The 72089-nt window shown below is 43.7% G+C and overlaps 2 protein-coding genes across 2 annotated transcripts in view; both read right to left on the bottom strand.

Annotated features, from left to right (window-relative positions):
• The window catches only part of LOC144694107 (extracellular calcium-sensing receptor-like), a 17685-nt gene extending 12495 nt beyond the window's left edge, over window positions 1–5190 (bottom strand). Inside the window, exons 1-3 of the mRNA XM_078564464.1 lie at window positions 5099–5190; window positions 3687–3978; window positions 467–1258 (exon numbers count right to left, since the gene is read on the bottom strand). Coding sequence (XP_078420590.1) covers window positions 467–1258; window positions 3687–3978; window positions 5099–5190 — 1176 coding nt within the window. The remainder of the gene's footprint in view (window positions 1–466; window positions 1259–3686; window positions 3979–5098) is intronic.
• A 17536-nt stretch (window positions 5191–22726) lies between these two features.
• On the bottom strand, window positions 22727–42565 carry LOC144694106 (extracellular calcium-sensing receptor-like). The gene is made up of 7 exons (XM_078564463.1): window positions 42529–42565; window positions 38748–38913; window positions 36669–36960; window positions 30563–31369; window positions 28229–28456; window positions 25622–25745; window positions 22727–23640 (listed from the first exon to the last, which is right to left on the bottom strand). Exons 1-7 carry the CDS (start codon window positions 42563–42565, stop codon window positions 22727–22729), a joined length of 2568 nt encoding a protein of 855 aa, XP_078420589.1.
• Between the last annotated feature and the right edge of the window lie 29524 nt (window positions 42566–72089).

Below are 72089 nucleotides of genomic sequence, written 5' to 3'. Positions count from 1 at the left end.
TGAAAGAAACTATTTCAGTTGCATAATAATGGATGGAACCTTCTGCCCAAGGAGTGCATTCCATAGACTGAATACTCACTCATTGAGGTACTCTGCCTGCAGGATATTGGGCGAGCAATTCCATCATGTATGAACACTCTGAAGAAGAGTCATTTGGACTCGAAACCTTAGAGAAACTCTTTCTCTCTCCAGGAATGCTGCCAGACCGCTTGAGTCTTTCCAACACTTTTATTGTTCTTATTTCAGATTTCCAGCATCCGCAGTCATCGTGTATGAACATTTGGTCACTGAAGGAATTTTCTAACCAATTCATTTAACTGGAACCATTTCACCAAGAGAGGAAATGGTCCCTGTGGAGGGATTTACATGTCGGTCCGCTTAGCAGCTCTCTTCAATGCTCCAGGAACAAAACGTGTAACTTTGGAAGACAGGTCTGTTTAACGAGGTAACTTTAAATCTTTCTTACCTGCCACGATTTAAACCCAGACATTCTGGGGCAAGTGTCATTGCCGCACGAAAAGATGCTGTGAAGGGCATGAGCTACGGCATAGACCGCCCTGTACACACGGTAAGCAACCCGCAGCTGGGAGGTGTCGGTATAGGGGTTGTCCACTCCTTGTAACCGCTCGTTCCCGGTGCACCGCCGAAGCCGGGGTCCCGGGCGGCCCCGAGTCACATCCCGCACGGAGCAGCGGAAGGTTTCCTCCCAAAACTCAGCCAGCAGAGGATTCCCGGGCGAGAGCCGGGGATGGAGGCGGAGGAGGAATTCCTTTAACCCCGGGACGCCGGCTTTCGGGATGACGAACCCGGCCGCACCGACCAGGGAGTCGGCCGGGGTCAGGGCCGGGAGCGCGACCCAGGACCCGCTGCCGATCCACTGGACGCCGGTCACATTCTGACGGACCACCTCCCGCAGCAAGACCTCCATGTCGGCCGGGGCAGCGAACGCCACCACCACCTGGGTAGCGGCCCGTTTCACTCTGTCCACCACCCGGAGGAGCCTCTCCCTGGGGTCTGTCCCGGAGAAGGTCTCCCTGAAGGCGAGACACACGCCAGCGCCCTGCAACTCCCGGACCATCGCCTCCGAGTCCATGGCCATCCCCGCCGAGCGGCTGTGGACCAACCCCACCCACTTCCAGCCGAAGTGCCTCACCAGCGAGGTGATGGCCATTATTTGGTGCGAGTCGCTGGGGATGGTTTCCAACAGGGTCGACAAGTCCAGGTCACCAAAACAGCGGCATGTGGCGGAGAAGCTGACCTGAGAGGGGGTGGGGAATAAAATGGGACAGAAACAGGGTGTCAAAAATCCACCGCGGATACAATATCCTCACCCCACCCCCACCCCGAGAGGCTATTTTAAATTAGGATTAGCCATGCTAAGGCTCATCAGCACCTTCTCAAGGATTGGGTAAGGGACCTGTCATTACAGCCACTCTTCATGGATTAAAGGTTATGTGGAGAAATGATACAAGTTTTTTAAAAACAAAAATCTCACATTTCACCACTAAACTGAGAAGTGAATTCGCCCCAACGATAGTAGAACATGTTAGGGAGGGGAGGGGGGTGGAAACTCAGCAGGTCTAAGAGTGGGGGGAAAAAACTCAGCAGGTCCAACAGTGGAGAGTAAAACAGAGTCAACGTTTCGTGTCCCTATGGCTTCTTCTTCAGAGCGAGAAGTGAATTCGCCAACCTGGTTTGCTCTGTGAATAACGTTCCCTTCCTTTGTGTTAAACCTCTTGCCTTTTAGTCTTGTGTGCAGAGAGCACCGGGTCATTCAGCCCCTCGAATCGGTTCCTCGTTCAACGAGTTCACGGTTGATCTTGTATCCTAACTCCACATATCCCTTTATATATAAGCAACCCCCTTATTATCGTTGGCTATTAAAAATCTATCCATTTCAGATTTAACCGAGCTTTTTTGTGGGAAAAGTTTTCTAATTTCTACTTCCCTTTGCACAAAGGAGCGTCTCCTTTACTTCTAATGGACACCTCGCTCTGGACTCCTCTCCACCTTGCCCCATCTTTACATAACTTGAAATATTTCTATCAGAATGCCTTGTAATCTGCATTGCTATGGTCAGGATGGGCATCATTTTCAAGGCTTTTTTTTTGTATCGGTAATACCAGGCAGCAACCTGGTGAAACTGAAACAGAAAATGTTAAGACATTGGTGGAATCGGAGAATGGTTACAAAACGGAAGGAGGCCATTTGGCCAGCTGTGCTTTAACAAGCCTGGCCGCAGCTGTGAAGAGACAAACAGGAGTTAACGTCTCAGATCAACAACCTTTTGTCAGAACTGGCAAATGTTACAGATTTTAAGCAAGTACAGAAGCAGGAAAAAGATAGAGGTGGAGTGCGGGAGAAGAATGAAGAAGTGGAAAAGTCTGCACAGGATGGAAGGCAGATGTTAATGTGTGTTGTACCCCCTCAAAAGCCTTCAAATAGTAGAGCCCAGTAAAGCACAAAGTATTCAAAATTAGGTCTCAATATAGTTTCAGGAAGGCTGAATGTTATCTTGTGGCTTTTATATCTATCTGAAGTGATAAAACCTAGAATTCCATTAGCTTTTTTTTAAACAAAACAAACTATATTAACTTGAGGTGCTGCCTTTAATAAAAACAGTAAATGTTGGAAACGCTCAGAGGCATCTGTAGAGAAACAGTTAAAACATTTCAGATTGATGATTCCACAAACTATAAATAGTTTCCTTTTTAATGGAATGTATGTATTTTATTTTTTTAATCTCTTGAAAAATTCACAATTCCACCAAGTGAAGAAAATTGACTGAGTCAGAGGAAAACTCACTGTTCTTATTTCAATAATACCATGGGATCTTTTCAATCCATCTGAGACAGCAGGAGAAGCCTCGGTCAAACATCTCATCCAGAAATTGACACCTCTAACAGTGCAGTACTCCCTCAATACTAGACTGAAGAGTCAGGCTAATGTGTGTCAGGTCAACAAAATGGGATTTAAACCTATAACCTTCATTATTTTGAGGGAAAAATATGATCGAAAAAACAAACTAACATACCAAATTATTTTGACTCACTGGTGTTTTAATGTGAGTGGTGAATGGATTACTTTTGTGCAACATTGTAAACGCAATATTGAGAGATTTCAAGAAAAAATTGCATTTTATTTAGCATCTTTTCTAATCTCAGGACATCCCAAAGCATTCTACAGCCAATGGAGCACTTGTGAAGTGGTCACTGGTGTAATGTAAGAAATGTGGCAGCCAATTTTCACACAGCAAGATCCCAATCAGCAAAGTGGTAATGACCAGCTAATCTGTTTTTGACATTGGTTGAGAGATAACTATTGATCAGGATACCAAAGGAACTCCACTGCCCTTCTTCGAAATAGTGAAGTAGGATTTTTGCATGTCCACTAGAGAGGGTGGACAGGAACTTTGGTATAATGTCTCATCCAAAAGACAGCATCTCCCATTGCAGCCTTCTCTGAGTGCTGCCCTGAAGCATCAACCCAGATCTTGGGCTAAGCCTGATGGAGTGGGACTTGAACCCATAACTTCCCCATTCAGAGGAGAGAGTGCTGCTTAGCCACAGCCAACACAGCTATATGTTACCTTTACACTTTAAAGTACGTCAACTACTAGTAATTTAACACAATATAATTTCAGACATTAGCCAAAAACAAAACAAATGAAAATGCCGATATCCTACCGTTGGGATGTCAAAAGGACGAGTTAGAATTGTTTCTGCCAGTGATCTGATAAATCCAGCATCGGCAAATATAACAGGGACTTCCGAAGTGACTGTACAGTTGGAATCAGATGTGGTTTTATCCTGGGTGCTGATGAGTTCCATGACTGCTTTCACTGACAGGGTGTCACTACTGCACCCGTCATAAATCTTATACCCCAGTTCGACATTGGGAAGCAACTTTGCACTTCTATTTATCTCTTCAATAGCAAAGATCATGGTCTGTGCGAGGTGAAATTCTCTTAAATTGAAACTGTGGAATGTACAGAATGAGATTGTTATGACAGGAGGTCTCAATCACATTTGATACACTGTTGGCTTTTCACTGTGCTAATTTGCTTCCATCAAAATAATTTGATGAATGGAAGTATTTTCTGGCTGGAATATTTTTAATATATTACATATCTTTACATGTTTAACTTATTACAACTGTGAATAATTTGCATGGAAACTACTCTATGTTTTCCAAACTTCCTTAAACATGCTAATGTGGAGCTGCAACTTGATTTAAGTTTAGTGGAATGAGTTCAGCTCGCCCAATGTGTTGTTTGCACAAGTTGAATGAAGCACTGTTTTTAGCCTGTGTGTATTCTGCAGTATTAAATGTTAGCCAGGGTGACTGGCTGCTGAAGGAGTTTGGAGGCAGGAGCCCCTCACACTCTCCTAGGGAAGGGTGACTGGCTGGAAGTGGGAGCCTGTTACTGCCAGTCGGTGAGGGTCACTGGTAACCAAAGACTGAGCTGCATTCCAAAGGCATTAGTTCGGACCTATGAGCCAATTACACCTTTAAGTCTGATTACGATATCTGCTGCTATGAGCCTAATGATTCAATCTCCATTTTGAACTAGAGAAAAAGAAAAGCACCTTTTAAAAATTCCAAAACAAAAACAAAAATACCTGGAAAAACTCAGCAGGTCTAGCAGCATCTGTGGAGAGGAGCACAGTTAACGTTTCGAGTCCGAATGACCCTTCAACAGAACATTCTGGTAACTGCATGAAACATCAACAAAAAAACTCAACCTAAACAAGGAAGCTTGATAGCTTATGATAAAAAGACTCCACCTTCACCTAAAACCTGGGGAGTACAAATACACATACATGCACACAATGATACACACACACAAATTATGTACATACAAAGAAACGCAGACACACATATACATAAGCACAAATACGCACGTCTGTGTTGAAACAAAGGCTATCATCGAATTTGCTGCACTATCTCTGGCTACAACTGGATTCATTAAGCAGAAATGAGATGCCCTCCTCCCATGCCAAAAATTTGGCCTCGGTACTTTTCAGCACAGGACTCTTTCATCACCCCTCAGAGGTTCTCTCAGAGCTCTTAGCCCATTTTGTGAAGATGAACTCACTTTTCACACTCTGGTGATTGTGGTTCAACGGTAAAGGAAGGAGGCTGCAGCTGTTGCACGAGGTGATGGTGGAAGTGGAAGATTCCACCCATGATTATGTGCCCATCCTTATACAACCTGGGTAAATTAAACTTCTCTCGAAGTTTGCAGACTGACTGGCTTGTTCCCCACCTAGGAACAAGGGAGAAATAGCCCCACAATAGAAGGTAATACATCATCACAGAGTCATTGGCAAGAATGACTCTCCTGGAACAGGCACCGGCCCATTTATATCCTTTAACACGTCCCAACCAGTTGGGTGATGCTGTGACGAGTAAGTCAGCAGTGGGAGATAAATGCTGGAATAATTCCAAAAATAAAGAAACACTTGTTCGAAATTATGGGTGGCCTCAGGAGAACCGACTAACACGCAACATGAACCAAATCCACCCAATTGCCTCCGTGAATAGCAGCTGCACATGTTAATTATAAACTTGGCCACAGATACAGAATCCCAGTATCTCCCAGACTGTAGCTAACAGTTTCAGAGTGGGACCATGCAATTCATCAGGGCCTTCTGCATAGAATCATAGAATTTCAGGGCACTGGAAGAGGCTACTAGGACCATCATGTCTTTGGTCCAGCTCTCTGAACTTAGTACCCTGCCCTTTCACGATATATTTTGCCCTTCTTTGCAGTAACATAGGTGCATTTTGGTAGGGATAATAAGGATGCTGCATACTGCTTGGATAAAAAGAGTCTAAATGGTGTAAAGAAGCAAAGAGATGTAGGGGTACAGATGCACAATTCAGTAAAAGTAACAACACAGATTAATAATGCCATAACAGGCAAACCAAGCACTGGGGTTCATTTCTAGAGGAATCGAAATGAAAAGCAGGGAAGTTAAATATAGAAGTGTGGTAGACTACACTTGGAGTATTGCGAATAATTCTATTTTCCATATTAGAAAAAAGGATATCGAGGCATTGGAGAAGGTCCAAAAATATTCACAAAGGTGAGACTAATACTTTATCATTAAAGGCTGTACAGGCTGGGCACTTTTCTGTAGAAAAGAGAAGACAGAGGGGCGACCTAATAGAGGTCTTTAAGAGTATGAGAGTGGGTATATAGGGTAGATGTTGCGAGGGAGTCCAAAGCTAAAGGTCATATAAGATAGTCACTAATAAATCTGATGGGAAATTCAGGAGTAACTTCTTCACACAAAGAATGGGGAGAATGTGCAAACTTTACCACAGGGAGTATTTGAGGCAAATTGCATAGATACATTTAAGGGGAATTACGGTAAATGCATAAGGGAGAAAGGAATAAAAGGATATGTTGATAGTTTTAGATGGAAAGATTGCATCTACACACAGAGCCTGGAGTATGAGCAGAATGGATAAGGGGGAACCAGTAGATATAGGGTATTTTGATTTTCAAAAGGCATTTGATAGGGTGCCACATAGAAAGTTACTGTACAAGACAGAGCCCATGGTATTGGAGGTAATATATTAGCATGGATAGAGGATTGGCTAACTGTCAGGAAACAACTCACAACCCTCTGAGAGAAAAAAATTCTCCTCATCTCCAACTTAAATGGGAGACCCCTTGTTTTTAAACTGCGTCCCCTACTTCTGGACTCTCCTACAAGGGGAAACATCCTTTCAGCATCCACTCTGTCAAGCCCCCACAGGACCTTATATGTTTTAATAAGATCACCTCTCAATCTTCTAAACTCCAATGGATACAGGCCCAACCTGTCCAACCTTTCCTCCTTTGCCCCTTCAAGCCTGCCGCGCCATTCAATAAGATCATGGCTGATCTGGTTGTGGTCTCAACTCCACTTTCTTGTCTGCGTTCCATAACCCTTGACTCCCTTGTCTATCGAAAGTCTGTCTAACTCAGCCTTGAATAAATTCAATGACCCAGTTTTTAAATGTTGTTTCATGCATTACTATAATGAAATCATTCACAGATCTATAGGAATCTTTAGCAAATGCATAGGCAAAATAAAAGAGCCTAGCAAAATTTAGCAAGCAATTTCCCCCCCAAAATTTAGCAAACAAACTGCAGAGGAGAAAAAAAAAACTTTGTGCAAAGCACTTTGTCATGTGCTCCAGCTGGATATTTAGGGGGCTGACACTGGCTGCCTTGTGCGCCAACTGGCATCACCTGTTAGCAGTGATTTAGCCTGGCCCACGATGGTTAACAACTCTGGCTACCAGCGGCCAATGGCAGCATGCCTTCCGATTGTCATAAATACACAACCAGTTCATTTATGTTCTTGAGGGAAGGAAGCCTGCTGTCCTTACCATAAATGTGGCCTATATGTGACTTCAGTTGCACACAAAGGTGGTTGAATCTCAGATGCCCTAGCAAGCCATTGAGTTCTACCACAAGCTTCTCAAGGCAGATGGAAATGGATAGTAAATGCCAACTCCTTCCACTGATGCCCACATCCCAGGAATGAGAAAAAAAAATCTCTCTTGAAGTAATATCAAATCAATATTGAAATTAGTAATCACTGTCTGAACACATACCTTTATGTGATGAACAATTATACATTGCCATGAAAGGTGACTTATTGTAGCCATGCCCAGACTTCAGTTGTAGATTCAGACCACACTGGCAAACTCTGATTGCAGAAAATGCTGACAAAATTTTAGAAATCCCAACACATTGGTAGACCAAATCCAAAGCAGTGTTTATAGAATCATGGAGTCATACAGCACAGAGGAGGTCATTTCGATCATTGTTGCTGTGCTGGCTCTTTGAAAGAGTTATTCAATCACTTCCATTCCCCTGCCCTTTCCTCATAGCCCTGTAGATTTTTCCTTTTTGGGAGTTTATCCTGTTAAATGTTATTATTGAATCTGCTACCATTGCCCTTTCAAGAAGTTTCATCTTTCAGCTTGATCAATAAGGTAATAAAATAACTGATTGCAGAGACATTGAAATGTAAATGGAGCAAATGCTAAGGGATAGATTTTTAATTTACTGTCCAACATTAACCCAGTGTTGCTGAACAAGTGCCAGTTAGAAAACAATATGTCATTTAAATGGAGAGAGACTGCAGAACACCACAGTACAGAGGGATCAGGGTGACCTGGTACATGAATCACAAAAATGCTGAATGCAGGTACAGCAAGTGAATAGGAAGGTAAATGGAATGTTGGTGTTTATTGTGAGGGAAATTGAGTATAAAAGTAGTGTACAAAAAAGTGTTGCCACAGGGCCTTAGAGATACTGCATCTGGGGTACTGTGTACAGTTTTGGTCTCCTTACTTTAAAAAGGATAAAATTGCTATGGAGGCAGTTCAAAGAAAGTTCACTTGGCTGCTTCCTGGGATGAAGAGGTTATCTTATGAGGAAGGTTGAACAGGTTGGGCCTATGCCCATTGGAATTTAGAAGGATAAGAGATGCTTCCATTGAAATATATAAGATCCGGAGGGGGCTTGACAGGGTGGATGCTAAGAGAATATTTCCCCCTGTGGGAGAAACTAGAACTATGGGAACACAGTTTAAGAATACGCCGTCTCCCATTTAGGACTGAGATAAGGAGAATTTTTTTCTCTCAGGGGGCCATTAGTGTGTGGAATTCTCTTGCCCAGAGAGCTGTGGAGGCTGAGTCATTGAATATGTTCAAGGCTGAGTTAGATAGATTTTTGATCAACAAGGGTCTCGGGGGTTATGGGGGACAAGAGAGGACAGTGGAATTAAGGCCACGATCAGATTAGTCATGATCATATCAAATGGTGGAGCAGGCTCGACGGTCAAAAGGCCTAATCCAGCTTCTAATTCTTGTGTTCCTGTGTTGTGTGCAGACTGTCTGATTTTAATTTCTATTTAATTGATATTAACAAAGCACAGATCAGGTTATACAAAGGGTGGGACTCTGTCAGGCTAGTTCCCAAGTTCTTTTTTTTGTTCTTTCATGAGATGTGGGCATCGCTGGCTAGGTCCGCATTTATTGCCCATCTCTAATTGTCCTTGAGAAGGTGATGGTGAGCTGCCTTCTTGAACCGCTGCAGTCCATGTGGCGTAGGTACACTCCCCAGTTAGGGAGGAAGTGCCAGGATTTTGACCCAGCGACAGTGAAGGAACGGCGATATATTTCCAAGTCAGGATGTTGAGCGGCTTGGAGGGGAAATTGCAGGGGGTGGTGTTTCCCTGCATCTGCTACCCTGGGTCTTCTAGGTGGTAGAGGTCATGGGTTTGGAAGGTGCTGTCGAAGGAGCCTTGGTGAGTTGCTGCAGTGCATCTTGTAGATGGTACACACTGCTGCTACTGTGCGTCGGTGGTGGAAGGAGTGGATGTTGAAGGTGGTGGATGGGCTGCTTTGTCCTGGATGGTGTTGAGCTTCTTGAATGTTATTGGAGCTGCACTCATCCAAGCAAATGGACAGTATCCCAGGTGTTGAAGTTTGAAATTACTCCCCAATATGCTTTGCAGAACTTTTAATATTAGTGTCATTTTTCTCCTGTTAGGAGTAAATGATGCAATGCTAATGATGCATTGCTGACCCATAGTGCAGGACACCACAGAGATCAGAAAAGTAGAAAACATCAGGAAATGTAAATTTACTGAGACCAACTTGAGTTTTATAAACTTTAGGATGGTTGGGAGAGTGTGGGAGATAAGGAGGTTTTTGTAGTTTTTTTTGGCGGGGTGGGTGAGGTGGTGAAATTGGTTTGCATCAGCTCCACAAACATGATTATCGTGAATCAGCAACTGATTTCTCACCAGTCCCCAGAAACTCTTTCCACTGAAGATCACAGAAATAGTTCAAACTTTTTTAAGAGACTCAATTCCTCACCTCAATGTTACTTTAACTTGGATTGCAATTAAAAATCTTGGCAATATTTTCCAAGTCAATGGATGATTAAAAACTGGTGATGCAAAATTGGCTGCGGATTCATTATAAGGAGGACTCCAGCCGCTGGGGCAAGTAAGTTCACCCTCTTGAAATTTTGGGAAGCAATGAATTTGAGTACAAAACACGTGGATGCAACTGCTTTTTCGAGGTGCCTCAGACAGCTCAGTTGCTAATTACATTACGATGTAGAACTAGGAAGGTCCAGATATGATCTCCAGTTTGTGTTGATTTGGATGATCTCAGTTACAGCATTTGTGGGAGCAATACAACTAATTTCAGCAGCTCGACACTAGATGGTGGTGAGCTGCCTTCTTGAGACACTGCATTCCATGGGTGAAGGTACTCCCAGCTGTGCTGTTAAGGAGGGAGTTCCAGTGTTAAATTTATGCAGCCTTTCATCACTACCAGATGTCCCCAAACACTTTCCAGACAGTGAAGTATTTTTTGGAGTGTAGTCAAAATATGCCCATAAAAGAATGGTGTGTGACTTGGCGGGGAACTTGGAGGCAATGGTGTCCCCATGCATCTGCTGCCTCCCAGCCGGTGGAAGTCATGATATGGGACATATTGTCAAAAAAGACTTGGCAAGTTGTTGCAGTGCATCTTGTAGATAGTACAGAGTACAACCGCAGGGTGCTGGTGGTGGAGTGAATGATGTTTGATGTGGTAGATGGGCTGCTGATGAAATGGGCTGCTTTGTCTTGTATGGTGTGGAGCTGTGTGAATGTTGTCACAATTGCGCCCATTCAGGCGAGTGGAAAGTAACCCATCACACTCCTGACTTGTGCCACATCAGTGGTGGTGAGGCCCTGCGGAGTCAAAGGGCTGTATAATACGTAGAGTCACAGTGGGCGGGACCTGCACCCAGAAGTGGGTGGATTTCTGTCCCCAACTCCTACCCGCAGCCCCCCCACAACCCCGACTGTCACTGCACAGCATAAAAAACAGCAATGGATCAATTTTGGATTTGAGGGTGGGTTTCAAGCCTGTGATGTCGAATGCCCATTGGTCATATGCCCAATCTGAGCTGGAGGGTGGGATGTCCGGCATCCACAGTCATTGAGCATGACCCAGGCGGAGGTCACTGCACCCTGGCGTGGGGCACTACCAGGTGACCCTGTGAATGTGTGAACCTGAAAGGCAAAAGCAATCTTTTTTCAGAGAGAGTGTCAGGCATTGTTTGAGATGAGTGTGATTCTTCTGTAAAGTGTCTTTAATTCTGCAGAGGCTTTGAGTTGTTTCTTGCCATTGAACACAAGTGGCATAAAATCTGATCATGAACATGATGTCAAGATCTTAACAGCTAGAAGCTGTTTAGTTGTAGCATGTTTCCCTCCTTGGATGGCTGAGACAAGGGAGCGAGGGAAGAGGCAGAGAAAAAGGGCTCGAACAGCCCCATGTTTCAATGATGAATCCCTCCATGCTCTGATCCAGGCTGTGCCTACCAGGCCGCATGCTGGCAGACAGGAAGAGGAGACCTCCCTCAGCTTGGGAGGAGGTGGCCCCAGAGGTCAGCAGCGTGGGCGTCACAGCTTGAACCTGGAGTCAATGCAGGAAGAGGCTAAATTACCTCTTGAAATGGACAAGGGTGAGTAAGTCCTCACCAGGGGAGGGAGACTGAGGCCTGACATGCTTACATGAATAGTACATGTGTGGTTTATGTGTTCAAAGGCAGGGAAGCTTCCTGGTAGAAGCATTGTGAGCTTGCCATGAATGTTTGCAAGGTGTTTTATCTCAGAATACACATGCTATTCATGCTGTTGAACATTGTGACCTTGCACACCCATTGAAAGCTCTCAACTGCCAAGTAACATCCCTCTTTCTGTGTGTCCCACATGGGTGAACATTCTTCTGCAGGACCTGCCAGACCTGTAAGACCAACAATTGCTTCCGAGGAGGCAGGAGAACCCTTGGAGGGTGCAGCATCACATCCTGTCCCTGCACCAAGCACCAAAGCAGATACTAGCACCTCGGCAGGGATTAATGTGTCAGGACAAGGGCAGGCACAATCTGGTATTCGCATGTGCAGTTGCTGGAGTGTGTGGTGGAGCAGGCCTCAGGCAGTCAGGAGAGTGTTTGAGGTGATCCAGAGACTGAGTCCGAGTCAGATGATGAGCCTAGAGTCGTCCATAAGGTGGCAAAGGCTGGATGTCCAGCGCAAGGTGTGTGGAGATTTGGCGGGTATACCAGAGGGGTTGCGTGCTCTGGCCTGGAATGTGGAGGTGTCCATCCAGGCCATGTGCACTGCGATCACCCACTCTCCAAAGCACCAAGCTTCCTCCGTGGACAGACTGGTCACTGTCCTGAAGAGGCAAACCGAATGTATTGCGGGTGCAATTGTGGCTATGCACTCTGAGCTGCACACCCACCACCCTGGCTCTGAGCTCAGGGGCCCAGAGCAGGGTAACAGGGAGACTGGGAGCCTGGACACTGAGGCAGCCCCTGGGACCTCACGGGAAGGCAGGGGGGACATCATGGTGGAGGAGGAGCAAATGCTGCTGCCATCTGGAAGCAACTCTCAGGGCACTTCTGATGTGGGCAGCATCTCCTCCACTCAATGGGCACAGTCCTTGTTGACTGATGCGGCTGTAGTAGAAGGATCTGGTACCTAAAGGGTTAACATGGGACTGAGTACAGTACCGTCCACACAGTGATGTAAGAAGGCACATGACCTAGAGCTAAATCAGCCTAGAGCTAGGTAGCAACATGTAAGGACCTCATGCAGAGGTTCATTCAATGTGTAAGTGCTCTTGAATTTTTATTGGTAAAATATAGTTAACTTGTCAGTATCGGACACGGGGCAGGATGCCTCAACGCCTGAGGACTTGAAATGTTGAGTGTGCTGACAGAGTGTTCTCAGTGATCTCACATTCCACATGGAATGAAGTTGAGACACATGCAGTGCGTGCATCTCTGAGGCTGAGAAATCCTGTTCTATTGGAACCTCTGCCTTATCAAGACATCCCTTGTGTCATGGCCATCCATGCGGTCATGTCAAGGGCCTTGCGTCTCTATGTCGGGGTGTTCTGTCACCTTGTCTTCAACCTCATCATCAGATGAATGGCTGTTATCAGGCACCCCTTCTTCCTCAAGGGCATCCCCTCTCTGAATGGCGAGGTTATGGAGAGTGCAGCACACAACGACCATGAGTGACACTCGTGATGGAGTGCACTGCAATGCTCCTCCTCATCTGTCAAGGCATCTAAACCTCATCTTCAGTAGCCCAGTCATCTGCTCTATGATGGCCCTGGTGCTTCTGTGGCTGTTGTTGTAGCTCCTCTCTGCATCTGTTTTAGGGACTCTCACCGGAGTCATGAGCCATCTCTTTAAAGGGTAATCCTTGTCACCAAGAAGCCAACCATCCAGGACATCAGGTCCGTTGAACATATCTGGTGCCTGGGAGTTCCATAGAATGTACGAATTGGGGCTTCTGCCTTGGTGCCTCGTGCACACCTGCATAATCCATCGATTGTGGTCACAGACCAAGTGGACATTCAAGGAGTGATAGCCCTTCCTGTTAATAAGTGTGCAGGGCTGGCCAGCTGGAGCCTTTATGGAAATGTGAGTCCCTGCACCCTGGGGAAACCTGTGATCGCCGCAAAGCTTCTGGTCTTTCAAGTTCACCCTTGCAGTCTATTGAGAATGCGATGTACTGACCTGCCCTCCTGAACATTGCATCTGTGAAGAGTTTAACACAATGGTGTGCAGCATGCGGTGTAATGCCACTGAGGTCTCCACAGGCAGCTTGAAAGGATCCAGCGGCATAGAAATTCAGCACAACAATCACCTTTACAGCCGCTCGCTTTGGGTGACCACCAACGCGGTTGGAAGAGATCTCCCCTGCCAGCATGTCACAAAGAGAGCTCACTGTGGCTTTGGAAAACCTGAGACTCCTCTGTCATTGTGCTGACATCTGAAGGTAGTTCATTCTCTGCCTTTAAACTCGATTGGCAACATAAGTCCTTCTGTGCCTCTGTTGAAGCATCTTTATTCTTGCATCAGTTTCTTGCTCTGGCACAGGTCTGTCACCCTCACACACCACCAGCACGTCTTGAACTTCAAGATCCCTCCTCCTCCTCCTCCCTCCTCCTCCTTCCTCCTCCTCCTCTCTCCTCCCTTCCCCTCCCTGGAGGATGTTTCTTTTTCATTCATGGGATGTGGGCATCACTGGTTACACCAGCATTTATTGCCCATCCCTAATTGCCTTTGAGAAGGTGGTGGTGAGCTGCCTTCTTGAACTGCTGCAGTCCATGTGGTGTAGGTGCACCCACAGTTCTGTTAGAGAGGAAGTTCCAGGATTTTGACCCAGCGACAGTGAAGGAACGGCCGAAATATTTCCAAGTCAGGATGGTGAGTGTCTTGGAGGGGAACTTCCAGGTGGTGGTGTTCCCATGTGCCTGCTGCCCTCGTCCTTCTAGGTGGTGGAGGTCATGGGTTTGGAAGTGTTATGACACAGCAGTTAGTAAAGGCTGAGTTATTTTAAAATCCCAGAGGGAAACTTTAAACAACTGTCATAACCTATATTTTCATTTGGTGTGTTTTGAGTTGCAGATCTAAATTCAGGAATAAGACCACCAGTTCCTGAGAGGTTTTATATCAAACTAAATTAAACATTTATTAAGTTACAACAAAGTTGCTACAAATTACTACTATCATAACTTTAATAAATTCCCAAATGAATCTCCACTAAGGCAACAATAATAAATATATTTAACCAGACACCAGGCAAAGCATTTTGCACCTTATAAATTTAAAATGAGTTTCCTTTCAATTTGGGCCTTTGCAGACAGTTGTAGGCTTACAGGCTTAGATCTTACATGTCTCTGACCTGCACACACAAAAACTCCTTTCTGTTATACCCAGCCTTCTCTTTTGAATGTAAATTTTCATTGTGTCACCAGGCCCTTTGATCCCCTTTCATAGTACCAATTTTATTAGTAATATAAACATTGCTTGGTGTCTACTAGCTAGGTGCAAGATTTCATTCCCACTCTTGAATGCTCTATTTAACAAAATGCAAAAGTACCCTCTAACTACTGTTTACACCTCAACTACTACACATCAAAGCACCCAGACTAACTGGCTTTAATCCAATTAATATACACACAGACTAAACCGCTATTTAAAAACAATAATTTCCAATAACATTATATACATTAACATCTCTTCCTGACAGGAAGGTGCTGTCTAAGGAACCTTGGTGAGTTTCTGCAGTGCATCTTGTAGATGGTACACACTGCTGCCTCTGTTCGTTTGTGGTGGAGGGAGTGGATATTTGTGGATGGGGTGCCAATCAAGTGGCCTACTTTGCCCTGGATGGTGTCAAGCTTCTCGAGTGTTGTTGGAGCTGTACTCATCCATGCAAGCTGACAGTATTCCATCACACTCTTGACTTGTGCCTTCTGGACAGACTTTGGGGAGTCAGGAGGTGAGTTACTCGCTGCAGGATTTCTAGCCTCTGACATGCTCTTGTATCCACAGTATTTATATGGCTAGACCAGTTCAGTTTCTGGTCAACGGTAACCCCCAGAATGTTGATAGTGGGGAATTTAGTGATGCTTATGCCATTGAACATCAAGGGCGATGGTTAAATTCTCTCTTGTTAGAAATGGCCATTGCCTGGCACTTGCATGGTGCGAATGTTACTTTCCACTTGTCAGCCCAAACCTGGATATTGTCCAGCTCTTGCTGCATTTGGACATGGGCTGCTTCAGTATCTGAGGAGTCGCGAATGGTGCTGAACATTGTGCAATCATCAGCGAACATCCCCACTTCTGACCTTATGATGGAAGGAAGGCCATCGATGAAGCAGCTGAAGATGTTTGGGCCTAGGACACTACCCTGAGGAACTCCTGCAGTGATGTCCTGGAACTGAGATGATTGACCTCCAACAACCACAACCACCTTCCTTTGTGCTAGGTATGACTCTAATCAGTGGAGAGCTATCCATCTGATTCCCATTGACTCCAGTTTAGCTAGGGCTCCTTGATGCCACACTTGGTCAAAGGCTGCCTTGATGTCAAGGGCAGTCACTCTCACCTCACCTCTGGAGTTCAGCTGTTTTGTCCATGTTTGAACCAAGGCTATAATGAGGTCAGGAGCTGAGTGACCCTGACAGAACCCAAACTGGGTGTCAGTGAGCATGTTATTGCTAAGTAAGTGCCGCTTGATAGCACTGTTGATGTCCCCTTCAATCACTTTATTAATGATTGAGAGTAGACTGATGGGGCGGTAATTGGCTGGATGGATTTATCTTGCTTTTTGTGTACAGGACATATCTGGGCAATTTTCCACACAATCAGGTAGATGCTAGTGTTGTAGCTATACTGGAACAGCTTAGCTAGGGGCATGGCATGTTCTGGAGCACAAGTCTTCAGTACTATTGCTGGAATATTGTCAGGGCCCATAGCCTTTGCAGTACCCAGTGCCTTCAGCTGTTTCTTGATATCACATGGAGTGAATCAAATTGGCCGAATTGGCATGTGATGCTGGGGACCTCCGGAGGAGGCCGAGATGGATCATCCACTCAGTACCTCTGGCTGAAGATTGTTGCAAATACTTCAGCCTTACCTTTTGCACTGATGTGCTGTACTCCCCATCATTGAGAATGGGAATATTTGTGGAGCCTCCTCCTCCAGTGAGTTGTTTAATTGTCCATCACCATTCACGACTGGAAGTGGCAGAACTCCAGGGCTTAGATCTGATCCATTGGTTGTGGAAACACTTAGCTCTGTCTATCACTTGCTGCTTATGCTGTTTTGGCATGCAAGCAATCCTGAGTTGTAGATTCACCAGGTTGAAACCTCATTTTTAGGTATGCTTGGTGCTGCTCCTGCACTTTTCATTGAACCAGGATTGATCCCCTGGCTTGATGGTAATGGTAGAGTGGGGGATATGCTGGGCCATGAGGTTACAGATTGTGTTTGAGTACAATTCTGCTGCCTTTGATGGCCCAAATAGCTTCATGATTGCCCAATTTTTAATTTGCTAGACCTGTTCGAAATCTATCCCATTGAGCACGATGATAGTGCCACACAACACGGTGGAGGTATCTTCAATGTGAAGGCGGGACTTCGTCTCCACCAGGACTGTGCGGTAGTCACTCCTACCGTTACTGCCATGGACAGATGCATCTGTGGCAGGTAGGTCAAGTATGTTTTACCCTCTTTTTGGTTCCTCACCACCTGCTGCAGACCCAGTCTAGAAGCTATGTCCTTTAGGATTCAGCCAGTTCAGCCAACTCCCTCCTGACTGTATGCCACTGTGCCACCATCTCTGCTGGGCTTGTCCTGGGACAAGACATAACCAAGGATGATGATGGTGGTGTCTGGGACATTGTCTGTAAAGCTTAATTCCATGAGTATGACTATCTCAGGCTGTTGCTTGACTAGTCAGTGGGACAGCTCTCTCAATTTTGGCATGAGCCCCCAGATGTTAATAAGGAGGACTTTGCAGGGTCAACAGGGCCAAGTTTGCTGTTGTCATTTTTGGTGCCTAGGTTGATGCTGGGTGGTCCATCTGGTTTCGTTCCTTATTGACTTTTTATCAGTTTGATACAACTGAGTGGCTTGCTAGGCCATTTCAGAAGGCAGTTGTGAGTCAACCACATTGCTGTAGACCTGGGGTCACATGTAGACCAGGTGAGGATGGCTGATTTCCTTCCATTAGTGAACCAGGTGGGTTTTTACAACAATTGACAATGGTTTCATGGTCACCATTAGACTTTTAATTCCAGATTTTTGTTGATTGAATTCAAATTCCAACATCTGCTGGGCAGAGGTGTTCAAACTCAGATCCCCAGAGCATTACCCTGGGTCTATGGATTATTAGTCCAGTGACAATATCACTACCTCTCCCAGAATAAGCATAGACATCAAGCAATAGACAAAAATAATCAATTGCACAACCAACAGATCAGATCTAAGCTCTGTAGTCCTACCACATCCAGTTGTGAATGGTGCTGGACAATTAACAACTCACTGGAGGAGGAAGCTCCACAAATATCCCCATCCTCAATGATGGGGGAGCCCAGTACATCAGTGCAAAAGATAAGGCTGAGGCATTTGCCACAACCTTCAGCCAGAAGTGCCGAGTGGATGGTCCATCTCGGCCTCCTCCGGAGGTCCCCAGCATCACAGATGCCAGTCTTCAGCCAATTTGATTCACTCCATGTGATATCAAGAAATGGCTGAAGGCACTGGATACTGCAAAGGCTATGGGCCCTGACAATATTCCAGCAATAGTACTGAAGACTTGTGCTCCAGAACTTGCCATGCCACTTGCCAAGCTGTTTCAGTACAGCTACAACATTGGCATCTACCTGGCAATGTGTCTCCCACGGAGACCACTATTCCTATGTTTTCCCTAATGAGTAAGATAAGGTGCAGTTGAGGGTCTAAATTCACCTCCCAGCAGGAAAAATGATGCCTCCTAACAGCCAACGTATCCCCTGGAAACACAGCTTTATATATCAAACACTGCCAGCAATCACAGCATCCTCAACTGCTGACTTCAGACTAAGGACACAGCTAGTGACTTTAATCCCACCCTTACAACCTTTCAGTTCAAAAATTGAGATCCCCACCTGGCGTGAATCACACTCACCAAGTGTTTTATTGCTGCCACTATGTATTACTTCAGTCAATTGGGACATTAACAAGATGTAAAATGCAATTTATTTGAATTTGAATAAATTGCGAGGGCTCCTGATTTCTAGGCCCACAGGCCTGCTGTATCGTTCCGTTTGGGCATGATGATGTTAGGAATGCGACCTGACATCATCACGCACAATAATGCGTTGGCACGGGTGCGGGGCACACCCCTTTTTGTTTTGTATTATTCTACCGAAGAGTTGAGCCACTCACCCAATGCAGAATACCCAGCCTCTGACCTGCACTGTGAGTTACACCATTAACCCTCTGCATCCATTAACCTCCGCATCCACTCTTCTCCTTTATGAGCCTCCTTAAAACCCATCTTTCTGAACAAATGTTTGGCCATCTTTCTTAATATCTAGCATAAACACGCTACAAGATGTTGTAGTGATATACTAAATAATTTTGTCGGGGCTTATCTCAGTTCTTTAAAACACCCTAAATGAGTACTTAAAGATTTTGTTAATGGTGCTGAATAGAGGAAACTACAGGGAGGCAGCTCCCATATTGTCACGTTTGGTTAAAAAGAATGGAACTCCCTATTTAACAAGATGGTAGGAGGACCTTCACCACCTGCCTGCAGCGGTTCAAGAAGAAAGCATACTACCAACTTCTTGAGAGCAGTTAGCGATAGGCAATAAATACTGGTCTTGTCAGCAATGTCCACTTCCCAAGAATGAATTCAAAATAAATAAAAGGAGTTCTTATTCCACTTTTGATGATGACTAAAAGAAGCTTTGTGTGACAGCCTGCATGTCTCACATGGCATGATATAAATATAAGTGCATTGGCAGTCACCCTCTGTGAATGGAGTATATGTTGCTGAAAAATGTTGCATATCAGCACTGTCACCTCCTCCCAATGCACAGTGGCAAATACAACAACATTTTAGTTGCTAATGTTTCATTGTATAGGTGATTTTGAACTAACCAAAATAAGATCAGTTGAAAGCTGCTGATTTAGAAATGCTCGTAATGGTGGTAATGTGTTCTGAAACATTTCTGCATGTAAGTTTGAAATTAATTTTGGTGATATCAAGATGATCATTTAATGTATTTTTGAAATATTCCTTTTACTCAAAGGGCAGTAGAAATCTGGAATCTCTGTAGATGCTCATGGTCAATTGGAGCTTTCAAAACTGAGGTCAATAGAGTAATGTTAGAGAAGGATATCAAGGGGGAGGCAGTGGCATAGTGGTATTGTCACTGGACTGGTAATCCAGGATAATGCTCTAGGAGATTCAGGTTTGAATGCCACAGCAGTTGGTGGAATTTGAATTCAATAAATAAGTCTAATGGTGAAACCATTGTTGATTGTTGTAAAAACCCATCTGGTTCACTAATGCCCTTTGGAGAAGGAAATCTGCTGTCCTTACCTGGTCTGGCCTACATGCCAGACCCACAGCAATGTGGTTGACTCTTAAAATGCCCTCTGACAAGGGCAATTAGGGATGGGCAATAAATGCTGGCCTAGCCAGTGACGCCCACATTCCATGAATAAAAAAAAGCGAAGCTGGATAAATAGACACAGATCAGCATGCTCTGATGAAATAGTGGAGCAGAATTGAGTTGCTGAATGGCTTACTTCTGTTCCTAATACTTTTCATCTTCACATGGCATTCCTCAGTTCTAGATTTACATTTTCACACTTAAACAAGGTAATATAGAATGCTATATGAAGATGAAAAGATGAATTGGATATTCAGGGTTTGAAATTATGATGAGAAAATTAGTCTAAACTACTAAGCACACTCAGATGCAATTACTTTACCTGTTATTTTAACAGAGGTGTTTGAATTGATGGACATTTTCATTAAAACAGCGATTAAAGAATTGCACACAAATCTGTTAAGTGTACCCTGATACTTTGAAGGCAGGGTGACATAGATTTCTACAACGCTTTCCATTAACTAAGCACTTTACAACCAACAAGTACTTTTGAAGTGTAGTCACAAATTTAATGTTGTAATTTGCCCAATATTTTTTTTCCAACTTCTGCCTCCATTAGGCATTGTTAAAACATTTTTATTTGGCATGTAAAGGTTTCATACTGTATCCCTTCCATTACTTAGTCAAGCTGTGTTAAGTCAAACATTTCTGGTTCAGATATATAACCGTATTGGTGTAGTTACTAATATCAATATGTTCAGACTGGTACTGCACTTTGTACATAAGTTATTGGAAATTTTTGCTGTATGTAACTTATTTTTGGCAATGGTCGATTTAAAGTTTTTCTTTTCAGATGTGAATATCAATTCCATACTGTGCAGGCCAGTGAGACCTTGTAAATGTTCAATATACCAATCAGTTTGAATATCATTTGTGTTTGATTTTTTCAATGTGTTTTAAAATATCATAAAGGAAGATTTCACTTTAAGGGGCAATGATAGAATGATTTGTTAGGGTACATGCAGAGAAACCATTTCCTCTGCTGGAAGAATCTTAAAATTAGAGCTGGGCCAATCAGGAAGGAGATCAGGCAGCACTTTTTCATACGAAGGGCAGTGGAAATCTGGAATTTTTGGCCTCAAAAGGTTGTGAATGCCGGGACAACTGGAGCTTTCAAGATTGAGATCAATTGATTTTTATTAGGGATATGAAGCAAATGTGACTAAATGGAGTTGAGGTTCAGATTCGCCATGTTCTAACTGAATAGGTTTGAGGGGCAGCTGTTACTCTGTTCCTGTTTCCTTCACTTCCATGTGTTAGTGACATGTTAAAGAGCAGGTGAATTTCCTTTGGTCATAATGAATTGGTTAACTGCTAATGACATTGTAAATATATTGTGATGACTGTCACTATAAGATCTGTTCAACTGAATAGGGGTTACGTGATATGTTCAACCATTGTCTGGCTAGCGTGTGTGGGGGAATAAATTCTAGGGAGGGGCTCCCTAGGAAAAAATGGCAGTATGAGGGGCTGGCTGGATGCAAGCAGCCACAGAAGCTCTCAGGTAAATAAAGTTCATTTTGTTTGACTAATCAGCCTCCCAGAGCGCGTTTCTACACACATTAAAACTGTTTCCTCTGGTCTTTATTAGCTGGATCTAAGCCGAACTGCGAGATTTCCTTTGATTATTATTGATAGCAATATCTGAGGGCTGCTCTTTTCAAATCATTTTCTGAAACTGTTGTAAGACAAGCAGAGATCTGCTCACTTTATTTACAATGCTACCGAATGCATAAACCCCAATCTACGATATTTTGGAATAAATGCAAAGCACACAAAATCTCTGTGCATTTCACAAATTTATTGCTAATGCTGTAAGTGCCAGGTGGAGAATATGAGTTTTAGTTAATCATGGAAACAAGAACACACTGTACATTTCATAATCGATGCAAACGCTGCATGAGTCGTTACAAGGAAACATTTTAAATCTGTACATGAAATCTCATGTTTCCTTACTAATATACATTTTCTTTCAAGTTCAAGCTCAAAGGTTAGACAGGCTAGGCTTGTATCGATTGGAGTTTAGAAGAGTAAGAGGTGACGTGATTGAAACATATAAAATCCTGAGGGCTCTTGACAGGGTGGATGTGGAGAGGATGTTTCCTCTTGTGGGAGAATCTAGAACTAGGGATCACTGTTTAAAAATAAGGGGTCACTCATTAAGGACAGGGATGAGGGGCAAAATTTCACGTCCCCTCCCGCTGGCAGGATTTTCCAGCCCCCCCCACCCGATGTCAATGGACTTTTCAACGACTCGCCGCATTTTATGGCACCGCCCCCACCAGGAGGGGACTGTCAAACTCCACCCCAGGAGAAATATTTTGGGTCTTTGGAACTCTCTTCCTCAAAAGGCGGTGGAAGAGGGCCAATGAATATCTTTAAGGCAGAGGTAGATTCTTGATAAACAAGAGGTGAAAAGTGATTGGGGGGGGTTGGTGGGAATGTGGAGTTGAGGTTACGGTCAGATCAGTCGTGATCTTACTGAATGGCGGAGCAGACTCGAGGGGCCGATTGACCTACTCCTGCCCCTAATTTGTATGCTCGCATGTAATTTAAATTGACACTTCTCTGAGTGTCGCAGCAAAATAGCCCAAAAGCTGCAACTATTTGATTAGGATAAAGCATTGGACAGTTATTATAAAATTACATAGCCTCACTTCTGGAGAACGTTCAGAGGGTTCTTGTGTTCGATCTACGCATTAAACATTTCTTTGTGTTTTTTTCTGGTTGAAGCAGGATGATGTAACATTTGGGGGCAAAAATGCAAAACAGGAGACTGTAGCTCGATGCCAGAATAGCAAACACTTCGACGGCCACCGTGTACTTACCGGGGGAGCTGACATAAGCTGGGATAAATGTGATCCACACAGCACAAAATATAAGCATGCTGAAGGTTATGAAAGTCGCCTCGTTGAAATTGTCTGGCAGTTTTCGGGCTAAAAACGCGAGCGCACAGCACAGACACGCAAGAGCACCGATATAACTGAACACACAACAGAAATACACCAAGGACCCGATGTTACATTCCAGTATAATTATAGTCTTGTAGTACTTTGTGCTGTTAACGGGGAAAGGAGGTGAAGAGGTGAGCCAGATAATACAAATTATAGTTTGGACAGACGTGAGGGCACAAACGTTCAGTCTTTGATGCATAGGACTAAACCATTTGATCCTTTTATTGTTGGGGAGTCTGGTTTTGAAAGCCATCAACACAACAAGTGTTTTCCCCAAAATACAAGAGAGACAAAGAACAAAAGTGATACTGAACACCACGTGACGCAACATGCAGGACCAGACAGAGGGCTGGTCAATAAAGGTCAAAGAGCAGAGGAAGCAAAGAGTCAATGCAAAAAGAAGAAGGAAGCTTAACTCAGAGTTATTGGCTTTGACAAGAGGGGTCTGTCTGTGCTTATAAAAAATAAGACCTGTAGCCACTGTCAAGCAGGCTCCAATCACTGCGAGTGTCAATAGTGAACTTCCCATCTCATCATCAAATGAAAGGAATTCAATCTTCTTTGGCACACATTGGGTCCTTAAATGATTGGACCAGTATTCTGGTGGGCATTTTAAGCAAGATACTGAATCTACGAGAAAGCAATAAGAGACACTGTTGGTATTTCAAAGTCATACGTGTAGAGTGAAAGGCTGTGGAGCATCCAAACTGCCTGTCTCCATGTTTCATTCTGGACAAAAGGGAAGATTGAAACTCAGTGGCCACTATCAACTTCTCATTGTATCGCAATGGCCTCCCCCATCCAAACTAGACAGGGTGGGCCTCAGAAGTTTTAACACAGTGGTCATTTGATCGAAACTAGTTTCAAGGACTGCACTTTTATTATCGCATGACCCAGCAGATCCATCAGAACCACCAGTCGTCAGCCAATCTGAGAACGAGACTCTGAACTTATCTGCAAGTCATCAAACAGCCAAAGTACTTAACCTGTTCCACTTTCAAAGTTCACCTGAGAAGCAACCTTCTAGATATTCAACTACAAGAAACCTCATGACCTTCCTGAACCCTTCACTTTCCAAGGCCTTCATTTCAACTTTATATCATCAAATCTATTCAAGAAACCATAGGCCTGCCACATGGAAGGCCGGAAATCATAAATCCGAAATGGAATTAATTGTAATCTGTAAAGGTGCACCGTGTACAATCTGTGTGTGTATGTGTGTGTGTGTGTGTGTATGCATGATACCAGTGTGAGAAATTCTGTTAATTCGGAATACGTGTGTAAGAACAAATAACCTTCTTTATTTTTACAGCATGAAAGCTCGCAGCTGAATTATTTAATTAGAATAAGAAAAGACTACTCTTTCCATATAAAACATACTGATTACGGGCAGGAAGAGAGCTGATACGTTCTGTGACATTAGCAAAGTATAAAGGGAGTTATGCTGAACCTGTATAAAATTCTGGTTAGGTCACAACTAGAGTATTGCTTCAGTTCTGGTCACCACACCTTAAGATGGATGTTAGGGTGCTTGAGAAGGTGCACAAGAGGTTTACCAGAATAGTTCCAGGGATGTGGGGATTTTAGCTACAAATTTAGGTTGGAGAAGCTGGGGCTGTTCTCCCTGAAACAAAGGAGATTGAGGGGAGATTTGATAGAAGTGTACAGTTTAGACAGGTTTAGATAAAGTAGACAAAGAAAAGCTGTTGTTAGCTGATGGTACAAGCACTAGGGGACAGAGATTGAAGGTTTTGGGCATGAGTTGCATGGGGCATGCGATGAAAAACTTTTTTAGGCAGCGAGTGGTGACGACCTGGAACTCACTGCCGACCAGGGTGGTGGAAGCAGAGATGATTAATGATTTCAAAAGGAAATTGGATGGGCACTTGACGGAAATAAGCTTGTAGGGCAGTGTGGATTGAGCGGGGGAAGTGGGGCTGATTAGATTGTTCTACGCAGGAGGTGACACGGACATGCTGAACTGAGTGGTTTCCCTCTGTTCCGTAATGACTCCATGACTCTATGACACCTGTCAGATTGCTGAACTCACCATCGTCAGCTCATACATTTACCAGAATACCACAAGCATGGGGGAATTCAGACATGTGGAGAAATTAGAGTTTGTTCACCTTAAAGTGAAGAAGGTTAAGGAAAATCGAGGTGAAAAAAATTCTGAGGGGTTCTACTAGATTCCCCCTCAACTAGGGTAACTAGGGATGGGTAATAAATGCTAGCCTGGCCAGTAACACCCACATCCTATGAACGAATAAAGAAAAGATAGGGGGAAACTGTTTCCACTGACAGAAGGATTGGTAACTTGATGATGCAGATTTAATATAATTGGTGAAAGAATTGGGGGTGGGATGGGATGGGGAGATGAGGAGAATTTTGTTTACTCTTCAAGTTGCACTGCATGAAGGAGTGGTGGAAGCAGACTCAATAGTATTTTTCAAAAAGGAATTGAATATTTACTTGAAAGGAGAACATTTGGAGGGCTATGGGCATAAATTTGAGGCAGTGCGACTAATTAGATAGTTCTTTCAAAGAGCTGGCAAGGGCACAGTGGCTTTTTTTGTGATGTATAGTCACATGATTGAATATTCATACATACTTGTCATATTGCTGAATTCACCATCAGAGCAAGGTATGCAGGTAAAACAACACAGAGGCATTTCTTTTTTGACTGTTTTCCATGTGCCAGGAAGACAACTGTCCGAACAAACTCCACGGGGAACCTAGGATAAATAAATGGTATATTGCGGAATCCAGTGACCTCTAAAAGAAGAAATTGCTTAACATCATAGCATTTTTTAATCTTGTACCTGGTTATATTGCAACGGGTTCTTATTATCAGGTAACCGAAGTAAGAGTACTCTGTGCAGTTTTGGTCTCCTTACTTAAGAAAGGATATAAATGCATTAGAAGCAGTTCAGAGAAGGTTCATCTGGCTGATACCTGGGTTGGGGGTGGGGGTTATCTTACAAGGAAAGGGTGGACAGGCTGGGCCTGTATCCACTGGAATTTAGAAGATTGAGAGGCGATCTTATTGAAACATATAAGATCCTGGTGGGATTTGATACTGGAAGGATGTTTCACTAGAACTAGGGGGCCTCCCATTTAAGATGGAGGCGAGAAGAAATTTTTTTCTCTTGGGGGGTTGTAAGCCTTTGGAACTATCTTCCCCGGAGAGCAGTAGACACAGGGTCCTTAAATATTTTAAAGGCAGAGGCAAATAGATTCTTGACTAATGAGGGAATCAAAGGTTATCGGAGTTAGGTGGAATGTGAAGTTGAGATCACAGTCAGATCAGCCTTGATCTTATCAAATAGTGGAGCAGGCTTGAGGGGCCAAATAGCCTACTCCTGCTCCTAACCTGTATGTTTGTAACTGAGACATATCTGGATAGAGTGGATGTGGGGAAGATGTTTCCATTAGTAGGAGAGACTAGGACCCGAGGGCACAGTCTCAGAGTAAAGGGAAGACCTTTTAGAACAGAGATGAGGAGAAACTTCTTTAGCCAGAGAGTGGTGAATCTATGGAATTCATTGCCACAGAAGGCTGTGGAGGCCAGGTCATTGAGTGTATTTAAGACCGAGATAGATAGGTTCTTGATTGGTAAGGGGATCAAAGGTTACGGGGAGAAGGCGGGAGAATGGGGTTGAGAAACTTATCAGCCATGATTGAATGGCGGAGCAGACTCGATGGACCGAATGGCCTAATTTCTGCTCCTATGTCTTATGGTCTTATGGTCTTTATTATCTTCAGGTTTCATTTAATACAATTACCAATTAAGAAAATCCTAGTTGCAATTAAATGGGTTAAAATTGAAACAACAGTTTCTAAACAAGACGCAACTCCAAAACCTGCTGAATATAGTTTAATATTGAATCAAATTAGCTAGATTAGAGAGGTAATTAAAAAGGTGGATATGTACGGACTACAGACAGGTTGGTACTGTTAAGAAAGACAACTCTGAGAAAAATCATTCAGAAAGAAAAACTGTGTAAAGTGTACAGCTTGTGTCAGAGATCTCCTGCTCCTCTTTGTGTCTGGCTGGGCTTAGCCCAGGGGTTGGACAGCATTAGATGGGGCATCCAGCAGGGTCCTCACAATCCCCTCCCCCTGTAACTTCAGACAGCTACGCTGTTTTGCTGGGACTTCCATTGGTTCCCCCCCTCCAAAGTTACAGTGGGAGGCTTGGGAGATACTCGTAAGGAATTCTGCCCATATTTGCTTTTACAGATTGTTGAGCCACAGGTAATTCCTTTCAATTATTTAAACCTTGTTTCTATTGACAGCACTGTGGTTACAGGAATGGACACTGCATACCTAGGAATATGGAATGATCATTAGTGTTTCATGGAGACAAAGACTTGCATGTGTTCACTCAGGGTTGGAATTTTAGCATTTAGACTCTTACTGATTAGAATATCTGTGAACAAAATAAAAGGTCAGGAAGATTTAGAAATAGAGCTAAAGGCCATTCAGTGCATTGTATCTGTGACAGCTCTTTACATGAACAATTCAAAACTACTCTAATCGCCCTTCTCTTTCCAGAGCTCTATGGGTTCCTCAGCTTCAAATATTATCTAATGATTCCCTAGAAGATGAAATGATCTCTGCCACAACCATTCCCTGTACGAAAGCATTTGATGCTCTATCAGCTCTTGGCAGAGAAAGAGACTTCGTCAAAACTCTCTGCTCATTCATTCAGTTGGTTTTAAATTCATGATCCCTTCTCATTGACTCCTCAACCAGAGGAAATAGTATTTTCTATTCAGCTTTTATGATTAAATATATAATAGGTTATAAAGGGGTGTTAAAAACAAATGATTGGAATGTGGGTGTTGCCACTAAGGCTGGCATTTATTGCCCATCCCTTGAGAACATGATGGTGGGCCCTTCTACATCATCTGACACAGCCACTGCAGTGAAGATACTCATATAGCGCAGTTAAGCAGGGAGTTCCAGGATTTTGATACAGTAACAATGAATAATGGTGTGCGACTTTGAGAGGAACTTGGAGGTGATGGTATTGCCATGCACCCTCTGCCCCGTCTTTCTGGGTGATCGAGATGCTGTATTTATATATCCATTAAATTAGTTGAGGAAGAGATTTCAAATGAACCCATTAAGTGATGATACCTTAGGACCCTACAATGGAATTCCAGACCATAATGTACAATCTGAAGTTAGCATGTTTTTAAGATGAACTTACCTCCTTTTTCCCATTTATCCAAATAATATTTTCTTTGTTTATATATAGCCTTTTATTAAAATCTATAAGTCCATCATAATGTCCAATTGTCACAACGTGAGCGACCCCTTCAGAGTTCATCTGCCAATTGACCAATTCATACAATGGGACTGTATCTAAGTTTTCATCAAAGTATATACTTTCTCCATTCTTGGCTGTAAAATTCACAGCATACATATGATGAAGTAGCTTGGATAAAAAGAGAAAAAAGAGAACATTACATGCAAGTCACTGGTGAGATTACATTTCATAACACAATTGATTGTTTAGCCTTAAATAAAAACTAGAACTCATTTTAAAATCTTCTCCCCATCAAAATGTACAGAATTTATTTTCAGAAAATTGGAAATCTGAACATAAATGATCACTGGTTCCATTTGGAAAACATTATTTCAGGGTCTTTCTGCTGAATGGAGGAGTTGTTCTGGTCAACATATATCTGTGACATATTACACATGATGGACAATTTTGATGAATAAACTCTTCTATAAACAGTGGCAAGAAGTAATCTGAATCTTGTGCCCACAAAATCATCGACACACAGCAACAAGAGAAAATCCTCCCTCCTGTCCAGAGATCACATCAAAAGAATCAGAGGGGTCGTGAGGAGAGACTTGTTTTACATAGTGAGTTGTTAGAGCAGAGAATGTTAAGAAAGATTTAATAGATGTGTTTAAAATTATAAAGGGCTTTGGAAGAGCTACTCAGAAGGAACTGTTTTTGTTGGCAGAAGGGTCAGTAACCAGTGGACACAGATTTAAGATAATTGACCAAAGAACCCAGAGGGGAGATGAGCAGATTACTTTTGCACAGCAATTTGGAACGCCCGGTCTAAAAAGGTGTACCAGTAACTTGCAAAAGGGAGTTTGATAAACACTTGAAAATGCAGGGGTAGGGGGGGTAAGAATGGGAGGGGCGGGGGGTAGGGGGGTAATAATGGGAGGGGTGGGGGTAATAATGTGAGGGGCGGGGAGAAGGGGGTAATAATGGGAGGGGCGGGGGTAATAATGTGAGGGCGTGGGGGGTGGGTAGGGGGCTAAGTATAGGAGTTGCCAGGGGGGTAGGGGTAAGAATGGGTGGGGCCGGGGAGGCAGAGGTTATAGGATAATTGGATAATTCTTTCAAAGGAACCAGCATAGTTACAATGACCAGATGATTTCTTTCTACCCTGTAAGAATCTCTAACTCTATCAAGTTTTGGAAGTCAGAAATCCAAAGAGAAAATGTTATTAACTGTAAGAGGAGAGGGAAATTAACGTTTCAGTTATATGCCTTGCATCGCAACACATGACCACTTTTACCTCAACTGTTTTGAGCCGATAACGTTCTGCACCCTTTGCTAGACTTGTTACAGTTTTGGGGTTAAATGTTGCATTGTAGAGTGAGTGGGGTGAGGAATGCGAGAATTGTTCTGATGGACATTCCTACCAGGATGTAACATGGCCTTGCAAAGATTCTCTTTGTGTGTTGGCTCCATTGATGATAATCTAAGGATGCATTTACACTTTAGCGACTAGTCCGATTTTGGCAACTGTACTTCTGGCCCCAGGCTCATGACTGGGTGGAAGAGGAGCGGTGATGCCCCTCGGGACCTCTCTGCCGATCTCTGGAGCAGCATTCAGCCAGGACAAGGCCGGCTGGCCCATCAAGTTTGCCCCACACAAGACAGCAACTACCCAAGTGTCCACCGCAACTTCGGCGGAATCTCAGAGAAACAGCGTAAACGGCAATTTGCACAATTTCTTTGACATTCTGCTGACAGGTGGGGAAAACGCCATAGAAACTGGCGTTTGATATGGTTCGAATAAGCATCGCTTATTCTCCGTCGATTTAAATTGAAGTTGAATTCGTTCAGGGTCGGGTGCTTCCCTGAATGTTCTTGTAAACTAGATTTGGCCCGGCATTGGAGATACACTGGAGGTATACGTGAGACTGGCCCATTATAGAGATTCCGCTTAGAGACAGGCTTTGCCAGTTAAGCAGAACAATGGGTCCAAATGTCTTGACATTGAAGCTAAATTGGGAGCCTTATTATACTCTCCAAAGGTTCTAAAGTTGCAATGTGAATCCAGAGTCAGGTCTGACCTACACTCAAACGTTACACGGAATCCAATAGTTTAGCATCCTCACTATAATTTAGGGTATGAATATAGTGTGTAAAAAAAAAGGCATTTCTGGGATTGATAAAATCTTCAGAAACGCGCGGGACCAGGATTGTGTTTTATTTTTTAAACCAGGGAATGTGAGATTTTTTTTGAAGTATTAGCAGATTCCCGAGAAAGTTACAAGGTCCTACCTCCCAAAGGTCAAGTTGCGAAAAGGTAAAGTTAGTTTTGGATAGCATTTTATTGAGTGAATGTGCGATGGCGTACACGGCTTTGTAGACATTGTAAGCGATTCTCAGCTGAGATGTGTCGGTGTATTGGTTGTCTATTTCACCCAGCTTCTCATCTCCCGTACAAAGCTTGACCTGCGCCGCTCCACCGCCCGCCTGGCTGAGGTTTTCCGGCGTTTGCCAGAAGCATTCGAAGGTGGTCTCCCAGAACTCGGTCACATAGACATTCCCGGGGAATTTCGTTGGATGCACTTCCAGGAGAAATTCCTTGAGCCCCGGGAGCACTGCCCTGGGGACAGCGAAGCCCACCGTCCCAGCCAGGAACCTGGCGTCTTCCTTGGGAGAGATGTTGGGCATCGTGATCCAGGACTCACTCCCGACCCACTGGATCCCCGTCACGTTCTGGCGGACAATTTCTTGCAGTAGGACGGCCATATCCGCCTGGGCGACGAAGGCAACAATAATCCTTGTGGTGGCTTCTTTGATGATGTCGATGAGACTCAGTAGCTTCTCTTTGGAGTCCGTCTTGTGAACGGCTTCAGAGAAAGCGATGCAAATGCCGAAGCTTTCCATACTTTTGATAATCTCGTCCATGGCCAGGGCACCGTAGGTGGAGTTGCTCCTTATTGTCCCGATCCAGTTCCATCCAAAGTATTTGACGAGCTGGGCCAGACCGTCCACTTGGTGATAGTCATTCGGAATAGTTCGGAAAAAGGTCGGGAATTCGTACATATTGTTGAGATAGTCGTAAGCAGCGGAATAGCTGAACTGGGAGAGGTGTAAAGGACAAGTGATCATTAGAAATTCGAATTGCTAATTGGATTCTCAGGTCAATAAATGCGGCTTTATCAACCCCCCCTCCCCCCCCACCACCAAAACAAGTGGGCCAGTTTAGAAATATTTAATTAAAAGCAAAATACTGCGGATGCTGGAAATCTGAAACAAAAATAAAAAATGCTGGAAAAACTCAGCAGGGCTGACAGCATCTGTGGAGAGAGAAGCAGAGTTGACTTATCGAGCCCCTATGATAAGATGATATGAGAGTCCTTTCTAGTATAAAATATAAAATAAAAACAGAAAATGTTGGAGAAACTCAACAGGACTGACAGCATCTGTGACAGAGCTCTGAAGAAGAGTCATAGGGACTGGAAAAGTTAACTCTGTTTCTCTCTCCGCAGATGCTGTCAGACCTGCTGAGTTTTTCCAGCATTTTCTGTTTTTTATTTTATATTAGAAATGATCAACCTTTGCGAATCAACAAGTGATATTCTACTTCATTCCGACATGTAATAGTTATTCTTGAATATTTCCACTATCAGAATGCCCATGCATCTTACTGGCATGAATAACCTGCTGGTAATCGGTGAGAAATAGCAGACTTATTTTAGGAGTCTTTCACTAGTGCAGAGGGATGATATTTTTTGAAGTTGGTGAAGATATGGTCTGCTTCCTATCTAGATACATGTCATGTAAATGAAATGTAGGGTTCCCCATTTTACAAGAAGTAACAAAGCACTTTGGATATCAAAGGAATTCTTCCCTACATTCTTCCCTAACTGTGGTGACAACGTCACTTGAAACATAAGCTCTAGGCGTTCAAAATGCCAGTTTTGAGTTGTCTTTATTAAATATTCTTTTAAAGTCTCCTTTTCAGCAGAAGATACGAAGGTGCAGATGCAGTTTACATCTTTATCAAGGCATAGGTCAGAGGCACAAACCAGATTTTCATTGGCAGCCTTCATTTTTGGGTACAGTTAAGGAAGGATATAGTTGCTTTAGAGGGGATGCAACAAAGATTCATTAGCTTGATTCCTGGGATGACAGGGGATGTCTTATTATGTTAAAAGCACTACATAAATGCTGTTATAATCTCTGGAGTTTATAATCTGAAACATACAAAATTATTAAAGGGTTTGACAAGGTAGATGCTGAGAGATTATTGGCCATTGGACGAATAACACAGAGGTCTAGTCACAAACTCGGGAGACAGGCTTCAAATCCTACCATGCCAATTGGTGGAATTTAGATTTAATTAATAAATCTGGAATATCAAGATAGTGTCAGTGATGGTGACCATGACAACTATCATCGATTGTCGTAAAAACCCATCTAATTCACTAATGTCCTTTAGAGAAGGAAACCTGCCATTCTTACCAGGTCTGGCCTACATGTGACTCCTGACCCACAGTAATGTGATTGACAACTGTCCTCTGAGGGAGGTGATGGTTTAGTGATGTTGTTGCTGGACTAGTAATCCAGAGACCCAGGGTAATGCTCTGGGGATCTGGGTTCAAATCCCACAATGGCAGATAGTGGAATATGAATTGAATAAAAATCTGGAATTAAAAATCTAACGTTGACCTTAAAACCATTGTCAATTGCTGTAAAAGCCCATCTGGCTCACTAGTGTCCTTTAGGGAAGGAAATCTGCCATCCTTACCTGGTCTGGCCTACATGTGACTCCAGACCCACAGCAATGTGGTTGACTCTTAAATGCCCTCTGAACCAAGGCAACTAGGGATGGGTAATAAATGCTGACCTAGCCAGTGACACCCATATCCCATGAATAAATAAATGAAATGGCCTAACAAGCCACTCGTTCAAGGGCAATCAGGGATGGTCAGCAAATGCTGCCCTTGCCAGCAGTGCCCACATCTCATGAAAGAGTGAAGATTATTTTCCCTGGTTGGGGACTTGAGAACTGAGGGCCATCATTTTAGAATAAGAGGTGGGGATGCGCCATTTCAGACTGACATGAGGAGAAACTTCTTCACTTAGAGGGTTGTGAACCTCTGAAATTCTCTGCCCCTGATGTTTGTGGATACTCCATGATTGAATATATTTAAGGCTGAGATAGATTTTTGGTCTCTCAAGGAATTAAGGGATATGGGAAGTGGTCAGGAGAGTGGAGTTGAAGCCCAAGATCAGCTATGATTATATTGAATGGTGGAGGGGGCTTGACAGCTTGTATGGTCTACTCCTGCTCCTAGCTCTTGTATTCTTACATTTTTGAGATTGATAGATTTTTGGATATTAACGGGATCAATGGGTATAGGGAGATCCTATTTCTTATATTCTAGACAATGGAAATATGGAGTTGAAGTAGAAAGGTGAAAGGCAAAGCTGGCTCAAAGAGCTGTATGGTCCATTCCTGCTCCTATTTCTTATTATCTCCAGAGGGTTTGACTGTTTTCAAACTGTATGAGCTTTAGATGGTAGCATTTCATTCACTTTGCATGTTATTAACTTCTTTTGAACAACTTTTAAAGAGAACCTATGATGATCTAAAGATAAATCATAGAAACAGAAATAGTGATTGGACCTGTTCAGACATTCAATTAGATTATGACTGATCAGCATCTTAACTCAATCTACCCTTTTAGTTCCATAATTCTTAATAGTCTAGCCCATCAAATATCAATCTAAGTTTTCAGAATTTTCAATTGACCACTAGCCTGAACAGCTTTTTGATGGAGTGAGTTCCAGATTTTCACCACCCTTTGTGTGAAAATGAATATTAAAAACATTTTCACCTTTAAGTTAAGCATAGCAAAAAAGTAACTGTGTACAGTTCTGGTCACCATATTATATAAAAAAAACATATAGAGACATGGGAGATGATACCAGAATATGAGTCAATACTTATCAGGAAAGGATGACCAGGCTGGATCACTTTTCTCTTCAAAAAGAGGATGAGAGGTGGCCTAATGTATGTTTTTTTGTAATTTTTAAATGTTTGATAGAACAGTCACAGGGAGGTGGTGGCATAGTGTTATTGTCACTGGACTAGAGACCCAGGGTAATGCTCTGAGGACCTGGGTTCGAATCCCAGCACGGCGGATGGTGAAATTTGAATTCAATATAAAAAAAAATCTGGAATTAAAAGTCTGATGACAACCATGAAACCATTGTCGTAAAAGCCCATCTGGCTCACTAATGAGAAGGAAATTGTCAGGCCTACATGTGACTACAGACCCACAGCAATGTGGTTGACTCTCAAATGCCCTGTGAACAAGGGCAATTAGGGATGGGCAATAAATGCTGGCCTAGCCAGTGATACTCACATCCCGTGAACAAATAATAATTTTCAAAAATTCCACTTGGGAATATAAAACTTGAGGCCATCAATACAGACATCAAGAAATCAAATAAGGAATTCAGAAGAAGCTTCCTTGTGCAGAGTGTGGTGAGAGTGTGAGCCTTGCTGTCACAGGATGATGATTCTATCCATGCATTTAAGACAAAGATAGATAAACATATGAGGGAGAAGGAAATTGAGGTAATGCTGATAGAGTTAGATAAGGAAGGTTTGGAGGAGGCTTCAGTAGAACATAAATGTCAGCCTTTGACATCAAGACAACATTTGACTGAGTGTGGCATCAAGGAACCCTAGCGAAACTGGAATCAGGGGGAAAACTCTCGTCTGGTTGGAGTCATACCTAGCACAAAGGAAGATGGTTGTGGTTGTTGGAAGTCAATCATCTCAGCTCCAGAACATCAGTGTCCTAGGCCCAACCATCTTCAGCTGCTTCATCAATTACTTTATTCCATCATAAGGTCAGAAGTGGGGATGTTCGCTGATGATTGCACAATGTTCAGCACCATTTGCAACTCCTCAGATACTGAAGCAGTCCATGTCCAAATGCAGCAAGACCAGGACAATATCCAAGCTTGGGCTGACAAGTGGCAAGTAACATTCACACCACACAGGTGCCAGACAATGACCATCTCTAACAAGTAAGAAACTAACCATCACCCCTTGACATTCAATGGCATTACCATCACTGAATCCTCCGCTATCAACATCCTGGGGGTTACCATTGACCAGAAACTGAACTGGACTAGCCATATAAACACTGTGGCTACAAGAGCAGGTCAGAGGCTAGGAATCCTGCGGCAAGTAACTCACCTCCTGACTCCCCAAAGCCTGTCCACCATCTACAAGGCACAAGTCAGGAGTGTGATGGAATACTCCCCACTTGATTGGATGAGTGCAGCTCCAAAAAACACTCAAGAAGCTTGTCACCTGATTTGGAAATATATCACCATTCCTTCACTGTCGCTGGGTCAAAATCCTGGCACTCCCTCCCTTACAGCACTGTTAGTGTACCTACACCACATGGACTGCAGCGGTTCAAGAAGGCAGCTCATCACAACCTTCTCAAGGACAATTAGAGATGGGCAATAAATGCTGGCCTAGCCAGTGATGTCCACATCCCATGAATGAATTAAAAAAAAACACCCAGGACAAAGCAGCCCGTTTGATTGGCACCACATCCACAAACATTCACTCCCTCCACCACCGACTCACAGTAGCAGCAGTGTGTACCATCTACAAGATGCATTGCAGGAAATCACCAAGGCTACTTATTATACAGCACGTTCCAAACCTGTGATCATTACCATCTAGAAGGTCAAGGGCAGCAGATCGATGGGAACACCACCACCTGGAAGTTCCCCTCCAAGCCACTCAGCATCCTGATGTGGAAATATATCGCTGTTCCTTCACTGTCGCTGGGTCAAAATCCTGGAACTCCCTCCCTAACAGCACTGTGGGTGTACCTACACCACATGGACTGTAGCGGTTCAAGAAGGCATCACCTTCTCAAGGGCAATTAGGGATGGGCAATAAATGCTGGCCCAGTCAGTGACACCCACATCCCATGAATGAACTTTTAAAAATTCGATGTAAGTCTATGCAAAGCGCACCCCTGTGTATGAGGAGCAGGTTTAGAAAAGCAAAATATCCTGAATGCTGAATATCTGAAATAAAAACAGAAAATGCTGGGAATAGTGCGAGGAAAGGTCACGGGACCTGAAACATTAACTCTGTTTCTCTCTCCACGGATGCTACGTGACCTGCTGAGCATTTCCAACATTTTCAGATTTGTTGTGGGTCTATGTACATACATCCCTGTGATGAATCGGTTTGACCAGTATTTGAAATTGTACTTGGAAGTAAACCATCTTTGAAATCAAGCAACCGCCTGATTAAAGGAACATCTTTTTCTGACATGAACGCAGCCAGAGTGCAGCGGAAAGGCATTGATGCTATGGTGTGTCCTACCATTGTGACATTGAAGGGGGTAATGACTCTCGCAACTGCCACTGATTGCATGGATTCCGCATCTGTAACGATAGCCGGGATGTTAGAGGTGGTTTTGCATTTCGGGTCTGCCAGGGTTTCCTCCTGTCCGCTAATGAGCAGGGTCGTTACTTTGGTCGACATGGCTGGGTCCCCACAGCCATCGTGAATCTGGTAACCCAGTGTAATATTCGGGATCAGGACCTGGTTCCTGTTTATTTCCTCGATGGTGTAGATCATAGTCTGGGCAAACTGAAACTGCGTCAAATCAAAACTGTGAGACAAACAGACAGACGAATTGTTAGGACTTGATCTTGTCAGTGTTTAAACGGAAGCCGTGTTGAGTTGGAAGAAAACGAGGTGTGAAACTGGAACTCAGCCTAACTCTGGTGGAGTAACACCGCTTGCTCCTTCGTCAATACTGGCACTGAAATGGAATGGTGTTCCCAATGAGGGTGGGACACGCAGAATTACTCTATCCCCCCAAGTACAGTGACTTGGTAAACTGGCCAAGAACCTTTTCTTTTGCGAGACTTCGCTGGAATTAGTGATCAATGGGAATCTTTAACTTAACACTTTGTTACAATACTATCTCTGTCAAACTATGTCCTGCTTGCTTTGTGCTCTATTTGGCGGCAATAGCCGGCAGCCTCCTTTGATTTTCAAGGCAATGACAAAACACAGACTTCAGTCGTTAGGATGAAAACAAAATACTGCGGATGCTGGAAATCTGAAACAAAAACAAAAATAGCTGGAAAAACTCAGCAGGTCTGACAGCATCTGTGGAGAGGGATACAGTTAACGTTTCGAGTCCGAATGACTCTCTTTCAGATCTGAAGAAGAGTCATACGGACTCCAAACATTAACCCTTGTCTTCCTCTCTACAGATGCTGTCAGACCTGCTGAGTTTTTCCAGCTATTTTTGTTATTGTTTGAGTCACTATGTCCTTTTGATGACTTATTTGGTTTAATAGGCGAAACAACAGCCAAATCCGGATCGTCCTGTAGTTACAACTAGACAAGAATTAACCGGTCCTATTTGGAAACATGGGGTGAAGGAATATGTGTGTGACTTGGCTAGAAATAAGGATCTAAATATTTTTAATGCACATCACGACTGAAGTAATTTGCTTTCCTCCTCTCCTGCTCGGCTACCTACAGATTCACTTCTCAGTAACGAATTTATTCGGTATTGTGCATTTGGGATTTTTCAGATTTTATTCGAAGGACCGCATTTCATTGACAAGAGGCCGCAGCTGAAACCTTCCAGCAGTAGCTGAAAGTGTTCTTTAACTTGCCAGCACTTCTGGCCACGAATCAACAGAACCGCTACCGAAAAAAAAAAATGGGTCAAACAGACTTCACCGCATTCAGCCGGGGCTGGACCCGGACATGGACAGGCAGCAAATCAGGTGAATCACATTCGCGCCCATTCCAGGACACGCCCGATATTCCATTGAAGTCAATGGAACTGAATGTGGGGCAGAGCCTATAACAGACTGGCTGCTTTGCATTTCTGCCCAGGTCCAACTTCACTCCGACACTGTAGTGAATCTGACACCTACCGGAACAGGGGGGTGAAAATCCTGGAACTCCCTCCCTAAGAGCATCGTGGGTGTGATTACACCACAGTCTACACCGAGTACAAGTTCAAGGAGGCAGTTCACCGCCACCTTCTCAAGGACAATTAGGAATGGGCAACAAAGTATATTTTAGAAATTGCTGTTATCACCTGAAGTGATTAACCTTGAGTAAGCACACGGTTCTTTATGCGAAGGGGATGCACAGGGACCCTGGAAGGTGCAATATGTAGCTGTTACCTTCAATACTATGGACCAAACTTCAGCTCAGCTGCAGTTCCACAACCTCACAACCTATTAGTTTCTACACTCTAGTCCACCCCAATCTCCCAACATTTATTATATCATAGTCAAAAAAAGAGAGATGGAAACGCTAAACTTGGCGCAGGGGTCAATTCTCCAATCCCAATCGCCCTCATATTTAACATCTAAGCAAAAGGGAACGATTTAATTCGGCTCCTAGTTAGAAGGACCGACTGACCTTTTGCACTCCGGGGGTCTTGGCGGGGATCTGAAGTCGAGAAATTGCTCCTCTCTGTAATAGTGAATGTTAAATGATCCACCAATGACGATGTCCCCGTCCTTTGATATCCGGGGTAAGTCAAACCTTCCCCGCAGTCTACAGAGTGAATCATTCTGCCCCAAAACTGGGACAGCCAAGAGATACAGCAGACACACGAACCGGCACATGACAATAGACTGGTTACAAAGCACTGGTCCTGAATGAGTTTATATACCCTTGCAGACACCACACACACACACAGAATTGGCCAGCATTACCACAGATTGATTAAAAATACCAAAGAATTGGAACAATTCCAAAGAAATCAGTTTAAGATTCTGCTCATGTCTCCGGAGGAGATAAATCCATGTTGGGTTACAGTGTATTCCTTTGTGACCGAGATCATTCGGAAAGAACCGTGTGAAGGTCAGAGTCCACCTGTTTCCCAGATATTGCAGGTCCAGCATGTCTCATAGCAACCAGTGAAACTCCTCAGGAGCAGAGCATTCGGCCCAAAAGGTTCACCCGAGTGTTTGTGCTCAACATTAGCCACCCCCGCCCTTCTTTATTTCACCCCATCAACAATTTTTCTATCCCTTTGTCTCTTATGCATTTACCTAACTTCCTCTTAAACACATCTGTTCCATTCGGCTCAACCACTTCCTGTGGCAGTGAGTTCCACATTCTCACCACTCTCTGGGTAAAGAAGTTTCTTCTGCATTCGGTATTGGAGTTATTAGTGACCATACTTTATCTTTGCCCCCTGGTTATGGTCTCCATGCAGTGAGAACATCTTCTCCACCTTATCAAAGTCTCATTATTTTAAAGACCTCTGCCAGGTCACTCCTCAGTAATCTTTTAAGTGAAAGGAGCCCCAGTCTGTTCGATCTTGGGGTGATGGGGATGTAGTGGTTATGTCACTGGACTAGTAACCGAGCAGGCCCAGGCTAATGCTGGGGTATGGGTTCAAATGGCAGCTGGTGGAATTTAAATTCAATTAATAAGTTTGGAATTGAAAGCTAGTCTCAGTAATGGTGACCATGAAACTAGCATTGATTTTTTTTGGTAAAAATCCATCTGGTTCACTAATGTCCTTTAGGGAAGGACTTACCTGGTCTGGCCTGCATGTGACTCCAGGCCCACAGCCATGTGCTTGACTCTTAACTGCCCTGTGAAATGGTCGAGCTGGTCATTCAGTTCAAGGGCACTTAGGGACGGGTAACAAATGCTGGCCTTGCCAGTGACACCCCATGAAAGAGTTAGCAAAAATACCCTCTCCTGATAGGCACAAGCTCCAAGTGCTGGGATCCTTGTAAATCATTTTTGCACCATTATCTCTGTATCATTTATGAAGACCAGAACCATACACAGTACTCCAAATGTGGTCTAACCAAGATCCTATAGAAATTTAACATAACTTTGTTGCTTTTCAAATCTACCCCTCTAGGAATGAACCCAGTTTGTTTTTTATTAACCTTATTTACCTGCATTTCTTTTTTTAAAAAAAATGAGTTTTGTATCCATATCCCCAAATCCCTCTGCTCCCCTACCCAATTGAGACACTTCTTTTAAGAATTCTTGTCCTCCTTATTCGACCCACTAAAATGTACCTCCTCAACATTAGCTATATTGAAATTCATTTGCCAATGACATGTCCCTTCTGCATGTTTATTAATGTCTTTGTGATGATTGAAGAATAATGTGGAACATGACAGCATGAGCTTTGATTTTTGTTTTTGTAGAGAAGTACGTGACCCTCGTGTACAATTCTCACCCTGACTTAAATTCACCATTTGTTATAATCTTTAATATACTCTTGTTTTGACCTCTTTCATTTCCTCTTGTAACTAACTTTTGCATTATGGGGCTATAGTAGTGAGGGGGTTGGAGTCAACCTTATTTTACACTTCCTACCAATAATTCTTCCTTGGTATCCCACTACAAACCAGTCGCTCTTTCCGTCCTAGTGGCACAAAATCAATTCTTGTAATTGGCAGATGGAATTTTTAGCGTATCTGCTGCAGTGCGAAATCTTACCGCTAGATGGCAGGTTTACTATTCTTTGCAGCAAAGTGTTTCCCCCCACAGAGTGAACTTTGTGTGTTTCCCCAATGTACAGAGAATGGCCACTTCTAGTTTTTATCCATTTGTTTCTCTTCTTTTGTTGTTTGTTTGGACTTCTGCCCGTATGTCAGTTATGCCTTGCCTGTGAATGAGAAGGTTTTGAGTTTAATTCCTCAGGCTAGAGAGTGGGGCACATAATTCAGGTTGACACTCTGGTTCAATACTGCACTTTAGAATGGTGCTTTCTTTCACATGAGATGTTAAACTGAGTCCCTACCTACCCTCTCAGGTAGATGTAAAACATTCCATTTTGGGAGGTTTCAGGAAAGGGAAGCAGCTAGTGAGATGGAGCAGGACAGGGGTGGTGAGCAGGAGAGAAAGTGAGAGACGGTGAGTGGGAGGGAGGTGGTGAGTGGGAGAGAGAGGGGGCGAGTGGGGAGTTGGTGTGTGGGAGGGATGGCAAGTCAGAGAGAGGCAGTAAGCAGGAGACAGGCGGTGAGCAGGAGAGAGGTGGCGAGTGGGAGGGTCGATGAGCAGGAGGGGCAGGGAGCAGGAAGAGGGCGGTGAATGGGAGACGCAGTAAGCAGCGAGGCCGGGGAATGGGAGGGTTGGGGAGCGGGAGGAATGATGAATGGGAGGTAAATCAAAAGAGTTAGTAAATTATTGAATTAGGTTATTAAGAGTAAGTAAGTTATTAAACACATTAATAACTGTACACTTGGTGTACTGTATGCAGTTACTAATGTGTTTAACTCTTGAATCATCTTTTGTGTTCTATATACTGAGATACTTTTTTGAAGAAATAAATCTACAGGGTATAAGTATTTTTAAATTCAACTTGCAGCCTGATTAAAATTTTCCAATATCACAATTGTCCCTCCACGATTTTTCTTGTGAACACCACTGGCCTCGAAGGACAAGGGCAGCAGATGCATGGAAACATCACCACCTGCAACTTCCCCTCCAAGCTACTCACCAACTCAACTTGGAAATATATCGCTGTTCCTTCACTGTCGCTGGGTAAAAATCCTGGAGCTCCCTCCCTAACAGCACTGTGGGGGTGGGTACACCAGATGGATTGCAGTGGGTTAAGAAGGCAGCTCACCACCACCTTCTCGGGGAAATTAGGGATGGGAAACAAATGCTGGCCTCATCAGCAACGCCCACACCTCATCAATAATTTTTTAAAAAATCCAACAATGTTTTCAGCTTAAACTCGGTGAGTTTCCAACAAAGTCTCATTGAACAGAAGCAAATCATCAAAATGGTAGCAGTAACCTTTAGTGGTTGAACATCAATCATAAAAGTGCAAAACTAAAAACTTTAAACAAGTTTAATTTTAAAATTCAAATCAACCTAATCTACATCTAACATTTTTGACCATTGAAGCATTCAGCACAGAAGAGGCCAAATGATCTATTTTGGCTGTTCGAGACCTTTTCCAGAGAATTCAGAGGTAATCCACCTCTCTTGACCCCTCCACTGTCTCTAAGTTGTCAGACTGTTTGTCCGACATCCAGTACTGGATGAGCAGAAATTTCCTCCAATTAAATATTGGGAAGGCTGAAGCCATCATCTTTGATCCCCATGACAATCTCCATTGCCTAGCTACTAACTGCATTCCTCTCCCTAGCAACTGTCTGAGCTCGAACCAGTTCGTCATATTTGACCCTGAGATGAGCTCTCAACCACATACCTGTGACATCATTAAGACGATTTGCTTCCATCTCCATGATATTGCCCGATTCTGTCCCAGCCTCAGCTCATCTGCTTTTGAAGCCCTCATTGATGCTTTGTTACCCCTAGACCTGATGATTCCCACACTGCTGGCCAGCCTCTCATGTAGTACCTTCTATAAACTTGGGGTCATCCAGAACTCTGCTGCCTGTGCCCTTACTGGTATCAAGTCATGTCTATCCATCACCCCTGTGCTCGCTGATCCACACTTGCTCCCAGTTAAACAATGCCTTAATTTTAAAATTCTCATCCTTGTTTTCAAATCCTTCAGTAGCGTCATCCCTCCCAACTCTGTAATCTCCTCCAGTGCCACAATCCTCCGAGATATCTACAGTCATCTAATTATGGTCTTTTGAGCATCTCTGATTTTAATCGCTGCGCCATTGGCAGTTGTACCTTCAGCTGCGCAGACCCTAAGTTATAGAATTCCCTCCATAATCTTCTCTGTTTCTCTCCCTCTCATTCCTCGTTTAAGACATTCCTTAAAATTTACCTCTTTGACCAAGCTTTTGGGCCACTGTCGCTAATGTTTCCTTATGTAGCTCAGTGTCAAATTTTGCTTTATAATGTTTCTATGAAGAATCTTGGGACATTTTATTTCATTAAAGATATTATATAAATGCAAGCTGCTGCTGTTGTTGTTGTTATCCCACAGCTTTGCTTGTCCCCCTAGCCTGTAGCTATGCAGCTCCCACAACAGTCAAGAAGCTTGACGCCAGCCAAGATAGAGCAACCCAGCTTGATTGGTACCCCTTCCACAAACATTCACTCCCTCCAACACCGATGCACAGTTGCAGCGCTGTGTACCATCTACAAGATGCACTGCAGGAATTCACCAAGGCTTCTTTGTCAGTGCTTTCCAAACCCACATCTGCTACCATCTAGAAGGATAAGGGCAGCTGGGTCGCTGGGTCAAAATCCTAGAACTCCCTTCCTAACAGCACTGTGGGTGTACCCACACCACATGGACTGCAGCGGTTCAAGAAGGCAGCTCACCCCCACCTTCTCAAGGGCAATTAGGGAGGGGCATTAAGTGCTGGCCCAGCCAGTGAAGCCCACATCCCATGAATGAATAAAAAAACTTTCCCAGTTACTTTCCTCATTCTTTATTCTATTTCATTTCCTGTGCTTGCAGTTAGACTTCAATTTTATATTTTTGTTTTTGTTTAACTATCAAGTTATGTCTTCTATACTTTACTTTTTAAAATAAATACCCCACACTAACTGTTTCTGAAGTTTCTTTGTTCCTCCCCCAGGGTCTCATCTCTCATTTTGAAGATAGGGACAGATTGAATAGAAAAAAATAGTGTTTGTGGTACTGGTCTTGTCAGTACCACAAAATGATCATCAATATGGTTCACACTTCCCCCAATTTTCTTTACCATTGAGGCTAATGAAAAGTACCTTTTGTTAGGTAATAGATAGTTTAAGTAAGTTATATGTGCATTTGGGCGTGTTAAGAATAAGGTATATCTTTAAGTTAAGTTTACTCTGTATTTCTGTATTTGTGTGTTAAGAAAAGGAGAAGTTGAGTTTTGGTTTCACCTTAAAAAGGTGCCTGCATTCTAATGAGATTTTTACAACTCTTGATGGGGAGTTAAAGCAAACAAGAGTAGGGAAAAATTGTGCTGTGGCCTAGCAACAGGGATCCAGAGAGGGAACCCCCTCCCAACACACACACACACACACACACAGAAAACTAAAAAAGCAGTTTGAGTTTGGTTGGGAGCAGTTGCCAGCAGAAGCAGCCTGGAAGGGACAGATAGCCAGTCCCAAGCCAAAACTCAGTTGAAGGCATGACTCCAGAGAAGCTGGACAGCAGAAAGACAGATAGCAAGTCCCAAACTAAAGTTTAAGGTAGCTGCCAAGAGAGGCTGGACAGGAGAGGAAACTGCAGAAGCAGCTTCCAGAAACTAAAGAAGAAAGTCCCAAAATCCAATAGAGTGGGACAGAGAAGATCCAAGAGGACAGGACAGGAATCTGGAAAATGTCCTGTACTGTGGAAGTGAAAGTAAGGAGCAGAGAGAAGGGCTCCAAGTTTCAAGTTTAAAGAGACAAAAGCTACAGGATGCAGATTTAAAGCAATGTAAGCTTGGGAGAAGCCAGAATGTCTAAGGAGACAGCTGAAAGTCTGTAACTCTTTACTATGGGCATGTGACGCAGTGGTGTTCTGTTGGCATGACTGAATCAGTGAGATAGAGTGCATGGAAGAAAACTTGAATGTACATGGTGATCCAGGGGGGAAGAACATTGGGAGGAGTGCTCAAAACCCTGAAGGTGAAGCCTTGTGGAAGGCATCTGAGAGAAGGCGTCGGTTTAGAAGGAGAGAGTTTGGATTGGAAACCCTCGTGTGAAAGACAGAGTTCGGTGAGACCGGTTGGCTCATGGTGTGACAAGCGTCTGGGGGTAGTTGAGGAAAGACCCATAGCATCTGTTTAGGGTGGCATCTGTCACTTGGTTTCAGAGTGTGGTGCCTGGCCACAGGTCGCCTATTGATTTACATGGACTGCATATTTACTGTGGCCATGAGAGTATAAGATAGCTTTTGTGACTTGTATTATCCTTACAAATCTGTATATATCTGTAAAGGTATAGTTGTGGGTGAAGGAGTGTTATAATGTAGTTAATCTTTTCTGGTTTAATAAATGTTTTATTCTTTCATTAAAAGTTCATCAGCTGACTCCTGTGACTCTATTCAGTGGCCACTATCCATGATTCTAAACAAAAAAAATAAAAGTTAGGCTCTATCAAGCCTGGTTCCACCCCCAGACCTGACTTACCAGTAGCAACATCAGCTGGGATCATAACACTTTCACGACCAGAAAATACCCCAATGCATTTTACAGCCAATGAATTACTTTTGAAAGGCTTTCAGTCTTGTAGCTCAGGAAACCTGTCAGCCAATTTGGCACAGCAAGCTCCCACAGCCAGCAATGAGATAATGGCCAGATATCCTGTTTCCAGTTGCTGGTTGAGGGTTAAATATTGGTCCAGGAACCCAGGAAAACTCCCCCTGTCTTCTTCAGAATTGTGCCATGGGATCTTTTGTATTCCCCTGAGAGAGTGGATGGGCCATCGGCTGAATGCCTCATATAAAAGGTGGCGCCTCTGACATTGCCGCACTCCCTCAGCACTGCACTGTGTTTGTCTGCCTAGACCTTTGTTCGTAGGGTGAAATTTGGCAACAATCTGAAAGATTCCGTGGTCATTTTTCTTGTGCTAGGCTCTAAATTGCAGCATCGATCGGATTCAATTCCACAAGTGCCATGGTGATAGGTAAGTTCATGATTTCTTGGTTGCTAGTCCAGTACCATAAAAGCTAGACTACTATATGCTTCGAAGAATTGACTGAAAAAGCCATGCTCTCTCAGTTCCGCGTAACCTATATCTATCTATATATTATATATAAACCAACACTCTTAAGGCATGAAATTGCACTCCCTTGCTCTGCTGGCCCAGGCACAGACTGAGCAGAACATAAGGAATGTTGTCCTTATGCTGGTTTTGCACCAGTACTAGGTTCAACGAAGTGACAAAATTCCTCATGAGCCTACCCAGATTTTCTGGTGTGCTGCTAACCAAAGCTTTATTTCCTCGCTGCTTCTTTTTGGTAAGAGTCGATATTTGAGATAGCCTTTCCTCCACAGGACAGAGGTGAGATTTCTGCTTGCCTATATTTCCAAGGGGAGTTCCTGGGATGAGTGCACTTCCTTCAACAGGGTCGTCAGCCATGTTAATTCCTGATGGGAGCGTCTACCTCTGTGGGGGAGGGGTTGTGCCGTGGGGGAGAGGTCCTCCAGTCTCTACCTTCGGCCGCATGCTTCCTCCAAGCTTGAAAGCAAAGAACGGTCTCAAGAAACTGAGTGTGACCAGAGCTAGGCAATTGGACAATGTGGCACCTAAGTCAGAACAGAGAGGGTGCATACAGAGCAGAGAGAGTCTTTAACTGATATACCCACTCTCAATGAAAGGATCACAGGTATATAAGATCAGAAAGTTTTCTATGCAAGTTTGCTTCTAATTACAACAACTCACATCTATATAGCATCTTTAATGCAGTAAAACATCCCAACGCCCAATGCAGGAGTGATTATGAAACAAAATTTGACACCAAGCCACGAAAGGAGATATTAGGACAGGTGACCAAAAGCTTGGTCAGAGTTGTAAGTAATGTTTTAAGGGAGGAGAGAGAGGTAGCAAAGGGGAGGGTCTTAGGGAGGGAATATCAGACCTAAGGGCCTACATGGCTGAGGATACAGCTGCCAAGGCTCTGGTGATGAAAATTGGGGATCGAAAGAGGCCAGAATTGAAGGAGTGCAGAGATGTTCAGAAGGTTGCAGGGCTGCCAGTAGTTGCAGAGATGGGGAAAGTGAGATGGCGGAGAGATTTGAAAACAAGGATGAGGATTTTAAATTCTAAGTGTTCTTGAATTGGGAGCCAATTAAGGTGAAAGTGTATGTGTATTGCATGTATGGCACTGCAGATCATTTTAAACAATACTTACTGAACTCCTGAAGGCATTGACAAGGTGGACGTGGAAAGGATGTTTCCTCTTGTGGGTGAGTCCAGAACTAGGGGGCACTGTTTTAAAATTAGGGGTCGCCCTTTTAGGACAGAGATGAGGAGAATTTTTTTCTCTCAGAGGGTTGTGTGATTTTGGAACTCTCCGATGGCAGTGGAGGTGGGGGTCATTGAATATTTTTAAGGTGGAGGTAGATAGATCCTTGTTAGGCAAGGGAATCAAAGACTATTGGAGGTAAATGGGAATGCAGAATTCGAAACACAAACAGATCAGCCATGATCTTATTGAATAGCAGAGCAAGCTCGGGGGGCCGAATGGCCTACACCTGCTCCTATTTTGTAAGTTCGTATGTTCACACACAGTGGTATACATGGTGAGAGTGTCTTTTAAGGGTGTCATAGCGCAGCGGTTACAGTGATGGGCTATCAGTCCTGTGGTCAGTGCAAGGTTGTGAACTAGGATTTAATTATCTGGTAACTTGTGGGCAGGAACTAGGAATAACCATGAAAGTTGCCAAATGGTCACACAATCTAAGTGGTTGACTAACCTTCAGGGAAGAGTAGCTGTCACACTGGCCTAGACTGATCTACATGTTATTCAAGTCCCACACTTCCTTCTTGCTTCCTAACATCCTGCAGCAACTCAGGACAGATGATAAATGTGGTGTCACTTGATGGTGTCACTCATGCCCAAGAACAAAACTTGAAGAACGAATATCAAAGGATCTTAATTTTAGAGATTGCTTTGATTTGTCCCACAGCTCTTCCTCTGTATCCCTTGTTGTATTCTGTTGAGGAGGATGAGCCTCATACCCAAAGATGAAGCTCTACCTCGTTTTGCAGCTTCTTCAACCTGACTGTTAAGGCTCTCTCAGTTGCAGTTCCGTCTGCCTTGGGGAATTGACAAACTTTGTATTCATTTTACAAACCTGGTCTCCTAGCCAATCTCCACCTTACCCACAGGAAGTGGAAGTCCAGCTTTGAGGTTCGCATTTCAAATTTTTTAAGGTTCGGGTTTATAAATTTCACCCACGAGCACCACACTCACTGTGCATGACACAAAGAGTGCCAGGGCTCAGTACGGTCCGTTAATGAGGGGTTGGTAGAGCATCTGGGGAGAAAGAAAAGAAGACTTGCACCTATATTGCACTTTTCAGGACCATTTCCCCAAAATGCTTTACAGCCAATGAAATACATTTGAAGTCTAGTCACTATAGTAATGTAGGAAATGCAGCAGCCAATTTGAGCACAGCAAGCTCCCACAAACAGGAATCTGATAATAAGCAGATAAAAATGATTTTTGTGATGTTTGAGGGATAAATATCAATCAGGACACCATGGATAAGCTCCCATGCTCTTCTTTGAATAGCACTGTGGTTTTCTTTTTATGGCCACCTGAGAAAGCAGGTAGGGCATTGGTTTAATGTCTCATCTGAATGATAGCTCCTCTGGTAGTGCAGCACTCCATCAGTACTGCACTGGAGTGTGAGCCTAGATTTTTGTGCTCAAGCCTCTAGTGTGCGGCATGAATCCACAACCTTCCGACCGATCCTCAGGACAGAGTGCTACCAGTTGTGCCGTGGCTGAAAGTTCCTCTCTGCTATCTAATGGAACAAACTGTGCTGGTTAAAGGATGCTTATAGGTCCTTAGTTCTACTACAAGCTTTTTATGACCTTAGGACATTCCAAAATGCCTTACAGCCAATGAAGTTCTTTTGAGATGGAGTCACTGTTGTAAGGTAGCGAAACACATAGATATATATTCTTTAAATTGAGATGGGGGTTAGAGAGAAAACTTTCCACTGGTTGGAGCCATACCCAGCACAAAGGAAAATGATTGTTGGAGGCCAGTCTTCTCAGTTCCAGGACATCACTGCACGAGTTCCTCAGAGCAGTGTCCTAGGCCCAACCATCTTCAGCTGCTTCATCAGTGATCTTCCCTCCATCATAACGTCAGGAGTGGGGATGTTCACTGATGATTCCACAATGTTCTGCACCAGTCGCAACTCCTTAGATACTGAAGCAGTCCACGTCCAAATGCAGCAAGGCCTGGACAATATCCAGGCTTGGGCTGACAAGTGGCAAATAACATTGGCGCCACACAAGTGCCAGGCAATGACCATCTCCAACAAGAGAGAATCTAACTATCTCCTCTTCACATTCATTGGCATTGCCACCACTGAATCCCCCACTATCAACATCCTGGGAATTACCATTGACCAGAAACTGAATTGCAGGAGCCATATAAAAACTGTGGCTACAAAAGCAGGTCAGAGCCTGGGGATTCTGTGGCGAGTAACTCACCTCCTGACTCCCCTAAGCCTGTCCACCATCCACAAGACACAAGTCAGGAGTGTGAAGGAATACTCTCGCAAGCATGAATGAGTACAGCACCAACAACAATCAAGCAGCTTGACATCATCTAGGATAAAGCAGTCCACTTGATCAACACCCATTAACCAACTTAAACTTTGATTCATTCCACCACTGGCGCACGGTGGCAACAGTGTGTACCATCTACAAGATGTACTGCAACAACTCACCAAGGCTCCTTCGACAGCACCTTCCAAACATGTGGCCTCTACCACCTGGAAGGACAAGGGCAGCAGATCCATGGGAACACCACCACCTGCAAGTTCCCCATCAAGTCACAGATCATCCTGACTTGGGGAATATATCACCGTTTCTTCATTGTCGCTGGGTCAAAATCCTGGAACTCCCTTCTTAACAGCAGTGTAGGCAGCCTGTACTAAACAGACTGCAGCAGTTCATGGAGGTGACTTACCCCCATTTCCTAAGGGCATTTAGGAACGGGGAACAAATGTTAGCCTTGTCAGTGATGCCCACCTCCCATGAAAGAATAAAGAAGAAAAATAGTACCCAAACGAAGGTACCACCTCAGAGAGTTGCCTGAGAGAAAGATGGCGTCAGTGGCTAAGGAATGGAGTTTGTAGCCACTGTGATGTCTGAGATGCGTCTCAGAAATTGGATTCTGTCCTTTGAGAACTCAGCTCCTTTTTCGTGATAAAAGAGGCATTTAGTGTTTTGTAAAGTATTTACATTAACACATCATTCAAATTGAGAGGAACTGTCAGGATGGTCTGTGACTTGGAGGGGAACTTGCAGGTGGTGGTGTTCCCATGGATCTGCTGCCCTTGTCCTTCCAGGTGGTAGAGGTCACATGTTTGGAAGGTGCTGTCGAAGGAGCCTTGGTGAGTTGTTGCAGTACATCTTGTAGATGATACACACTGCTGCTACTGTGTGCCAGTGGTGGAGCGAGTCAAAGTTTAAGTTGGTTAATGGGTGTTGATCACTGAGGCAATGCACAACACTGCCAAGATTGAAAAGCGTGGGAAAGAAAACCAGATGAGAAAATTTGTGAAAATTGAAGTTCAACTGTGATATCCATAATCCACAATATAAAGAGCCTTGTGAGCTCCTGCAGTGCATCTGCACTCATATATGAAGGTGTCAGTTCAATGTGATATCAACATGCCAACTCCGAGCATCTATCGATATATTGACTGAAGAACATACCAGGGATAGTGTTTGTGAAGTGTGAAGAATGGGCTTCACTTGTTCATGTCGTGGAAGAATTGCAGTGACTACGGAAATATCCAGTTGAATCACTTGAACACAGTTTCAAGGAAAAAGGAACTTGCATTTACTGCCTTTTCCTCCCAATTCGAATGATGTGTTAATGTAAATACTTTTCAAAACACTAAATGCCTCTTTTATCACGAAAAAGGGGCTGAGTTCTCAAAGGACAGAATCTAATTTCTGAGCCGCATCTCAGACATCACAGTGGCTACAAACTCCATTCCATAGCCACTGACGCCATCTTTCTCTCAGGCAACTCTCTGAGGTGGTACCTTCAGCTATGTAAGCTCTAAGGTCTGGAATTACTTCCCTAACCTTCCCAGCCTCTCTCTTCTCCTACAAGAAACTCCTTAAAACCTATCCTTTTGACCCAGGTCACTGCTTATTTGGCTCAGTGTCAAATTTTGTTCGATAATAGCGTCTGTGAACCATCTTGGGACATAAAGGTGTTTTGGAAATGCAAGCTGTTGTTTTTTTTAATTCATTCATGGGATGTGGGTGCCGCTGGCTGGGCCAACATTTATTGCCCATCCCTAATTGCCCTTGAGAAGGTGGTGGTGAGCTGCCTCCTTGAACTGCTGCAGTCCATGTGGTGTAGGTGCACCCACTGTTAGGAAGGGTGTGTCAGGATTTTGACCCAGTGACAGTGAAGGAATGCCGATATATTTCCAAGTCAGGATGCTGTGTGGCTTGGAGGGGAACTTCCAGGTGGAGGTGTTCCCATGTATCTGCTGCCCTTGTCCTTCTAGATGATAGCGGTCTTGGGTTTGGAAGGCGCTGTGTAAGGAACCTTGGTGAGTTCCTGCAGTGCATCTTGTAGATGGTACACACTGCTGCTACTGTGTGTCGGTGGTGGAGGGAGTGAATGTTTGTGGTGGCAATCAAATGGGCTGCTTTGTCCTGGATGGTGTCAAGCCTGAGTGTTGGTGGAGCTGCACTTACCCAGGCACGTGGGGAGTACTCCATCACACTCCTTACTTGTGCCTTCTAGATGGTGGACAGACTTTGGGGAGTCAAGAGGTGGGTTATTCGCCACAGGATCCTCGCCTCTGACCTGCTCTTGTAGCCACGGTATTTATATGGCTAGTCCAGTTCAGTTTCTGGTCAATGACAATCCCCAGGATGTTGATCATGGGGGGTTCAGCGATGGTAATGCCATTGAATGTTAAACGGCAATGTTTAGATTCTGTTCTATTGGTGATGGTCATTGCCTGACACTTGTGTGGCATGATTGCTACTTGCCACTTGTCATTTGGACATGGACTGCTTCACTATCTGAGGAGTTGCAAATGGCGCTGAACATTGTGCAGTCATCAGTGAACATCCCCACTTCTGACCTTATGATAGAAGGAAGGTCATTGATGAAGCAGCTGAAGATGGTTGGGCCTAGGACACTATCCTGAGGAACTTGTTAAAGAAGATGGCATGAAGACCCTGGCTATCTTTATGAAGCTTTGTTTCCTGAGATTGATAACTAGCTGAGCATGTTTCTCCTCACTTGGTAGAGTAAACTTTTGAAGACTCTCCTGAGCAAGAACTTGGGTATAGATAATTAGATAGTGAGCCATAGTCCACAAAGGACCATAGACATCTCTCTCCATTAGACAGAGACTATATATAACTTGAGGGGCACCACTCTGCAAGTTTGGGGCAAGGAGACGAGGCAGGTCTCCATGAGCTACCGCAGCCAGTATGGGGATTGAATAGAAGCTATTTTGTAGTTAAGCTGCAGTGACTGTCGGTGTTTGTTGGATCTAACAAGCAACTTGTGTGACGAGTCTGGGCTTTATTAACATCATAGACCGAAGAGTGTCAGCTGTAGCTCAGTGAATAGCACTCTCACTTCTGAGTCAGAAAGTCCGAGTCACATTTTAGAGCTTTGAATACAAAGGTTCAGGCTGATGCTCCCACGACAGTACTGAGGGAGTGCTGCACTCTTTGAGGTGTTGTCTTTCGAGTGAGGTGGTAACCAATGTCCTCTCAGGTGGGCATAAAAGATTCCACAACTACCATTTCGAAGAACAAGAGAGTTGTCTCTGGTGGCTGAGCCGATATTTATTTAAATTAACATTATTAAACCAGGTGGACAGCTCATTGTCTCTTTGCTCTGTGCAAATTGGCTGCTGCATTTCCTACATTACAACAGTGACAACACTTTGAAGGTACTTAATTAGCTGTAAAGTGTTTAGGGATGCCTTGAGATTGTGAAAGGTGCTATATAAATGCAAATTCTTTCTTTTTAAATTACATAACATGGAAAGTTTTGCTTCTGATTGATGACAGCAGTTCTGTTTATCTTTATCTGTCCATTTTTCATCCCACCACCCACACTCCCCACTTCTGAAGGTGCTGATCTTTGTTGGATACATTGCTCACTTTCCGTGCCCAGTGGGCACCGCGGGGACTGGGGTGGTTTGTTGACCCCTTTAATCACATTTTGGTTTAATGTTTGTAAGTTTCCTTTAAACTTTGTCCTTGGTTTTACAGCTGACCTGACTTAGGGGCTGTGCTTGATTTGTCCCTTATTTTGTTAACTTAGTTTAATTGGTTGACTCTAAAAGAGTTACATTGCTCACTAACACCTCTCCAGTATCTCGTGAACATTCCTTGTGGCAATTCTGTGCCAGTAAGTTTGATGAGATTGGACAGTGACTGTCATCATGTTATTCAGTCATAGTGGTTGGTTTACTGCAGCTCAGCCTAACTTTGTCCTTAACAAATGCTCAAAGCAGTCAGGAGGCCATTCAGCCCTTCAAGCTTATTCCACAACTCATTAGATCATGGCTGATCTGTATCTTAACTTCATCTTTGTTCTCTTAATACCCTTGACTAACACAATTCTACTAATCACAGTTTTTACATTTTCAACTGACCCCAACCATTCCCCTAGCCTCAACATCAATTGGTGGGAGAGTTTCAGATATTGAGTTCCAGGGACAAAATTTGATTTAACATCTATGTACACAGTGATCTGAAATTGGCTAGAGATGTTCCCAGTATTGTGTGATGCATTCTTGGAAATTAACAAAATAAAGGCAATTAATCGTCAAGAATATTGGAAGGGAATGTATTATTGTCAACTTCATCATGAAGGCTTTATGTAACAAGAGAGTTGAAGTGAGATCAGAAGGTTCATTAATTAAACTGCAGAAGGTGTAAGAGAATAAATGAGGTGTTGGAACAGCTGAGTTCCTGTCAGTGTCAATCCTTTTCTAAAAACAAGAACTTAATTAGCATTTACACTTCAGTCACAGGTGCTGACAACTGGCAAACAGGAAACTCTAAAGAGTTGAAAGAGATCTCATAACCTTGCCTTCCACTCTCAAACAAATACTGAACTGATGATTGCAACTGCTTTAGCAATCTTTAATGAATTTGCTTTTTCCTCTCTCGTTTACTGTCTGCCCCTTGTGAGTATGTGATTAGAGGTGGATCAATTTACTAATAAGTGACTGCCAGGATATTTGAATCACAAAAATAAAAACAAAAACAAACCTTTGTCCTTTTCTCTATGACATCTTTGGCAATCCCTTCTTTGCCTTCACCTAGCACTGGCCCCCTATTGAGTTCTACCTGTCCCACCCCCCTCTACCAGACCATAAGACCGTAAGACCATAAGACATAGGAGCAGAAATTAGGCCATTCGGCCCATCAAGTCTGCTCCACCATTCAATCATGGCTGATAGGTTTCTCAACCCCATTCTCCCACCTTCTCCCCGTAACCTTTGATCCCCTTACCAATCAAGAACTTATCTATCTCGGTCTTAAATACACTCAATGACCTGGCCTCCACAGCCTTCTATGGCAATGAATTCCATAGATTCACCACTCTCTGGCTAAAGAGGTTTCTCCTCATCTCTGTTCTAAAAGGTCTTCCCTTTACTCTGAGGCTGTACCCTCGGGTCCTAGTCTCTCCTACTAATAGAAACATCTTCCCCATGTCCACTCTATCCAGGCCTTTCAGTATTCTGTAAGTTTCAATCAGATCCCCCCTCATCCTTCTAAACTCCATCGAGTATAGACCCAGAGTCCTCAAACGTTCCTCATATGTTAAGCCTTTCATTCCTGGGATCGTTCTCATGAACCTCCTCTTGACCCTCTCCAGGGCCAGCACATCCTTCCTGAGATACGGGCCCCAAAATTGCTCATAATATTCTAAGTAAGCTTATATTTCACCCCATTTCTCTATTTCCTTAGTTCTGATGAAGGGCCATACAGACTTGAAACGTCAACTGTATTCCTCTCCTCAGATGCTGTCATACCTGCTGAGTTTTTCCAGGCATTTTTGTTTTTGTTCTTGTAATATTATTTCGTCAGGTTATACAGGATGTTTAAGTGGTTATGTTGACTATTTACACTGTGAGACAGAATAATACCCTATCAGTTCTTCCCTTTCCCAGAATCTCATGAGTCACAGCTCAGCGTTTGCAACAAGGCATAGCTGCCGTATTTCCCGTAAACACCAACATGAGCTGCCAGTTCTGTGCATGTCCATGCTGATCACATGTCAGACTTGTCAGTCATGGGAGGACCTTGTTGTGCTGCATTGTAAAAGCTTCTGCTATACATCATTGATAGATTGGACTGGGGGCTGTTGTAATTTGCCAGTGTCAGTGTAGATGTCAGATGACCAAAGGGCAAAAGCAAAACACTGCAGATCCTGGAAATCGTTTGCTTCGGAGTCCCCGAGATCAGGAGGGAAGCGGATCGCCAACATGCACGGGATGGTGGAGGGACTTCCACCTGCATTTTCTCGCCAATTGAATCACAAATTGTTTGTGCACAGTAAAAACAACAGCTCATGTGTCATATTGACCTGATGTGAAGGTGCCTTGTGTTGTATGGTGTGACCACACAATAACAATGGAAACGATGTCATGGTCTAATGGTAAAAGCAAAATACTGTGGATGCTGCAGAGCTGAAGAAGGGTCATATGGACTCGAAATGTTAACTTTGTTTTTCTCTCCCCACAGATGCTGTCAGACCTGCTGAGTTTTTCCAGCGTTTTCTGTTTTTGTTTCGTGGTCTAATGGCATCAGCTTGGGACTAATTTTGTATGTGTCAGCAGGATGCTTCACCGAACTGGGACCAGAGCTGAGTCCAGATTCTGTCCGCGCCCAGTATCCAAACAGACAGACATTCTCTGTTCCACAGAAATCACTTGGTAAATGTCAGGTGCTGTGATTTCCCCCCCTCTTGATCGACCAAGGGTGTCGAACAGGGAGAGAGAGAAAAATAGAGAGAAAGAAAGCTCATTAAAACCTATCTCTTTGACCAATCTTTTGATCACCTCCCCTGATATTTTTTTATATTCGTTCATGGGATGTGGGTGTCGCTGGCTAGGCCAGCATTTATTACCCATCCCTAATTGTCCGTGAGAAGGTGGTGGTGAGCTGCCTTCTGGAACTGCTGCAGTCCATGATATATCAGTAAATGGCTTCATGTCAAATTTTATTTTTATTTTAAGCGCCCTGGGAAATTTTATTGCATTCAAGGTGCTATATAAATGCAAGTCGTTATATAGGCCCCGGATTGTCATGTCAATATTTTTAAGTTCAGAATTTTTCTGCAAAATATTTATATTGTAAACTATAAATTCTCAATATGGTTTACTGATGTTAATGAGGCTGATTTGAGTCAATTTAATGTTTTATAAAAGTTCTGCTTCATTCCTGTTAGAAATCGTGCATATAGTGTAAGGGTCTGGCGCATAATGGGCTAATGGGGTATTGAGCACAGTACTGCCCACACATTGATGTAAGAAGGCACATGACCCGACCTATAGTCAGTGTGGTGTTGAGCAGAGACGTGTAAAAACCTAGACATGGAGATAGCTCTTTGCCTGTACCCTTTACTGTATATTTGTATATAATTACTAGTAGTCAATAAAGACTTGCTGTTAACTTACTGAAAGCATATGTATGTATGAACAAAGAGCAGGAGCACTTGGCCCCTCGAGTTTGCTCCACCAATCACTAAGATCATGACTGATCTGATTGTATCCTCCACTTCACATTCCCACCTACTCCCGAAACCTTTCACCCCCTTGTTAATCAAGTATCTATCTAGCTCTGCCTTAAAAATATTCAAAGACTCTGCTTCCACTGCCTTTTGTGGAAGAGAGTTCCAAAGACTCACGACCCTCAGAGGAAAATATTTCTTCCCATTTCTGCCTTAAGTGAGCAACCGCTTATTTTTAAAGACTACAAATGTTTCTTGAAGAGACACCATTCTGTAGCCAACACCCTCCCAACATGGTGGCAGCTCGGGATCTAAAACCCTCAACATCAGTGAAATGGTGATAGACTGAGAAAAAGAAAAAAAACTTCAATAGAAATTATGACCTGAGAGAAGCGCCCAACAGAAGCTGAAGACGCCGGGAGAATTCGCCAGAGGACGCTCCAGAGAGGGGCACCTGGAAGCTGAAGGCAGAGATTTTAACTGCAGCAGAAGATTCCATTGGAAATCCAGCTTCAGAACTCAGAGCCTGCAAGGATGAGCTAAATCTTTTAAAGTGCCAGGCTGCAGCTAGTCCTGAGAACTCTTCCACTGATCCAGTGTCAGAAGCACAGTTTGAACGAAACCCATCGATAAAAAACGATTTTCCAGTCAGAGCCCCAAGCGCACGGCCTCCGAACTTATAAGACGAAAGAAAGATTAAATCTCGGGAACGTTGCAGCTGTCCAACTTGGAAAACAGCAAGCTTATGTTTAAATTTCAACACCTCGTTACTCAGAAAAGCAAACTACTGAACAAAATAATTCAGCAGATAGCTGACCAGGCAGCCATTTTAAACAATTTCCCTTCAAGAAGCACCTCATTGCCATTTTATGGAGCCTGCCAAAAAGCAGCAAGTGAGGTGAGGTGGTGGCGTAGTGGTATTGTCGCTAGACTAGCAATCCAGAGACCACGATTATCCTCTGGGGACCTGGATTCGAATCCTGCCGCGGCAGATGGTGGAATTTGAGCTCAATAAAAATCCGGAATTAAAGGTCTAATGACGACTGTGGAACCATTTGTTGATTGTTGATTGTTGTAAAAAAACCCCATCTTTAGGGAAGGAAATCTGTTGTCCTTACCTGGTCTGGCCTGTATGTGACTCCAAACCCACACAGTAATGTGGTTGACTCTGAAATGGCCTAGCAAGCCACTCAGTACAACTCGGATGGACCACCTGGCATTGACCTAGGCACCAGAAACGACAATGGCAATCTCAGCCCTGTCGACCCTGCAAAGTCCTTCTTACTAACATCTAACATATCCGCTAGTATTGAATTTGGAAGAGCTGTTTCACACTAGTCAAGCAACAGCCTGACATAGTCATCCTCATGGATGAGGATATCGGAATCATACCTTACAGAAAATGTCCCAAACACTGCCATCACCACCCTGGGTATGTCCTTTCCTGCTGGTGGTGGCACAGTGATATACAGTCGGGAGGGAGTTGCCCTGGGAGTCCTCAACATTGACTCTGGCCCCCATCAAGTCTCATGGCATCAGGTCAAACTCCTGCAGATTACCATGTACTGCCCTCCCTCAGCTGATGAATCAGTGCTTCCCTCATGTTGAACACCACTTGAAGGAAGCACTGAGGGTGGTAAGGGTGTGGGATGTACTCTGGGTGGGGGACTTCAGTGTCCATCGCAAAGGGTGGCTAAGTAGCACCACTACTGACTGAGCTGGCCAAGTCCTAAATGACGTAGCTGCTAGACTGGGTCAGCAGCAGGTGGTGAGGGCACCAACAAGAGGCAAAAACATACTTGACCTCATCCTCACCAACTTGCCTGCCGCAGATGCATCCGTCCATGACAGTATCAGTAGGAGTGACCACCGCACAGTTATTGCAGAGACAAAGTTTCGTCTCCACATTGAGGAAATCCTCCATCGTGTTGTGTGGCACTACCATCGTGCTAAATAGGATAGATTTCGAACAGATCTAGTAAATCAAGACTGCATCCATGTGTTGATGTGGGCCATCAGCAGCAGCAGAATTGCATACAACCATAACCTGTACCCTCATGGCCCGGCATATCCCCCACTCTACCATTACCATCAAGCCAGGGGATCAACCCTGGTTCAATGAAGAGTGCAGGCGGGCATGCCAGGAGCAGCACCAGGCATACCTAAAAATAAGGTGCCAATCTGGTGAAGCGATAACACAGGATTACTTGCGTGCCAAGCAGCAAGTGATAGACAGGAGATAAGCGATCTCTCAACCAACGGATCAGATCTAAGCTCTGCAGTCCTGCCACAGCCAGTTGTGAATGGTGGTGGACAATTAAACAACTCACTGGAGGAGGAGGCTCCACAAATATCCCCGTCGTCAATGCTGGAGGAGCCCAGTACATCAGTGCAAAAGATAAGGCTGAAGCATTTGCTACAGTCTTCAGCCAGAAGTGCCGAGTGGACGATCCATCTCGGCCTCCTCTGGAGGTTCCCACCATTACAGATGCCAGTCTTCAGCCAATTCAATTCACTCCATGTGATATCAAGAAATGACTGAAGACACTGGATGCTGAAAAGGCTATGGGCCCGAACAACATTCCGGCAATAGTACTGAAGACTTGTGCTCCAGAACTTGCTGCGCCCCTAGCCAAGCTGTTCCAGTACAGCTACAACACTGGCATCTAACCGGCTATGTGGAAAATTGCCCAGGTATGTCCTGTACACAAAAAGCAGGACAAATCCAACCCGGCCAATTACCATCCCATCAGTCTACTCTCTATTATCAGTAAAGTAATGGAAGGGGTCATCAACGGTGCTATCAAGCAGCACTTACTTAGCAATAACCTGCTCACTGATGCCCAGTTTGGGTTCTGCCAGGGCTGTCTGTAATGTTCTTTGATTGTATTGAAGCACCTCAGGGTGCGACATGATCTAAATGGAAAACCTGAATATGATTGTGCTTTTTGTAATGGCCACTTTGAAATGTTTTGTAATGTTCTTTCAGATATTTTATGAATAAAGTATGTTTTTGCAAAAAACAGGAGCAACCCCTGAACCGCCCAGCAGAGTGACCTTGCCAGCACGGCGGTGTGATGCCCCCACAGGAGGGATCAGTGTCCTGCGAGTACAGCCCAATGCTTCCACTGCAACAGGATTGGACACAATGGCAAACTGTACAAGTCAAACCCCCGCCCCACACATACATCCCAAAGGTAATCCACAAGATCGAGACTGAAAGCCCAGAAAACACAGCCATGCTACTTGGGCGAGGTCATAGGTCGCGGTTCTTCATTTTGACATCCTGGTAAATGGCCATCTAACAAATTCTGAATTAGATCCAGGTGCCAGTGTGACAGTCCTGTCAGACAAGAAACCGTGCCTCAAAGACCTCTGGCTTCGAATAGCGGACACTCCACTTTACAGGGCAGGGGGAGTCCGAGTCCCGGCCATCGGCATGATCCTGGAACCACTGAGGGATGGCAGCAAACAGATCTTTGAGCTGAAGTAACTAGCCTTCTCTCTCCTGATCGGGGATGCCTGCGTAGCCCTATATCTCCTCCAGATAGTACAGGATGTCAAGATTGCCGGAACAGCACAGTCCTAAGTATCCAAATACTAAAGAGAATTCAGACTCGGACTTTGGCTTTGAACTCTCTTCTGTCTTTGAGGAGCAGATTGGCTCATCCTCATTGCAGGTCCCGGAAAACCCGAGTAGTCAGACCAGCCTACCCTCCACGAGGATGTCATGATGCCTCCAGTGGAACAACACAATGATCGGCAGTCCGAGAAACATCTACCTCCAACTACGACACTGGTACAGCTGGTCAACACAGCAACCATCATGCACATACTGCCGCTCCCAGCCAGCATACCACGACCACAAGAGATGCTGGAACCTGGTAGCAGTCTCCCACCATCGACAACTATAAACAGGGGTGAGCGTACCACTAAACCTTCTTCTTGCCACAGGAATGCTCTTCCTCAGTCACAGAGGGCATTGAAACATCTCATACAGAGAACGAAGACGAGAAAGAAGCACCAAATAGACAAATACAATGATCGCCCGCCCCGCAAGAAACGACTCAGAGTAACAGCAACCACTGATCAACGCAACAGCCGAACCGACCAAGCGTGGTTCAATTCGAAGCAGTGGAAGAAAGGAATGAAAGCAAACACAAATGCCAGTCCTTCCTCCAAGGCAACAGCAAAACCAGAACCAACAGAGCCTACCACTCCTCCGACAGAACAGCGAACGAGATATGGAAGGCCGCCAGACCACCTGAACCTGCAAATTTAAGGAATTGAAGGGTGCGGATGGAGTAGTGAAAATATTGTTGTAGTGATAATGTAGTAATGGCAATAATGTTGTAACAACAATGTAAATGCATGAGACTGATAACAATGTAAGATTTGAAGTAAACTAGTGTAACTTTATATACATTGGATGAAGACTTGGGCAGATGTGTAATATAAGGGTCTGGCACATACAAGGTTAATGTTGGATTGAGTACAGTACTTCTCTCGCAATGATGCAAACAGGCATATGACCCAGACCTAGAGTCGGTGTGTGTTGAGCAGAGACGTGTGTAGACCTAGATATGGAGATAGCTCTTTGCCTGTATCATTTACTGTATATATCTGTATCGTTAAGTAAAGACTTGCTGGTAACATATTGAAGACTACAAAGACTTCTTTAAGAGACACCGTTTTGTAAACAACACCCTCCCACTGTGTGGACCAAATAAACAGGAGGAAGTGAGTTTGTACTATGTTGAGTTCAACAGTTTCTGCTGAGGTCCTTTGAGAGTGGGTGGGTTTAACAAACTCCATTTCGTGGAGCAAGAGGGAAATGTAAACCTCAATGACGCCAACATACATTTTCAGTCTAGCACTGTTCTTTGTGGGTTTAGACCAGTTGATACTGATTCAGTTTCCATTATTGGTCCCATTCTCTTTGAATTTAAACATAGTAATGCTTGTTCACAGATATCACTGTTTTTTAAGCCCCTCTAAGGCTGATAATTAACCCGGAAGTGTCAACATTAAACGTGGGTGTGTGTGTGTGTGTGTGTCTGTGTGGTGGGGTCTCATACCCTAGACTCTCCCCTGAAAATAAATTGCATACTTTGCCCAGTCACATAGTCAATGTTAAAGCCACCACTGCTGTTAACTTCACTTTGGGTGCTTTGATTATTTGTCCCTGTAATAATGGTGATGGAGTGTGAGCCATATCTGGCTTTTAACTTACAACAAGCCTATGTCCTACTGCACTTTCAATCTAACTTCTTGCTATCAGTTGTCTAATAACTATAAGGATTGACATTTGGGGGCTTTTTGGAGGCATGGGCTTCTTTTGAACCAATAGACCAATTTTGAGGAGGCTCTAGTTTGGCATTTATGGGTTCACTTAGTCAATCTAACTTAATTTAACACTCGAGGTTTGAAGTGAAGGAGGTGGGGTCATTGAATATTTTTAAGGCAGAGGTAGATAGATTCCTGCTAGGCAAGGGAATCAAAGGTTATTGGAGGTAGTTGGGAATGTGGAATTCAAAACACAAACAGATTAGCCATGATCCTGTTGAATGGTGGAGCAGGTTCGAGGGGCTGAATGGCCTATTTCTACTCCTATTTTGAATGTTTGTATGTTTGAGTGAATCTATTAATACCTCTATTTGGAGTTTCACACGGTGATAAACACAATTTCAACTTAACAAGTCGTGTACGTGTTACTTGGGTTTATAAATAGAATAGAACATAAAGCAAAGAGATCATGCTAGAACTTTATAAAAAACTGGTTAGGCCTCAGCTGGGGTACTGTGGACAATTCTGGGCACCACATTTCAGGAAAGATGTAAAGGCCTCAGAAAAGGTACAGAGGTTGATTACCAGGACATTGCCATGGCTAAGGGGCTTCATTTATGAGGAGAAGTTGGGAAAATTAAGGCTGTTCTCCTTGGAACAGAGAAGGTTAAGAGGTGAAATAATAGATGTTTTCAAGATGATGAGAGGCCTTGATAGAGTAGAGAAAGAAAAATTATTCCCTCTGGCAAGTGGGTCAATAATGAGAGGTCATAAATTTAAAATCTGGGCAAAATATTTAGAGTGGAGATGAGGAACGTTTTTTTTTTTCACTCAGAGAGCTACCCAGATCTGGAATGCCTTACCTGAAAGGGTGGTGCAATCTCATTCCATAAGTAAGTTTAATAGGGTATTGGACAGAAACTAAAAGGATGAGCAAATTACAGGGTTATGGATAAAAAAACGGAGTGCGGGTCTCAGCGCAACTGCTCGTTTAAAGAGCCAGCACAGGCAAATGGGGATGAATGGCCTCCTTGGTGTGCTGTAAGTTTTTATGATTCCTTAGAAGTGATTTTAATGAATGCACGGCTGGTTTGGGTTCTGTGGAACTTTGGGCTATACTTAGCTCAGAGTTGCTTGTACAGAAGTAACTGCAAGATAGAGGCATGTCTGATTTACACCCTATAACTGACCTCTGCCAAGGATCAGTATAAATCCTTGTACGCTGCATCCATTTAGCGTTCACTTGGGTCGGCTCGGTTTGGAAGAGAAGCAACAGTGGCCTATAAAAAGCCGAGTGTGGTATTAGCAAATGAATACTTCATCCATTGATGTGACATCTGAATGCAGGTTTTAATGCATTTAAATAAAGATCTGAACTGGCTAAACGTGCATCCACTCACATCACACGTAGTCAGTTCTAGGATGTGGTTTACAGAAAACTATGACAGCGGTTTTTGCAACAGTTGCCTTTAGCGCTGAGCTTATTGTAAGGAACAACTTAAAGCTCACCACAACCTAACACCCATACAGTTCAGGATTTACTGCCTCCTTTTCTACAATTCCAAATGCAGCTCCCAGTTCCCATTCAAATACATTCATCTGTAGAATCTGCATAGAAACCTGTTTGTCTCCTGCCGTTGTTTGATCATACTTCCTAATAAAAGGAGTATTACGTGCTTGAACTTTCAAAAAGCTTTTGGTAAATATCATATAATAGACTTGTTAGCAAAAGGCAGTGTTTACTGCCAACACCTTGGCATGCACAGTTCTGCCGTTTCTCCCCCCCTATGTTTACTGTTTAACAGACTCATGCAGCCATGATCACATTGTATCAGGCTGGCAGCAGAACAGGATTTCAGAGACCTGACACTGCTAGATTGAAACTCATTCAGCGTCAAAGAAAGAAAAAACTTTTGCAGCATTTCAATGCAGAAGTCAAGTGCATAATTTAAAGCAACAAACTAACGAGCCGAAAATCTTGGAGAAACCCTGTGTTGAGTGCCTCCTGAGTTTTCTGCTCCTGAGTTGCAGCATCAGCAATATTTTTCTTGTCTCTTTTGTGAATTGTTAGCGATGGTTCTTTGACAATTATTCAATATAATTAAAATATTAGGAGGGGGAGCTGGTCTGGTTGAGGTGAGAGTGCAGCTATTGTTTGGTCTCTGTGCTGTTTGGACATTGCTGGTGGAAATGTACTTATTTAATTATTTTTCTGTCATTTATCTGTAGTTAGAAAACACTGAAAAACTTAAGACGTTAAGACCCGCATTTATCTCCTGCTTACAAAACCCATGTTTTGGGCGCAGCAGAGTGATGTCTGCGTGGACCAGTTGCGCCTGCAGGAGACACTGTGTTAGCAAAATGGGATTAAAGGGGAAATGGCTATGTGGATCCAAAATTGGCTAAGGGACAGGAAGCAGGAGAATGCTGCTAAGCGTAAAAACAATATTGTGCAGATGCCAGAAATCGAAAATAAAAAGCAGAAAATACTGGAAGGAGTCAGCAGGTCTGGCAGCATCTGTGGAGAAAGAAACAGAGTTAACTTTTCAGGGTTTCAGGTCGATAACCTTTCATCAGAACCAAAGATAGAAACGTAATAGGTTTTGTCATGACCACAGATCCTATCTCTGAATTACTTATGGATATGTTGAACTTATAAGTAAGACGTATTTTTCAAAAAAGGACATACAAGCAAAAGCTGGCTGAGACTGTAAGGTAACAACTTGTGGGAAAATTCCTACGTGGATTACTTGACCAACTAGTTCAGAGAGAATGGAATGTCACATTTATGGTCTACTTCAGACAGAGGCACTTCAAAGGAAAAGATACAATGCAAACTGAATTGTAATCTCCTATGGTTGCGGAAATAATGGAAAATGATTACCATCTCAGCCAAAGCCACCTCCTGTTGAGTTATATCTCAGACTGTGAACATGAACTGAGTTTGAAAAGAAAATAGATCTGGGAGAAAGACATGTTTGTTTTTCCCTTCCAGGAATACACAAGGAAAGGGGTTTTAAAAAAAGCCAACTGCAACCCTAGTTCTGTGTGCTAGTCTGATGTTCTGTTCTGGTGTGTGTGCTGTGAAGGTCACAGCTGAAGAACATCAACTAGGCATCCCTGAAGCTTACAGGTAAAACAATCTCTCTCTGATTACTCGAGGCAAGTCGCAAGTCAGCAAAGCCACAGTTGAAAAGGAAATAGGACAATTCCTTTCAGCTAACATACAGAACAAAGGATCTCCAAAGCAACTGCACAACTGCCAAAGTCAGCGCTAACCAGAATTACCCCAATTTAACGACCACAATGTTTCACCATCTACTTCTCAAGGGCAAGCCAAAGGACTGATTTGTATATCTTTTCAACTTTTATTTTTGGTCTCAATTTCTCATTTCTAACCTGTGTGTCCTGTTTTTATGATTTTTCTCGCATTTAGTAACTAATAAACTCACTCTTTTTTAACTCAAGATAGCCTGGTTAAATTGGATCCTTTTAAAACATAAATATGTTTGGACTGGGAAAAGGTATCCACGAAGGAAGGGATCCTTCTTAAGTTAACCTTGTTGCGACTGACCGAGGGGGTTGAATAAAGAAGGTGAGCCAGTTCATCCCTCCTCACCCAGGAGCATAACAATTTGGGGTACATCATCCAGGATCATAACAAGTTGGGGGAACCTTGCCCTGGTCGTAACAGTTTAAAGCCAGTAGAAGAGGAGAGGGGGCAGGAAGAACAAAAGGGAAGGTCTGTGACAGAGTAGAGGGCAGGGGAGATTAAATGACAAAAGGTTTCTTGGCACAGAAGCCAATGAGAGTGGTAATGGGTAAAATAAAGAAACAAAAGATGTGTTCATACGAGGTGTGAATGGTTAATGGCAGCCGCCTGAATGTAACACAAAGCAAAACAAAACCGAAGCTGTGAAAATAACATATAGAACGAGATGGAGGCAGAGGTTATGGTCTGAAATTGTTGCACTCAATACTGAGTCCAGAAGGCACTAGGGTACTGAGTCAAAAGATGGTGAACGGTTGTTTTCAGACTGGATGGAATTATTGACCCCCAGGGGTGGATATTAGGACCGCTGCTCCTATTGACATATAATAATGGCCTGTACTTGATCATACAGGACATAATTTCGAAATTTGCAAATAACAGGGAACTAGGCATTGTAGTGAAGAGTGAGTGGGATAGTAATGGACATCAGGAGGACATAGACAGACTGGTGAACTGGGAAGATACACGTTAGAAAAAATTCTATGTAGAGAAATATGAAGTAATTTGTTTTGGAAGGGAGAACAAGGAGAGGCAATCTAAACTAAATGTTACAATTTTAAAGTGGGTGCAGGGACAGAGAGACCTCTGGGTATACATAAATGAATTTTGGAAAGTGGCTGGACAAATGGAGGAGGCATATGGGAATCTGGGCTTTATATATGAATGTACAGGATATAAAAGCAAAGGAGCTATGCTAAACCTTTATAAAACAATGGCTAGGCCTCAACTCAAACAGTGCATCATATTCTGGGCATCAGACTTTAGGGAGGATGTCAAGGCCTTGGAGAGGGTGCGGAGGAGATTTTCTTAAAGGGTACCAGGTCTGAAATACTTCAGTTGTTTGGAGAGCCCAGAGAAACAGGGATTGTTTTCCTCAGAGCAAAGCAGGTTAGGGGGAGATTTAATAGAGATGTTCAAAATCATTTAGGGTGTTGATAACAGTAAATATGGAAGAACATTTTCCATCTAGAGAGGGGTTGGTAACCAGAAGACACAAGTTATGGATAATTGGCAAAAGAACCAGTTGATGCTATTTTTATGCAGCCAGTTGTTGCGATCTGGAATCAGGGCCGTAAAGGGAAGGGGAGGCAGATTCATTAGTAACTTGAAAAATGAAATTGGGTAAATACTTGAAAGGCAGGGAGAAAGAGCTAGGGGAGTGTGACTAAGTGAATAATCCTTCAAAGAACGAGGCCAGACAAGGTTTTAAGGAAGGTTGTTAGGTTAAAAGGTCATAGGGTGTCTCAATGTGAACTAAGATTCATCTTAAATTGAGAAGATAACTCGAAGGGCTGGGAGCCGGGATGTAGCACACTAAACTGATAGGAGATGGTTTGGCCAAGTGACCAACTCCCCCTTATTTTACAGGATTGTCCCGTGTCCGGGGCTGCTGTTTGTCCTGTGATCTGGACCATTACATCCATGTGTGGTATCTGCTTGCCCACTGTTTGTGCGCTCCCGCTGCTTTGGTGATCATCCCCCCCCACGCACCTACCTACCCACTCCACCCCACAGCCCCCACCTCCCCCCCACTCACTCCCCCACCAATACACCCCCACCCTCCCCCCACCACCCCCCCACCCCCTCACCCCCAACCCAGCCCCACCCAACCCAGACTTTCTGCCCATTCAACCGCGCTGAATGCTGCCGGATACAGCGACGTGAGACCAGTCAAGGAGGAAAGTGGGGTGGCTGGGGCGGGGTGGGGTGGAATAAGTCAATGGGAATTTCGTGGGGGGTGGTGGGGCGGGGGTGGGGGGGGGGGGGTGGGGGATGGTGGGCCGGGGCGGTGGGGGGTGGTGGGGGATCAGTGTGTAAGTGCATCTAAAGGAATTTTGTTTCCAGGCCCAGGTGAAGGTTTATAAAATAATAACTAAAGTGTGAAGTGTCCCTCTTCTGTATCGCTCGTTGGAATGCAACAGGACAGAAACAAAAATAATGTATTATTAACTATGAATGCTGGAAGAAGGAAGTGAACTTTGTGCAATGTTCTGTGGCTAAGGCTAGCAGAATGGGCAACAGCTACCACCGAAGACAGTAAATTTCACCTGTATATTACAGCAGGGAATTGTCAATACTTCTCCCCTCTGTGACTCAGTGACCAGGTAAGGAAGTCTGTCCATTCACTCAGGGTGCCAGCACAGGAGGGACCCCTGCCCAACACCCAACACCCAACCCCCAATCCCCAACCCCCAACCTGCGGTAAAATACCCGCAGGGATGGGAGGGGGCCGGTGAGTAGCCATTAATTAGTCACTTAAGGGCCTTAATTGGCCAAAGGGCAAGCAGGCTGTCTGACAGCTACCCCGCCGCTTGTAAAATGCCAGTGGAGGTGGGTAGGTGACAGGCACAATGCCCCTTGCCACACCACCCTGTTTTACGTCACACCCCTCACCCCAACCAGTGCCTGCCAGCACACTCCCAAAGGGCATAAAACTCCTGCCAATATTATCAAATGTGACAAGGATTGGCACCAGAACATAGCAAATGATTTGAAACTTATAACATGATGATAATTGCTCATTGTTGAGGTAAAGGTACATGGAAAACCCATAATTCTTTGGCATTTCCCTCAACTTTGGGGTTTTTCCCACCAATGAATATTGTGTCTTGAGAAATCGAGGCAACTGGTGATTACATATCCTGATCTTGAAGCAGGAAATTGGAGAAGAATTTGAACTGAGCATTGTTGACATATTCTTGCGCCATGCACACTACTGACAGATTTAGACATTGTAACTCCTGTTTCTTTTACATGTTTATTTTATCAAGGAACCCCATTAAAAATAAAAAAACTTCTACCATTGCATGTTCTTAAACATTGAATCATTGGAGTGTGTGTTACTGAGGTTGACAAGTGCGCTCTGTGCATGCATGAACCTGGATTATACGACGACAGAGCACAGAAGGAAGTCCATTCAGCCCATTGTGCCTATTCAGGCGCTTTGAAAGATCTATCCAATTAGTTCCACTTCCTCATTCCCCATTGCCCTACAAATTTCCTCCCTTCAAGTATTTATCCAATTGCTTCATGAAAGTCATTGCTTCCACCATCTTTTCAGGCTGTGTTTTCCAGGTCGTAACAATTTGATGTGCAATTTTTTTCCCTCATACCAGCTCTGGATCTTTAGCCATATACCCAGAATTTGTTTCCTCCAGTTACCAACCTTCTGTCACTGGAAATAGTTTCTTCTTATTTACTCTATCAAAAACTTTCAAGTTGTTGAACACCTGTATTACGTCTCCCCTTAAACCTTTCAGCTCTAAGGAAAACAACTACGGTTTATCTGGTTACTCCATGTACCATCCCTGGTTCTATTCCATTAAATCTCATCTACACCTTCCCCAAAGCCTTGACATTCTTCCTATAGTATGGCACCCAGAAATGGACACCATCCTGTAGTTGGGACCTAGCCAGCTTATTTGCAAAGCTTTAACATAATTTTGATCATAAATCTGTTATTTTGGACTGTGTCAAACCTGTATCAAAGTTCACCTACATAAATACTCTCTGCTCAGGGAATATATCAAACAATATCATGACACCAATTTCGATGCAAATTCTATCATTGATTGCAACTAGTTAATACCTAGAAACTGTATGTGTAATTGTAGAATTACAGGAAATAAATTCTAAAGTATAGGAATGCGCAGGCTCTGGTGACATTAACAATTGTTGCAAGCCTCCCTCTTAGCACTTTGTAAACCACTGCCCAGAAAAGATCATTTAACTTGGCTTGTACTAAAATAGCTTGCACCTCTGATATGCAGGTAGTCACCCACTAACACCGCCTGCAGCCTTAGATGGCCACAGATGGTCGTTGCTTTTCCTCAGCTAACACAAGCAAAAGCTGAACACATGGAGGGGGTTTGATTGCTCATTGGAAGAGTCAGTGATATGTGGTAAGACTAATACACTCTACCATACAGTTTCCTTTATGCATATAACAAACTAATTTCAGCTCTGATCGCAGACCTTCCCTTTTGTTCTTCATTCACTCTCCCCATTTCACTCGCTTCAAGCCTAACATACGTATAACTTTACCCAGATCTGATGAAAGGTCCTGAAACAAAATCTGCTTCTCTCTCCATAGATGCTGCCAGGCCTGTCGAGAATCTCCAACATTTTGTGAATTTATTTCAGAATTCCAGTACCTGCCATATTTTACTTCTGTACGTTCAACTCCTCTTGGCTAATATTTACCTAAAGTTGTGCTGAAACCTAGCTGGACTGAACGTGCTCCACGATTTCATGCAAGCGTCGACAATCCAGGTAAACTATAATGATTTCACAGTGCATATAGCTTGTTTTGATCACTTTGATGTTTAAATAGATGCTTTATATTATTTAATATTATGCATTATACTGTGTCGTTATCCTGCAGCAATTTTCTAAAATTATATTCGTAGCTTTTTTGCATCTGTGCATAGAGTAATATGTAAAGTTTAAATGAATCTTTGGTTATTATATACAGGAGAAAGAAAAGGAAAGGAAGTCTTGCATTTCCGAGGCACCTTTTACAACCTCAGGGAATCCCAAAACGTTTAATAGCCAATAAAGCCAATGAATATGGCAGACTCTTAACTGCCCTCTGAAACAGTCTAGCAAGCCACTCAGTTCAAGGGCAAGTAGTGATGGGAACAAATGCTGGGTTTGCCAGTGATGCTATCATCCCATGAAAAAGTAAAGAAAAAAAGGCACCTTTGAAACGTAGTCACGGTTGTAGGAAACCAATGTGTGCACAGCAAACCCCAAACAACAATGTGATTATTACAAGATTTTTTTTACCAGTAAGGCTGGTTGAGGGATAAATATTAGCCAGGGTGCCTGAGGAGAACTCCCACGCTCTCCTTCAAAATAGTTACACGGGATCTTTAGCGTCCACCTGAGAGCGCCTCACAGTAAATTATAATCTATCTAATATCGATCACAGTATGAACAACTTTGAAACATGGAACAGCTACGAAGATTGTAGATTTAGATAGAGTTGACTTCAGTAAAGACTGTCCAGAGAAAACATGGGCAAAATCTGCGAATGGGTAAAATGATAGAAAATCAAAAGCAGATTTGACAAAACAGAACAAGTTAACAGCCGGGATTTTCTGGCCCTATCATGGGCGGGACCTGCCGCCGGCAAGGTGACGCCCCAGCCAGAAGTCTGTTGACCTGTGGCAGGACTGGAAGATCCTGGTGGCAGGCGGGTGCCGAAAATCCTGCCCAACAGGCCTAAGGGACAAGCACTCTACTTGGCAAAAAATACATAGCCATGGATGACTAAAAGAGCTGAGGGACATCAGAAGACCAAACGAAAAATGCAAAAATAGCCCAGATCCTGGCAAACGGGAGAGATAACAAGAACAGGAAAAGGTGGCAGAACAGGTAACAAGAGCTTCAAAAATGGACATGAAAAGAAACTTGCAAGGGAAATAAAATCAACACAAAATGTTGTTTTCTTACAATTTTATTAGGAGAAAGAGGGTGATCAGGAGTAATGTGGTACACTTGAAAACTGATGAAGTGATATTGTGGCTTAAAGCAGGAGACAGAAAGTATGGATAATGAGCAGGTACTCTAATAGGCAGTTGTGTTCTGCAGGGGATCTGAGGGTGTGGGGGGGCGGTGGGGGTGGTGGTGGTAATGCCTGCATCAAAATAGTGGATAGAGGAATTTGATCAAACTTACCAACTGTTGTAAACTTGACCTCGTCCAAAACTCTGCTATTCATATCCTAACTTGCCCGAAGTCCCACACTCCCTGACCTATATTGGCCCTCAGTCCGGCCATGTCTCAACTTAAACATTTTCACCCTCAAGTTCAAATCTCTCTCTAGCCACTTCCCTTCCTATCTCTAAATGGTTTACCTTCTCCATTGAATGCTAGAGAGAGCTAAGTTATGCCAGCCCATTAAGCATAAGGAAATCTCACATCTCCCTTAACCATATTAAAAATAACTAAATGGCCAATATTCATCACATTGGCTACATGGACTATAAAAAGAAAGACCTTACATTTATTTAGCACCTTGCGCATCCATGGGACCTATCAAAAGTGATTCACAGCCAATGAAATACTTTTGAAATGTAGCCACTCTTCTGTTGGCAATTGGGGCTGTAAGTGCCCACAGAAAGCCCTCGAAGCAGCAGAGGTCAATGATTGTTTTTGGTGGTGCTAAATGAAGGATAACTCTTGGCCAGGACACCCAGGAATCTCCTTCAGCCCTACAACCCTCCAATATCCACGTGCTCTTCCAATTTGAGCATCTTGCACATTTCCTATTTTAATTGTTCTGCCATTGGTGGCCGTGCCTTCAGCTGCCTGGGCCCTAAGCTCTGATTTTCCTTCCTAAACCTCTTCATCTCCCTACATCCCTCTTTTCCTC

The sequence above is a fragment of the Cetorhinus maximus genome, chromosome 19, assembly GCF_964194155.1.
Source record: "Cetorhinus maximus chromosome 19, sCetMax3.hap1.1, whole genome shotgun sequence".
Taxonomy (NCBI): Eukaryota; Metazoa; Chordata; class Chondrichthyes; order Lamniformes; family Cetorhinidae; genus Cetorhinus; species Cetorhinus maximus.
The sequence above is the reverse complement of the archived record's forward strand: the minus strand, read 5'-3'. Positions and strand labels throughout refer to the sequence as shown.

Bases quoted from the DNA above. Each gene is read 5' to 3' on its own strand.
- LOC144694106 (XM_078564463.1), bottom strand. From the start codon at position 42,565: ATGGAGATGGAAGCAAATCGTCTTAATGATGTCACAG. The intron at 36,961-38,747 runs GTCAGTCGGTCC...TTTGTCTCACAG, and splicing joins AGACCCCCGGAGTGCAAAAG to TTTTGATTTGACGCAGTTTC. The intron at 31,370-36,668 runs GTAGGACACACC...CACCTCTCCCAG, and splicing joins CCCCCTTCAATGTCACAATG to TTCAGCTATTCCGCTGCTTA.